The sequence below is a fragment of the Trachypithecus francoisi genome, unplaced genomic scaffold (assembly GCF_009764315.1).
Source record: "Trachypithecus francoisi isolate TF-2019V2 unplaced genomic scaffold, Tfra_2.0 Lachesis_group9, whole genome shotgun sequence".
NCBI lineage: Eukaryota > Metazoa > Chordata > Mammalia > Primates > Cercopithecidae > Trachypithecus > Trachypithecus francoisi.
In genome coordinates this window covers 58923033-58995121 of record NW_022681474.1, presented here as the reverse complement: position 1 = coordinate 58995121, position 72089 = coordinate 58923033, and the positions used below count along the sequence as shown (strand labels likewise).

The following is a 72089-nucleotide window of genomic DNA, read 5'->3' as shown; positions in this document are numbered from 1 at the left end:
TTAATAAAGAAGAAAAGAGAGAAGAATCAAATACATGCAATAAAAAATGACAAAGGAGATATCATACCAACTCCACAGAAATACAAACTACCATCAGAGAATACTATAAACACCTCTACTCAAATCAACTAGAAAACCTAAAAGAAATGGATAATTTCCTGGATACTTACACTCTCCCAAGACTAAACCAGGAAGAAGTTGAATCACTGAATAGACCAACAGCAGGTTCTGAAATTGAGTCAATCATTAATAGCCTACCAACCAAAAAAAGTACAGGACCGGATGGATTCACAGTCGAATTCTACAAGAGGTACAAGGAGGAATTGGTACCAATCATTCTGAAACTATTCCAATCGATAGAAAAAGAGGGAATCCTCCCTAACTCATTTTATAGGGCCAACATCATCATGATACTAAAGCCTGGCAGAGACACACACTAAAAAGAGAATTTTAGACCAATATCCCTGATGAACATCGATGCAAAAATTCTCAATGAAATACTTCAAACCGAATCCAGCAGTACATCAAAGAGCTTATCCACCATGATCAAGTGGGCTTCATTCCTGGGATGCAAGGCTGGTTCAACGTACGCAAATCAATAAACGTAATCCAGCATATAAACAGAACCAAAGACAAAACCACGTGATTATCTCAATAGATGCAGAAAAGGCCTTTGACAGAATTCAACAGCCCTTCATGCTAAAAACTCTCAATAAGTTCGGTATTGATGGAACGTATCTTAAAATAATAAGAGCCATTTATGACAAACCCACAGCCAATATCATACTGAATGGGCAACAATTGGAAGCATTCCCTTTGAAAACTGGCACAAGACAGGGATGCCCTTTCTCACCACTCCTACTCAACATAGCATTGGAAGTTCTGGCTAGGGCAGTCAGGCAAGAGAAAGAAATAAAGGGTATTCAGTTAGGAAAAGAAGAAGTCAAATTGTCTCTGTTTGCAGATGACATGATTGTATATTTCAAAAACCCCATTGTCTCAACCCAAAACCTCCTTAAGCCAATAAGCAACTTCAGCAAAGTCTCAGGATACAAAATCAGTGTGCAAAAATCACAAGCATTCTTATACATGAGTAACAGACAAACAGAGAGCCAAATCATGAATGAACTCCCATTCACAATAGCTTCAAAGAGAATAAAATACCTAGGAATCCAACTTACGAGGGATGTAAAGGACCCCTTCAAGGAGAACTACAAATCATTGCTCAGTGAAATAAAAGAGGACACAAACAAATGGAAGAACATATCATGCTCATGGATAGGCAGAATAATTATTTTGAAAATGGCCATACTGCCCAAGGTAATTTATAGATTCAATGTCATCCCCATTAAGCTACCAATGAGTTTCTTCACAGAATTGGAAAAAACTGCTTTAAAGTTCATATCAACCAAAAAAGACCCCACATTGCCAAGTCAATACTAAGCCAAAAGAACAAAGCTGGAGGCATCATGCTACCTGACTTCAAACTATACTACAAGGCTACAGTAACAAAAACAGCATGGTACTGGTACCAAAACAGAGAGATAGATCAATGGAGCAGAACAGAGTCCTCAGAAATAATACCACACATCTAAAGCCATCTGATCTTTGACAAACCTGATAAAAACAAGAAATGGGGAAAGGATTCCCTATTCAATAAATGGTGCTGAGAAAATTGGCTAGCCATAAGTAGAAAGCTGAGACTGGATCCTTTCCTTACTCCTTATACGAAAATTAATTCAAGATGGATTAGAGACTTAAATGTTAGACCTAATACCATAAAAACTCTAGAAGAAAACCTAGGTAATACCATTCAGGACATAGGAATGGGTAAGGACTTCATGTCTAAAACACCAAAAGCAATGGCAACAAAAGCCAACATTGACAAATGGGATCTAATTAAACTAAAGACCTTCTGCACAGCAAAAGAAACTACCATCAGAGTGAACAGTTAACGTACAGAATGGGAGAACATTTTTGCAATCTACTCATCTGACAAAGGGCTAATATCCAGAACCTATAAAGAACTCAATCAAATTGACAAGAAAAAAACAAACAACCCCATCAAAAAGTGGGCAAAGGATATGAACAGACACTTCTCAAAAGAAGACATTCATACAGCCAACAGACACATGAAAAAATGCTCATCATCATTCGCCATCAGAGAAATGCTAATCAAAACCACAATGAGATACTGTCTCACACCAGTTAGAATGGCTATCATTAAAAAATCAGGAAACAACAGGTGCTGGAGAGGATGTGGAGAAATAGGAACACTTTCACACTGCCGGTGGGACTGTAAACTAGTTCAACCACTGTGGAAAACAGTGTGGCTATTCCTCAAGGATCTAGAAGTAGAAATACCATTTGACCCAGCCATCCCATTACTGGGGATATACCCAAATGATTATAAATCATGGTGCTATAAAGACACATGCACACGTATGTTTATTGTGGCACTATTCACAATAGCAAAGACTTGGAATCAACGCAAATGTCCATCAGTGACAGACTGTATTAAGAAAATGTGGCACATATACACCATGGAATACTATGCAGCCATAAAAAAGGATGAGTTTGCGTCCTTTGTAGGGACATGGATGCGGCTGGAAACCATCATTCTCAGCAAACTATCACAAGAACAGAAAACCAAACACCGCACGTTCTCACTCATAGGTGGGAATTGAACAATGACATCACTTGGATACAGGAAGGGGAGCATCACACACTGGGTCCTATTGTGGGGAGGGGTTGGGGAGAGGGATAACATTAGAAGATATACCTAATGTAAATGACGAGTTAGTGGGCGCAGTACAAAAACACAGCACAAGTATGCATATGTAACAAACCTACACATTGTGTGCATGTTCCCTAGAACTTGAAGTATAATAAAAAAATAAATAAAAAGAAGAAAATAGGACCTTTCAAAGCTGCACACAGTTGCAAAAAAAAAAAAAAAAACATCAAAAAGTGGGCAAAGGGTATGAACAGACAATTCTCAAAAGAAGACATTCATACAGCCAACTGACACATGAAGAAATGCTCATCATCATGCACCATCAGAGAAATGCAAATAAAAACCACAATGAGATAGCATCTCACACTAGTTAGAATGGCGATCATTAAAAAATCAGGAAACAACAGGTGCTGGAGAGGATGTGGAGAAATAGGATCACTTTTACACTGTTGGTGGGACTGTAAAGTAGTTCAACCATTGTGGAAAACAGTGTGGCGATTCCTCAAAGATCTAGAACTAGAAATACCATTTGACCCTGCCATCCCATTACTGGGTATATCCCCAAAGGATTATAAATCATGCTGCTATAAAGACACATGCACACCTATGTTTATTGCGGCACTATTCACAATAGCAAAGACTTTGAATCATTCCAAATGTCCATCAGTGACAGACTGGATTAAGAAAATGTGGTACATATACACCATGGAATACTATGCAGCTGTAAAAAAGGATGAGTTCGTGTCCTTTGTGGGGACATGGATGCAGCTGGAAACCATCATTCTCAGCAAACTATCAGAAGAACAGAAAACCAAACAGCACATGTTCTCACTCATAGGTGAGAATTGAACAGTGAGATCACTTGGACACAGGAAAGGGAACATCACACACCAGGGCCTATTGTGGGGAGCAGGGAGGGGGCAGGGATAGCATTAGAAGACATACCTAATGTAAATGAAGAGTTAATGGGTGCAGCACACCAACCTGGCACATGTATACATATGTAACAAACCTACACATTGTACACATGTACCCTAGAACTTAAAGTATAATAATTTAAAAAAATTGTAAAAGAGAGCCAAGAAATTCTAGAGATAAAAAGTACATTAACTGAAAATGCCTAGAGGGGTTTAAGAGCAGATTTAAGCAAACCAAAAATAATAATAAATAAACTTGAAGAAAGAACCATTGAAATTATTGACTCTGAGGAAAAGAAAGGAAAAAAGTAATAAAAATTGAAGAGAGCATAGGGAATATGTGAGGTACCATCAAGCAAAAAAACATGTAGCATGGGAATCCCATTAGAAGAAGAGAGGTAGACTGGGGCAAAAAGAATATTTGAATAAATAATGCCTAAAAATTTCCCATTTTGTAGAAAAGATGAATCTACAAATCAGAGATGCTCAACAAGCCCCAGATAGGATAAACTCAACATTACTCATACTGTGATACATTATAATCAAAATATTAAAAAACAGAGAGAGAATACTAAAAGCAGCAAAAGTGAAGAGACTCATCGCATACAACAAACCATCAGTAACATTATCAGCCAATTCCTCATGAGAAACCTTAGAGGCCAGAAGTTAGTGGTTGAATATATTTCAAATTCTTTGAGGCTGGGTGTGGTGGCTCACACGTGTAATCCCAGCACTTTGGGAGGCCAAGGCGGGTGGATTGCCTGAGGTCAGGAGTTAGTTATCAACAGAACAGTGTAACCAACATGGTGAAACCATGAAACCCTATTTCTACTAAAAATACAAAAAAAATACTAGCCAGGCGTGGTGGAGGTGCCTATAATCCCCGCTACTCTGGAGGCTGAGGAAGGCAAATCTCTTGAATCCAGGAGGTGGAGATTGCAGTGAGCAAAGATCGCACCATTGCATTCCAGGCTGGGCAACAAAGGGTGAAACTCGATCTCGAAAAAAAACGCTTTGAAAAATTTTTACTTGATGATTTTATATTCAGAAAAACTATTTTACCTCATGAATGAGAGATAAATGAAGACACTTTCAACAAAAGTTTTTAAAGTTAAAGTTTTTAAAGTTCATTTTTCCCTAGGCCTGCCCTGCAATATATGCGAAAGAGATTCTTTCAGGTTGAAATGAAAGAAAGTTAGGCAGTAACCTGAAGCCTCTGATATGGTTTGGCTGTGTCTCCATCCGAATCTCATCTTGAATTGTAATTCTCATGATCTGCATGTGTTGTGAGAAGGATTGCTGGGAGGTAATTGAATCATGGGGGTGGTTTTCCCCATGCTGTTCTTGTGAGAGTGATTTCTCATGAGTTCTGATGCTTTTATAAACTTCTGACATTTCCCCTGCTGGCTCTCATTCTCTCCTCTGCTACCTGTGAGGAGGTGACTTCTGCCATGATTTTAAGATTTCTGAGGCCTCACCAGCCATGTGGAACTGTGAGTCAATTAAACCTCTTTTCTTTATAAATTACCCAGTGTCAGATACTTCCTTAATAGCAATTTGAGAACAGACTAATACACCATGGTTTTTTTTTGTTTGTTTTTTGTTTTTTGTTTTTTTAATAAAGGTAAGGTAAAAGTAAATACATGGACAGTTACAAATAATAATTTTGTTTTCTGATTTTGGTTTGTAATCTAACTTTCTCTTTTCTATAAAATTTAAAAGACAAATGTGTAAAAATAATTAGTAATCTATATTATTAAGCACACAATGAATAAAGATGCAGTGTGTATCATTAATAACAGAAAGTAGGATGAAACTGTAGAGAAACAGTTTTGTTTTGTTTCATTTTTTTGAGATGGAGTCTCACTCTGTCACCAGGCTGAAGTGCAAGTGGCATGATCTCAGCTCACTGCAACCTCTGCCTCCCAGGTTCAGACGATTCTCCTGCCTTAGCCTCCTGAGTAGCTGAGACTACAGGTGGGCACCACCACGCCCAGCTAACTTTTGTACTTTTAGTAGAGACAGGGTTTCACCATGTTGGCCAAGATGGTCTCAATCTCTTAATCTTGTGATCTGCCTGCCTTGGCCTCCCAAAGTGCTGGGATTATAGGCAGGAGCTACTGCACCCAGCCGAGAAACAGTTTTTGTATGTTACATAAGTGGTATCAATTCAAATTATATTGTTATAACTTTAGGATGCTAGATGTAATCCCTATACTAACTACCAAGTAGATATCTAAAGAATATACACATAAGTAAATGAGATAAGAATCAAATTTTCACAACAAAAAATTATGTAAAAAGGCAGTAATGAAGGAAGTAAGGAAAAAAAAACTTACAACACATATCAAAAACCAGCAACAGGAACAAAAGGCAGCAGAAACTTCTGCAGACTTAAACATCCCTGTCTGACAGCTTCGAAGACAGTAGTGGTCCTCCCTGCACAGAGTTGAAGATCTGAGAATGGACAGACTGCCTCCTCAAGTGGGTCCCTGACCCCCGAGTAGCCTAACTGGGAGGCACCTCCCAGTAGGGGAAGACTGACACCTCACACAGCCCAGTTCCCCTCTGAGATGAAGCTTCCAGAGGAAGGATCTGGCAGCAACATTTGCTGTTCTGCAATATTTGCTATTCTGCAGCCTCTGCTGTTGATATCCAGGCAAACAGGGTCTGGAGTGGACCTCCAGCAAACTCCAACAGACCTGCAGCTGAGAATCCTGACTGTTAGAAGGAAAACTAACAAACAGAAAGGACGTCCACACCAAAACCCCATCTGTATGTTACCATCATCAAACACCAAAAGTAGATAAAACCACAAAGATGGGGAGAAACCAGAGCAGAAAAGGTGAAAATTCTAAAAATCACAGCACCTCTTCTCCTTCAAAGGAGCACAGCTCCATGCCAGCAATTGAACAAAGATGGACAGAGAATAAATTTGACAATTTGAGAGAAGAAGACTTCAGACAATCGGTAATAACAAACTTCTTTGAGCTAAAGGAGGATGTTTGAACCCATCACAAAGAAGCTAAAACCCTTGAAAAAAGATTAGACAAATGGCTAACTGGAATAAACAGTGCAGAGAAGACCTTAAATGGCATGATGGAGTAGAAAACCATGGCACGATAACTATGTGATGCATGCACAAGCTTCAGTAGCCAATCTGATCAAGTGGAAGAAAGGGTATCAGTGACTGAAGATCAAATGAATGAAATGAAGCAAAAAGAGAAGTTTAGGGAAAAAAAGGTAAAAAGAAACGAACAAAGCCACCAAGAAATATGGGACTATGTGAAAAGACCAAATCTATGTCTCATTGCTGTACCTAGTTCAACCTATCTATGTCTCATTGCTGTTCCTAGTTCAACCAAATCTATGTCTCATTGCTGTTCCAAGTTCAACTTCACTGTGGAAGACAGTGTGGCAATTCCTCAAGGATCTGGAACTAGAAATACCATTTGACCCAGCCATCCCATTACTGGGTATATACTCAAAGGATTATAAATCATGGTGCTATAAAGACACATGCACACGTATGTTTATTGTGGCACTATTTACAATAGCAAAGACTTGGAACCAACCCAGATATCCATCAATGATAGACTGGATTAAGAAAATGTGGCACATGTACACCATGGAATACTATACAGCCATAAAAAAGGATGAGGTCGTGTCCTTTGTAGGGACATGGATGAAACTGGAAACAATCATTCTGAGCAAACTATCACAAGGACAGAAAACCAAACACCACATGTCCTCACTCATAGATGGGAATTGAACAGTGAGAACACTTGGACACAGGGTGGGGAACATCACACACTGGGGCCTGTTATGGGGTGAGGGGAAGGGGGAGGGATAGCATGATGAGTCAATGGGTGCGGCACACCAACATGGCACATGTATACATATGTAACAAACCTGCACAATGTGCATATATACCCTAGAACTTAAAGTACAATTTAAAATAATAAAAAATAATAATAAACAAGAAACAAAGTGGCAAAATTAAGCCCCGTCTCACCAGCAATTACTTTAAATGTGAACAGATTAACAGTTCCAATCAAAGAACAATAGGCTGAATTAATTTTTAAGAAACGATACAACAATATTCTTACAAAATCTACAGGAGACTCATTGTATGTCTAAAGACAAAAATAACTTGAAAGTAAAAGGATAGTAAAATGTATTACATGCAAATAGTAAGCAAAACAAATCTGAGTGGCTACAATAATATTAAAACAAAATAAACTTTAAATCTTAAAGCTTAAAAGAGATAAAGGAGACTATATCACTAACAGAGTCAATAGAGCAATAAAAGTTATAAGCATTGATGTTCCTAATGACAAACCCTCAAAATATATGACATAAAATTGACAGAATGGAAGGGAGAAATAAACAATTCTGTGATTATAGTTGGTGACTTCAGTGCCCTACTTACAATCACAAATACATCAATCATATAGATGAAAAGTTAAAAAAAAAAAAAAAAGGCTTGAACAATACATTAACCAACTACAGATGCACATTGAGTTACCATGGGGTTACATCTCCATAAAGAGAGTTGAAAATATAAGTTGAAAATGAATTTGATGTACTTGATCTACAAAACATCATGGCTTATCTGGCCCATATAAACATGGTCAGAAGACTTACATTAACCTATAGGAAGGCAAGATCATCTACCACAAAGCCTATTTTATAATAAAGTGTTAATTATCTTACTTTATTTATTAAATATTGTACTGAAACTCAAAATTCTTACAATTATAAATGCAAAAATTTTAAACAAAATATTAGTAAATTGAATTCAATAGTCTGTTAAAAGAATTATTCATTATGAGTGAATAGCATTTATCCCAGGAATGCAAGGGTAGTTCAACACAAATATATCAACGAATGCAATACATATTATTAATAGAAGAAAGGGGGAAAAACCTATACATGATCATTTCAGTTGATACAGAAAAGGCATTTGAAAAATTCCAACACTATTTCATGATAGAACTTCAGAAAACTAGGAATAAAGGAATAATTCCTCTACATGACAAAGCGTATTTATGAAAGACCCATGGCTAACACCATAATCAGTGGTGAAAAACTAAAAAGATTTCCCACTAAGAACAAGGCAAGGATATTCCTTTTTACTGCTGCTATTTAACAGGATGTTCTATCCAGAGCTATTAGATAGAAAAATAAAAACATCCAAAATAGAAAGAAAGAGGTAAAAATATCTCTATCTGCAGATGACATGAACCTATATGTAGAGTATTCCAAAGAATCCAAAGAAAACCACCAGAGGTAATAAACAAATTCAGCAAGATTATGGGTACAAGATGAGCTATTTTGTTTCCTATACCATTGATGAAAAATCCAAAAACACAATTAGGAAATGACTCCATTAACAATAGCACCTAAAAAGAAAAATACTTTGCAATATATTTATTTAAGTAGATTAAAGACTTATATACTAAAAATGATAAACTGCTGCTGAAAGAAATTAAAGAAGAAACAAATAAATGGGCAGATATCCCTGTTTGTGTATAGGAAGACTTAACACTGTTAAGATGCCAGTACTCCTCAAAGAGAGCTACAAAATTCAATGTAATTTCTTTTAACATTTCAGTAACACTTTTAACAGAAAAGGAAAAGCTAATTTTCAAATTAATATAAAATTACAGAGGGCACCAAATAGCTAAAACAATCTTCAGAAAGATGAATATGATAAAATAATTGCCAATCATATGTCTGACAGGATAGTAATATCCAAAATATATAAAGAACACAAATAACACCACCATAATCAAAGAGATAACCTAATTAAAAGCAAGAAAAGGACTTGAAAATTCTTTGACATTACTCAAAGAATATACAAAAATGACAAACAAGCACTTGAAAAGATGCTTAACATCATTAGTCATTAGAGAAGTACAAATATCAATCACAATTAGATATCCCTTTCTACTTAGTAAAATGTGTATGCTAACAAAAAATGGAAAATAACATGAGGTGACAAGAAAGTGGTGAAATCAGAACACTTGTGCTTTGCTTGTAGTAAAGTAAAATGGTGCAGCTGCTGTTCAAAATAGTGTGGTTGGCCAGGCATGATGCCTCACACCTGTAATCCCAGCACTTTGGGAGGGGGAGACAGGTGGATCACTTGAGGTCAGGAATTCGAAACCAGCCTACCTAACATGGGGAAACCCAGTCTGTACTAAAAAAAAAAAAAAAAACTTAGCTTGGCATGGTGGTGCACCCCTGTAATCCCAGCTACCTGGGGGTCGGGGGTGGGGGGTGGCTGAGGCAGGAGAATCACTTGAACCCTGAAGGCAGAGGTTGCAGTGAGCTGAGATCATGCCACTGCACTCCAGCCTGGGCGACAGAGCAAGACTCTGTCTCAAAAAAAGAAAAAAGAAAGAAAATAGTGTGGCATTTTCTCAGAAGTTTTAACATAAAAGTGCCAATTCTGCTGTAAAGTGTACATACAAAAACCTGAAAATAGAGATCTGAACAGACATATGTACATCAATGTACACAGGTTCATCATTCACAATAGCCAAAAGGTACAAATCACCCATGTGCCCATGAACAGATGAATGGGTACACAAATCAAGGTATGAACATGCAAAGGAACATTACTCAGCCATAAAAAGTTTTAAACATATGCTACACATGGATGGACCATGAAAATGTTATGCTTAGAGAAATAATCTAGACACAGAGTGACACATATCTCATGATTCTCCCTACATGCCATACCTGGAATAGGCAAATCCATAAAGACAGAAAGTAGAAAATAAGTGACCAGGGACGGGGAGGAGAGAAGGAAAGATTAAGGTTGAGTAGATCAAGTTTTTCTTGGGAAAGTGAAAAAATTTTAGGTATAGATAGTATTGATGGTTATATAACTTTGTGAACGTATTTGATGCCATTGAATTGTACACTTACAAATAGATTAAATGATATCACAATTTTGAAATCAGGATAGAATACATAAGAATACTGATTTTTATAAACAAAACCCAAAACTACAAACATATGTTAGTTGGGATAAGGGGTTTTTGGTGATTTGTTTTTCTAAGACCATCAGAGTGAGCACAAAAGAACCAGCAAGTAGGCAAAGCTAGGAGCAAAACTGCAAATTTATTCTTTGATCATCTAGCTTCAGGGAAGAAAGTGTGGGGGTGAGGTCTGTTGGCCTCTGGCAAAGGAGGCCAAGAGAGTCGCCCGGTAGAGCTCTCAGGCGGAGTTCCTGATGCAGTCCCGACAAAAATGGGGGCTGAGGAAGCCCACGAGGCACGTTCACCAGGAGTGGCTTTTCTAGGAGTGGAAGGGCAATAGGCGGGGCACAGGCGTGTCGGGGGGGGCGTTCCGTAGGTGCGACCAGGTGAATCTTGGTCTCTTTGGATTGACATCACCTAGCGCATACCTGGTTGGTCTGCACCTTCCTGGGTGCCGACTGCGTTTTCGCGCGCGCAGGAAAAGTTGGTGATGAAGAACCCAGAAGTGCGTCATCTTGCCTCTGTTCGTCCAAACATTTGGCAACAAATTTGAAGGCAAGTACTTAAATTGTACCTAAATATAGTGGGAAATTATAAACCTAATACATGAAATCTCTAATGGCAGTTTTATGAGATGCATAGAAACATGTTTTAAAGTTATAGTTTTTCTTTTAAGTGAAAGAAAGTTTATTGAGATAGTAAAGGAAAAAGAATGGCTACTCCATAGGCAGAGTAGCGAAGTTATAGTTTTTTAACACAGAAACAGAAAACTAAATGCCTCATGTTCTCACTTATAAGTGAAAGCTAAACAATGAGTACACATGGACACAAAGAAGGGAACAGCAGACACCAGGGCCTACTTAAGGTGGAGGGTGGCCATCTGTACACCAAGTCCTGCAACACACAATTTACCTATATAATAAACATGCACGTATACCCCTGAACTTAAAATAAAAGTTAAAAATAAAAACTAAAACAAAGTTAGAGGTTTTCCTCTTTTTTTCTTTTTCTTTCTCTTTTTTTTTTTTTTTTTTTGAGACAGAGTCTTGCTCTGTCGCCCAGGCTGGAGTTCTTAAGATCACTATGTCTCCTCTTATTTTGACTTTTTACCGGCCAACAAATATAACCAAATATGCCTAATTATAACTCTAGAAAATTGAACAATGCAATGTAGGGAAGGAAGTCCCCTATCTAGAAAGCTACAATGTAAGTTGAGTTTCTATACTGTTATGGATGAGTTATGGTGTGCTCACAGAAGCATTATTTAAAGAATTTCATTGGCCAGATGTGGTGGCTCACGCTTGTAACCCCAGCACTTTGGGAGGCTGAGGCGGGCATGTCACGAGGTCAAGAGTTTGAGACCAGCCTGGCCAACAGAGTGAAACCCTATCTCTACTAAAAATACAAAAATTAGCTGGGCATGGTGGTTGACGCCTGCAGTCCCATCTACTCGGGAGACTGAGGCAGGAGAATCGCTTGAACCCGGGAGGGGGAGATTGCAGTGAGCCGAGATCATGCCACTGAACTCCACCCTGGGTGGTAAAGCTAGACTCTGTCTCAAAAAAGTACCTCATTGAATGAAAGTAGAACACTTCATGCTCACTGGACGTAAACTCAGGATAGAAGAGACACTTATGCGATTTGCTGTCTCTGACTCAGCTTCCAGAATGTTATGGTGTACATCATGTAATGCACATCTTTAGAAACAAGAAAACATGATTGGAAGAAATATGGAAACAATGACTTTTTAAATTTTAGTTTCTGATCCAAAATTTTCAATGGTGTCTCATTATCGAAAAGACAAAACCCAAACTTTTTAACAGGGAATCATTTCTGACAGAAAGTATAATATTCTCAGTCACTCCTAGTAAGTACTAGGACTGAGTATTCAAATCTTCCTAGATTGAGATTGCTTCTATTGAGTATACCTCGCGGCCGTGATTAGGCTCAGCTGTGTGCAATTACTTAATTTCTCCCACTGCATTAGATTCTAATATGGCTATTTTTGCTTACCACCACAACCCTAGGGCTCAACATAAATTAATGAATTAGTTAAGCCTGTTAGGTCCTCTGCATCCTCCCTCCTACTATATTAACCCCCTTCTCACATCTCCTATCAGACTCCCTCACCCCTAGACTCTTATTGCTCATTGCATATTAAAATCTTCTGATTAGTTTCTAAAATACAATTATATCCCACACTTTAGTGTGAATATCTTTCCCTGTTCTTCAGTAGTTTGTTTCCAACCATAAATTTCTAGATTCTCCACATAGATCTTACATTTTCTCCCCACTCATCAGCCAAACTGCATGACTCACATTAGCCCCAAACATCCCCGAACCATTACATTACATAACCACCCTCTCTCAGTTTCAACTGCCCATGTGTTTTTCTGCCCACTAGAATTCTATCCAAGTATCAAAATCAGCTTAAATTGTCACTTCTTTCAGGTAACTTTCTTGCTCTTGTTCTACCTGAAAACGCAGTTCTTTCATTCTGCTTCCTTGGCACTACGGCCATATCTCTTTTATGGCATGCATTATGTTGAGTTTGTTATACTTCTGCAAACATTTATTCAGCTCAAATTCTGTTAAGTCATAAATTTGACTCTGTGTCAATGGCATCCTGCTGACAGTAGATGCAGGCTTGGTGTGTTAGAGAAGGTGAGGAAAGGGGTCCTGAAATAAACTGGAGAACCAGAGACAGATGTAGGAGGAAGTGGGAGAGCCTCTAACCCAGGTGTTCTACTAACTAGCCCCTTGCAACTACTCATCATATACCAGCAGTGTACTTAGAGAAATGCACCACCTGAATGAGCTGTGTAACACTAGGAAAGCACATCTTTACTTGGAACATTACTGGTTTCACTTAAAACCAAGTATCACACACATTATATACAGGTTTTGTTTTCTATTTTTCATTTCTAACACATGTATATTAGTATTAAAGAGAGAAATACAATTTGAGTGCTTATCATCAGTGAAAAAAGTGGCTGGCATAAGTGAAAAAATGAAAAGAGCATACATTCTGAGGGTCCTCAATCTGGACCTTATTGATTTTTAAAGGATTCTAGGGCTTGAGTGTCTCAAACTAGTCCAAGAAAAGCCAGCAGCAAGATACATACAAGTACAAATCTCACTAAGTACATCTCCCATTCCATGAACATGGGAGGAGGTGAACATATCAGCCTTGCCCAGTTTCTCAGCTTATATTTATTTGGGGGTCAATCCAATACCGTCATATGAATTATTTGGTAACTGGAATATTTGAGCAAAAATGTTTACTTTTTACACTTGAAAATATGAAAAGATATGGACATAGAGTGCATATTTATTAGACAATACTGAAAGTCCCTACAAGTCCAAGTTTAGAAATCCCCAGTTGACTGTTTCGCAGAATAGCTCATTGTTAGGTAGAGCTCTTTTCTAGGGCCCAAACTATAGGGCTTAGATACAATGTACAGAGAAATGGGCCAATCCCACCTTTCTAGCTCATTGGTTATTAGCAAAAAGCTTCGGCCTGGGCTGCAGTTATGGCTATAGTTGGCTTCACAGATGTGCGAAGATTTCTGCTAGATGGAGGAGGAAAACAGGGTGATGACAGCGCTGCTGCATGTTGCTCTGGAGGCTTCTCGCTGCACAGTGAACTGCCCGATCACAGCAGCCCCAGACAAAATTGGATAACATAGTTCTTTAACGGTTTCTTCCTCATTGAGCATCCCCTGACCTGAGTGGCTGTGAGGCAAGTTTTAATAAGGCAAAGCTATTAGCTCAGAGGATAAAGTAGAACAAATGTACTGCTGCTGAACACCAGGAGTTTGGCCTAGGTGTGGTTGCTCACTACACAGAAAGCTAGTCACTAAGACGAGTATTGCCAGGGAAGAGCTTTATTGTGGATGCTGTCAGTCTAACCGTCAAATCTGTCTCTCTCCCAACTAAAGTTAGGAGTTTATATAGACAGGAATTAAAGGGATTAAGGAAGATGATCAATAGGCAGCAGGTGGTTAGATGAGAGGCCTAGCATCTCATTGTAACCACCTGTGGGAAAACAGGAATGAGAGAGAAGGAAGAGGAGTTAGTCAACTGGCAACAGGTCTCATTTTCCAGTTGTGGTTCTCTGTAAAGTTTCAGGTCCGTGAAACTATGTGGGAGTCCTAATGATCAGTTTATTGAGAAAGAAACTCAGATGACAAATGTTAAATTTCTCAACCTTTAAGACTGGGAGGTCAATCCTATACTTTGGATATTTTTGCCTGCCTAAATCTGATGTTGAATTGTAATTTCCAGTGCTGGAGGTTAAGTTCTGGTGGGAGGTGATCATGGGGATGGAACCCTCATATGGCTTAGTGCTGTCTTCCTGATACTGAATTATCCCAAGATCTGGTCATCTAAAAGTATGTGGCACTTCCCCCAGCTCCCTCTCTCTTGCTCCTGTTTTGCCTTCTGCTATGAGTGAAAGTTGAGGCTTCACCAGAAGTCGAGTAGATACCAGTACCATGCTTCCTGTAAAGCCTGCAGAACCTGAGTCAATTAAACCTCTTCCCTTTATAACCTCTTTTTTTAATATTACCTGGTCTCAGGTATTTATAGCAATGCAAGAATGGTCTTAACTGTCAATTTCTATGCTTACTCCCCCCCAAAAGCCCCCATAAACACCAATTGTATAGGAAAATTGAGCTGGTTTCAAGATAAGAAATTTGGCCAGTATTAAGAATAGTGGAATTATTGTATTGTGTTCCTACTGAGTGGTGTTGTAAATTGACAGCTACACATTTTATTCTGTTCTGTGGAAAACTATGACCCATTGAGATTTTACTTTTACAATTACTTCTGTTCATTTTACCATCTTCTCTCCCTCCATGCAGTAAGGGCATGTTGTAAATCACACACTCCAAAAAATTAACCACAGGACATTTTAAATATTAGCGCTGGTATTGAACACAATCCCCCAAATCAGGCTTATTTGTCATTTGTACTTTTTCTGTAGTGAACTTTCCATACCAATCTTTCACCAATTTTCTTATTGGGATTTTTCTTCTATTCTTATCCAAAGCTGTTTTACAAGTATTTTTTTTAGTCCATAACTCGGCTTTCCATTTCCTTAACTGTGTGGTTTGAAGAACACAAGCTTTTGAATTTAACAGAATCTAACTTATCAAAGTTTAAAGTGCATAAATCATTTGTATTATTTTAAGAGCATTAAATTTATTTTTGTATGTTCCATATTTTTATTGTCCTATATAGAAATCATCACCTAACTCAAACCTACAAAAATTTTCTCACGTTTTCTTCTACAAGTTTTAAGTTTTGAGTTCCTATATTTAGATCTATGATGAGTTGAGGATTTATATACGCTTTGGGGAGTCAAAGGTAACACCACTTTTTGAAGATGTGTCTTTCCCCTTGGATTTCATTAGCACATTTTCTGAAAATCTCCCAAGCACCTCATGGTTTATGGCTGTGATTCTGGACTCATGTATCCACAATTGTTCTGAATGTCCACATAAATTTATAATCCACTTGTCAAATTTTAGTTCAGGTGGTGTTTAATTAATAGAACAATTTGAGGAAAACTGACATCTCAAAAATAGTTTTCTTGACTATTTTGGCCCTATTTCTGCTATACATATTTTGGAAAAATTTTTCCAGTACTAAGGATAAATATTGGGAGCTTTATTGAAATTGTGTTAAATTTATAGAAACATTTAAAGAAAACTGTTAATGGTCTTCCTAATCATTGAAATTTTACTTTATTTTCAATTTTTGTGGGTACATACTAGGTGTATATATATATGGGGCACGTGATATATTTTGATATAGGCATGCAATGTCTAATAATCACATCAGGGTAAATGGGGTATCCATAACGTCAAGCATTTATCCTTTGTGTTACAAAAAATTCAATTATACCTTTAAAATGTACAATTATTATTGACTGTAGTAACCTTGTCCTATCAAATACTAGGTCTTAGTCATGCTACTTTTTGTGCCCATTAACATTCCCCACTTCCCCCTCACCACACCCCCACTACCTTTCTCAGCCTCTGGTAACCATCCTTCTACTCTCTATAAGTTCAGTTGTTTTCATCTTTAGCTCCAACAAGTAAGTCAGAACATGTGATGTCTGTCTTGCTGTGCCTGGTTCATTTCACTTAATCATCTCTAGTTCCATCTATAATATTGCAAATGACAGGATCTCATTCTTTCTTACGGCTGAACACTACTCCATTGTGTATATGCACCATATTTTATTTATCCATTCATCTGCTGATAAACATTTAGGTTGCTTCCAAATCTTGGCTATTGTGAGTAGTGCTACAGTAAACATGGTGCAGATATATCTTCAATATACTGATTTCCTTTCTTTGGGGTATACAACTACCAGTGGAATTACGGGATTGTATGGTAGCTTTATTTTTAGTTTTTGAGGTACCTCCAAACTGTTCTCCAAAGTGGTTGTACTAATATACATTTCCATAGTGGAGTGCACAAGGGTTCCCTTTTCTCCACATCCTCTTCCTCATTTGTTATTACCTGTCTTTTGCACAGAAGACATTTTAACTGGGGTGAGATATCTCATTGTAGTTTTGATTTGCATTTCTCTAATGGATCAGTGATGTTGAGTACCTTTTCAAATGCCTGTTTGCCATTTGCATGTCTTCTTTTGAGAAATGTCTATTCAGATTTTTGCCCAGTTTTAAATCAGTTTTTCTATAGAATTGTTATAGCTCCTTATATATTCTGGTTGTGAACATCTTGTCAGATGTTGATACAGTTTGGATATTAGTCACTGCCCAAATTTAATTTTGAGAGGTAATGCTCAGCATTAAAGGTGGGTCTTGGAGGAAGCTGTTTTGTTCAAGGGGGAGGATCCCTCATTAATTGATGCTGTCCTCACATCAAGGCCCATATTTCTGCTATATACATTTTGGAAAACTTCTTCCAGTGTTAAGAATATTGGGAGATTTATTTAAATATTAAATTTATCGAAACTGCTATTATTTTAATAACAAGTCTTTAAACATTGAAATAAACTTTATTTTAAAATTTTTGTGGGTACAAAGTAGGTGTGTATGTTTATAGTGTTTTGATACAGGCATGAAATGTGTATAAACACATCAGGGTAAATGGGGTATCCATGACCTCAAGCACCCCTCACAAGACCTGAGTACTCACAAGATCTGGTTAAGTGTGTGGCACCTCCCTCCCCCTCTGTCTTTGCCCCTGCTCCCATCATGTGAGGAACATACTCCCCTTTTGCCTTCCACCATGGCTGGAAGCTTCCTGACGCCTCCCTACAAGCTGATCAGATGTTAGCACCATGATTCCAGTACAGCCTGCAAAACCTTGAGTCAATTAAGCCTCGTCTTTATAAATTACCCAGTCTCGAGTATTTTTTTTTTTTTTTTTTTTTTTTTTTGAGACGGAGTCTCGCTCTGCCTCCAGGCTGGAGTGTACTGGTGCGATCTCGGCTCACTGCAAGCTCCGCCTCCCAGGTTCACGCCATTCTCTTGCCTCAGCCTCCTGAGTAGCTGGGACTACAGGCGACCGCCACTATGCCCGGCTAATTTTTTTGTATTTTTAGTAGAGATGGGGTTTTACCATGTTGGCTAGGATGGTCTCAATCTCCTGACTTCGTGATCTGCCCACCTCGGCCTCCCAAAGTGCTGGGATTACAGGCATGAGCCACCACGCCCAGCCTCGAGTATTTTTTTATAGTATTTCAAGAAAAACCTAATACAGATGGATAGTTTGCAAATATTCTCTCCCATTCTATGGGTTGTCTCTTCACTTTGTTGTTTCCTTTGCAACGCAGCTTTTTAACTTGATGTAATCCCATTTGTCCACTTTTGCTTTGGTTGTCAGGTATTACACAAGAAATCTTTGCCCACTCCAATGTCCTGGAGAGGTTCCCCAATGTTTTCTTTTAGCTGTTTCATAGTTTGAGGTCTTAGATTTAACTTTTCAATTGATTTTTATTTTTGTATATGATAAGAGATGGGGGTCTAGTTTCATTCTTCTGCATATGGATACCCAGTTTTCACAGCACCATTTATTAAAGACACTACCCTTTCCCCAATGCATGTTCTTCATACCTTTGTCAAAAGTGAGTCCACCATAGATGTATGAATTTGTTTCTGGGTTGTCTATTCTGTTCCTATGTGTCTGTTTTTATGCCAGTAGCATGCTGTTTTGGGTACTGTAGCTCTGTTGAATAATTTGAAATCAAGTAATACGATTTCTCCAATTTGATTCTTTTTGTGCAGGATAGCTCTGACTATTCTAGGTCTTTTGTGGTTCCCATATAAATTTTAGGATTGTGTTTTCTATTTCTTTGAAGAATGTTAAGTTTTCTGAATGTTCCACATTGTATCCATTAACCTGCTGAATGACAACTTTTTTTTCCCCTTTTTTCCTGAGACAGGGTCTCACTCTGTCTTCAGGCTAGAGTGCAGTGGCACGATCACAGCTAAATGCAGCCTCAGTCTCCCAAGATCAAGTGATCTTCCCACCTCTCTGCCTCCTGAGTACCTCGGACTACAGGTGCATGCCACCATGCCTGGCTAATTTTTGTATTTTTGGTAGAGACAGTTGTGCCATGTTGCCCAGGCTGGTCTCAAACTCCTGGGCTCAAGCAACCCACCCACTTCGACCTTCTAACATGCCAGAATTACAGGCATGAGCCACTGAACCCAGCCAAAGTATTTTGGTACATGAGATGATTCAGGCTCATCTTGTATTTATCCCAATCTCTGACTAGGAATCATCCCTGGTCCTCTTTTCTGTGGATAGTATTTAGGAACTAGTAACTTGGCAGTTGGTGTGCTTACTGTTACTGAGGTGTCACTGTGTTTATGTCCTCTCAGAATGAATCACAAAATATATGCATATGTGCACACACAACAATTTCTCTATTTGTTCCTATATATTTAAAAGATATGAGCTCTATTCAAATCCCACACTCCAGGTTTTCTAGCTTCTCTTCATTCCTATTTTTATAAACACTTTATCTAGCAGAAAGAAACCTTGCTGTCATCATTCTCAACATATTTATTTGCTCAGTAGTACCAATCTCTCAACAATGCTGCCCATCTCCTCCCCCTGTCCCTTCCACACCTCACCCTCAGCCCTCTTGGTGCCAGCAGACATAGAACCACGACTCCTCTCATCCCATGAGGCATGTCTAACTCCTCCACTCTGGGGAGGGAAGGCAGAAGAGACACATAAAAAGTCAAAGAGGAGAATCAAAAGAAAGAGGAATAGAAGGTCACACTGATTTTTTAAAATAAAAAAAAATCATCTTTTGATTGCCGTAATAAACATCTCTTGGTGATGATATAGTTTATGGATATGGCTAGACTATTTTTTTCAATTTTAGGATTTTGCATCTAAATCTATAAGACTTTGGTCTATAACTTTATGGTTTTTTTTAAGGTTTTGTTACCAAAGTTGTACTGGCCTCAAAAACTGAATGGAAAAGTTCCATCTTTTTTCTTCTAGAAAAGTTTATAAAAGCCTGGTATTACTTTTAAATATTTGGAATAAGTTCAGCGAAGCCATCTGTTCCTAGAGTTTTCTTTCTAAGCAAGTTTTTGAATATTCCACTCAGGTACTATTTGCAGTTGTGACAAGCACAATCAATCTCTAGTATGACCTTGTTTCCAGGGCTTTTACTGATGGCATGTTAAGCAAAGGACCAACCCACTGGCACTTCCTAAGTTTTAATCATTTCTCCTTCATACTGCCAAATGCAAAACAAAATAAAAATCCTTATTATCTTCTCAAATTAGCTTTTCAGATTCCTGCCCTATGCAGCATGAGACATCTGGAAATTTGAGAAATTATATGTGTTTGAAGCCCCTAATGTATTCATTCTTTACACTGCAGTCTTGATTGTTCTCCCGGTTTCTGGTCCCCCATGCCTTCCCCTGACCCCCAGGTTATGGCCCTCTGCCTGAACCAAGTTCAGTATTCAGGTTCTTCCCTATAGTCAGAAGTGGAAAGGGCCCCCAGAGCTGCATTCTTTTTACCACTCTCTAGAATTTTGCCCCTTTAGTCTTCTTTGCTTCTATGGCAATAATTTGCATTTAAATATTTTCTGTAACTTTATAGTTGTCCTCAATCGGTCCATTCTGCTGCCAACTACTATACCTTACCCAATAGCAAAATCTATTTTTGCTTTTTTTTTTTTTTTAATCTCTCTCTGTTGCTCAGGCTGGAGTGCAGTGGCATGATCTCAGCTCACTGAAACCTCCACCTCCCAGGTTAAAGTGATCCTCCCACCTCAGCCTCTGTAGTAGCTGGGATTACAGGTGTGCACCACCATGCATGGCTAGTTTTTGTATTTTTAGTAGAGTCAGGGTTTCCTCACGTTGGCCAGGCTGGTCTGGAACTCCTGACCTCAGGTCTTGCCCACCTCAGTCTCCTAAAGTACTAGGATTACAGGTGCAAGCCACCATGCCCAGCCTATTTGTGCTTTTTCAAAGCCCCATATTTAAGTTATATCTACATATACATTTTAAAGTTATATCACCTATGAAAGACGTGTTTCAGTATGGAGAAAAGTAAGAGTTGGGTACAATAAGTCACTCACAGCAGAATGTCCTGGCTTACATGTTAGACATCTGCTAGGGCAGAAACCACCAGAAATCTAGACCCACTGTCTTCTACTAATCCTCCTAAGTTGCATACAAGGCAAGTTGACTTGCCCCTTTGATCCACCATTCTGAGATGGGTCGCCCAAAATTAGTCTGCCCCAGGATTATTCAAAAATTCTGCTGGTGGGCTCCTGCCCTATGGCCCCAGATTAAGGGTCTTTCTCTTTCTTCCTGGACATACAAGAGCACTCTTGCTTGTGGTTGCCTTTGCTAAAAAATCTTCCCTTATTTTACATATGGCTAAGCAATAAACCTTTGAATTACTTATAGCCATTGGCTCGAATGACATATTTTCAAGTCTCTTAGAAAATAGCAGTCTTGACAATGAACTAAACCAGATATTAACAAAGTAAAATGCTATTTTTCAATACAAATCTTTTTTCCACATTTTCTTAAGTTGCCAGACATACTGCAATTCAACACCTCTGTTCTATATTAAATTTAGATTTTAAATTAAAACGCCCACACATTAGATAGTTAAAAAATACTTTCTCTACTATCTGATGTTCATTGAGAAGCTACTTCTTATTACACATACTCCATAAAATATGACCTCATAGTAAATGCTTTCCTATAGTTTCCTATAGTTTGTGCATTTTCTCTGGCCTCTTGACTTCACACAGAATGATTTTTCACATTCATTACATCCGTAGGGTTTCTGTCTTACACGAGTTCTGTGGTGAAAAATTAGGGCTGACTTCTGACGAAAGGTTTTTCCACATTCATTACACCCCAACGGTTTCTCCCGTGTGTCTTCTCAGATATTCTGTGAAACTGTAGTAGTAGCAGAAAAATGCATCCCTTCTCAACCTAGGGATGCTGACACAGGCTTCACACCATGTGAATTCTCTGATGTTTAATGAGGAGTGGCACTGGGCAAAATGTTTCCTACATTCATTCACCAGTAAGTTTTTTCCACTTTTAGTTTTATAACATAATGTATGGTCCAAAGTCCAGAATAATGTTTTCCTGCATTCCGTATCTTCATATTGTTTTTTTCTCTAAGTTCTCTCAATACTGTGAGGACTGACTTCAGGCCAAAGGTGTTCTCATTATCATTATATTAACCGATTTCTCTCACCCTTTATGTTCTGTGTTCCACAAAGTTCTGACTTCACCCAGAGTAATTTCCCTCACTTACTACATTTATAGGGTTTCTCCCCAAGTGTGTTCTCTGATGTACAGTTAGTTTTGACTTAACATAGAATGATTTTCCACAAACATTACATTCATAGGGTTTCTCCCCTGTGTGTGTTCTATGATGTGCAATGAGTTTTGACTTCACACAGAATGATTTTCCACATTCATTACATCCATAGGGTTTCTGTCTTATATGAGTTCTCTGGTGAACAATTAGGGCTGACTTCTGACGGAAGGTTTTCCCACATTCATTACATTCAAAAGGTTTCTCCCCTGTGTGTCTTCTCAGATGTTCTGTGAAACCGGAGTAGTAGCAGAAAAATTTTCCACACTGAATACATTCATAAGGTTTCTCACCTGTGTGAGTTCTTAGATGCTTAGTAAGGGTTGACTTCTCAGAGAATGATTTCCCACATTCATTACATTCATAAGGTTTTTCGCCTGTGTGAATTCTTTGATGTTTAATGAGGTCTGATTTTCTGAGAAAGGCTTTCCCACATGCATAGCATTCATAGGGCTTCTCCCCTGTGTGTGTTTTCTGATGCACAGTAAGGACTGACTTAAATGAAAAGGTTTTCCCACATTCATGACATTCATATGGTTTCTCGCCTGTGTGTGTTCTCTGATGTTGAGTAAGGGTTGACTTTTCACTGAAGGATTTCCCACATTCATGACATCTATAAGGTCTCTCCCCTGTATGAATTCTTTGATGTTTAATGAGGTCGGAATTCTTATAAAAGGTCTTCCCACATTCGTGACATTCATAGTGTTTTCCCCCTGTGTGTGTTCTCTGATGTCTTGTATGGGCTGACTTCTGGGTGAAGGTTTTTCCACATTCATGACATTCATAAGGTTTTTCTCCTGCATGTGTTCTCTGTTGTAAATGAAGGACTAATTTTTCCCTGAAAAAGGTTCCACACTCATTATATTCAATAATATTGTTAATTGAGTGGGTTCTCTGAATTGGAGTGAGATTTAACTTCTGGCTGAATGGGTAAACACTCTGATGTTCAAGGAGAATCGATTCCTCAAAGATGTTTTCTCCACATTGATTACATTCATAGTGGTTTTCTCTTGGATGCGTTTGCTGACGGGTAATGAAAAATGACATATGACAGGTTTTCCCATGTTCAGTATATTTGCAGGTTTTCTGTCCTGTGTAACCTTTCTTATGTACAAGGAAGAATGAATTCTCAGGGAAAGCTTTCCCACATTCATTGTATTCAAAAGGTTGCTCCCAATTTTTAATTTTCTGATGCCAAATGAGGTCTTCATTCAGCCAGAAGCTGTTCCCGTTTGTATTATATTCATAAGGTTCCTCTTCGGAATGAATTATTTCATGCTTTTCATCACACAAACATTTTCCACCTCTGTTAAACTCATTGAACTTCATTCTTGAATAGTTTCTACTGGTATTAATTAATTCTGAAATACAGAGTGACAAGAAAGATTAGTTGACAACGATATGTAAGAGAAATAAAGTTAGCATTATATTTGAAGGCATGGCTCAGTTTAGGCCATTACCTCCTCATACCTACATTATGACAACAATGTGCACACTTCCAGTCTTATATCTCTTTTTAATTCAACACAGCAGCAACAAGCTGAATTTCTAAAAGTTCTAATTCATAGATAGTCCTGTAATCCAGGCTCCAATTCTGTATGGTTTTGTTGTTGTTGGTTGGTGGTGGTGGTGGTGTTTTTGAGACAGAGTCTTGCTCTGTCACCCAGGCTGGAGTGTAGTGACATGATCTCAGCTCACTACATCCTCTGCTTCCTGGGTTCAAGCGATTCTCATGCCTCAACCTCCCAAGTAGCTGGGACTACAGATGTACACAACCATGTTCAGCTAGTTTTTATGTTTTTAGCAGACACAGGATTTTGCCATGTTAGCCAGGCTGGTCTCGAACTACTGGCTTCAAGCAATTCATCCACATTGGCCTTCCAAAGTGCTGGGATTACAGGCATGAAGCACTGCACCTTGCTCAATTGTTGTTCTAGCTCTGATTCACTAGGAATAAAAGTATGCAACAATAAGAGTGAAATCAATGAGTGAACAAGCCATCCTTGTCACAGGATCAGGTTTATGGTTCTATTCTGGCTATGGGATTTGCCCTTTATTCCATCAACTGTACTATACTATACTGAGTCCAATGTCCCAAGAACACTTTTTTTTTAACAAGGTATCACTGAAGTAAACATATCTTTACATTTAGATTCAGATTAGAACCAAGCCATTCTTTCACGAGTCTAGAATGAATATATTTCACTCTAGGTAGGTTCAACTGTTTGTCCCTCATAAATTGCTCATTCCCATCATAATCTCACACTGATTGTTTTTTCATTGTCAGATTGTACTCTAACAGTGTTTTTAAAAGTTTGCCTTCCCAAATTTTCCAGGTTCATTCACTAAAACACATGAAAGAACTGTTTGTATAATTCATTTAAGCACAAACATCAGCTGGATTGCTATAACAATATTCTTTGTTAAACACTGATTTTTAAAATATTTCATGCGGTTCTGATTTTGCTCACCAACTATGTTCCTGGCAGCCATTACTTTTCCTATGATTTTTTCTTAGTGCCCTACATAGATATTTAAATCAGTGGTGTTTAACAAATAATGTTTATCAATATTACCTGGAGAGCTTTTCCAAACACAAATATTTTCAGGCTTCACGCTAAAATCCTTACTGGTTGAATGTGTAATTTTAATTTTAACTGCTTTTTATTTTTTAGAGACAGAATCTTGCCCTGTCACCGAGGCTGCATTGCAATGGTAAAAAAACAGTTAACTGTAGCCTCTTCCCCAGGCTAAAACAAGACTCTAACCTCAGCTCTCCAGGAGCTGAGATCACAAAAATTAGCCAGGCATGAGACCACAGGTGTGTGCCACCATGACTGGCTAATTTTTTAAGTTTTCATAGAGATGGGGTCTTCCTATTTTGCCCAAGCCGGCCTCAAATTCCTGGGCTCAAGTGTTCCTCGCACCTCAGCCTCCCAAAGTCCTGGAATTATAGGCATGAACCACTGGGCCCAGGCTATTGTAAAATAATTCTGTAAAAAAAATGATAAATATGGTAAAAAGCTAAAGAATGAACAACTCAAAAAAGCATGTATAGAAAAATATGTTTAATATTTTAAAGAAGGAGGGATGCTCTTTACTGGGAAAAGTACACCAGGGAGCTTTCCAGGGGTGTTGAAAAATCACTCTATATATTCATCTCAGTGATGGATACATGAGTGTTTATACACACACACACACACACACACACACAAATATATATATTTTATTAATCTTTGGCTTAACCATATAATTTATACCACAATTAAAAAAAAAAAAAACAAGATGTGTGTATGAAAGTGATATTGGGAGATGCTGGGTGATTCAGAGTCACTGGATATTTGGGTCATGTCAACATGTTAGTTCCAAAGTTCTAGAGCCTCTAAAACATGATTCCTGAAGAACATTTCAATGGTCTTATTATCTGAACCTACCCTTTGTGATCTACCTTCCTTTAAATTCCATCTGGCACATACTAACTCACCTAGATGACGCTGGCTTGGAAATTTTTCCTTTAATATCCATGGCTCCTCGCCTTTCTCCAACTTGAGAATCACTTCTGGTTTAGGAATGCAATATCCTGTGGATGAGAACTGTATTACTTGGGACAAACTGGGTGGGTTTTCCTGAAGGAGGAAGACAGTATACCCCAAACAGTACACACACACACACACACACACACACACACTTCATTTTTTTTTTTTTTTTTTTGAGACGGAGTCTTGCTCTGTCGCCGGGGCTGGAGTGCAGTGGCCGGATCTCAGCTCACTGCAAGCTCCGCCTCCCGGGTTCACGCCATTCTCCTGCCTCAGCCTCCCGAGTAGCTGGGACTACAGGCGCCCGCCACCTCGCCCGGCTAGTTTTTTGTATTTTTTAGTAGAGACGGGGTTTCACAGTGTTCGCCAGGATGGTCTCGATCTCCTGACCTCGTGATCCGCCCGTCTCGGCCTCCCAAAGTGCTGGGATTACAGGCTTGAGCCACCGCGCCCGGCCACACACATTTCATTTAATTCTGTCATTCTCTCTAGTATCCAAAAGGGATAAATTGTCCTTGATCTCTGAATCTCAAACCTAAATATTACTATATTTTACAAAAGTTTCACAAGTTTCTATTGATAAGAAAGGATGTGCATTCTGGTCTTCTACATGGGAAACAATTCCTACCTACCTACTGAGACAAGGTGGCTGTAGTTCTCCAGCATCACATCCCTGTACAGGGTCCTCTGAGCAGGGTCCAGATGCTGCCACTCCTCTTGAGTGAAGCCCACAGTCACATCCCTAAACGACACTGATCCCTGGAAAATCACAGTTCTGCTCAGTCTGAAGTGATAAGAATCAGTTCACGTGAAAAAGGATGTTTAGGGACTAATCCTTACCATTTTTATTGTTGAAAATTAAATGGAAAATGGTATAAAGAGCCTCTATGACATATGTTGTTTTATATTACACATTGTGGGTAAAAAATCATAGTAGAAATATCCTGTTGGTGCATTAATTTATTACTTAATGCAAAAATATTTAGTGCCTACATATGCCTAGAGCTTTCTTAGTTTCTGAGTATTCCAATTTGAATACAAGAGTCTTCCTGCAATTACAGGAGAGGAACATATCTTCTCACAAGGAAACATACATACAGAGACATACCTACTATAGGACTTAACGGACTCACACCACAGATATGTGCAACACAGATGGATCATAAAAGTGGTCTGTGCAAATTCATGTGAAAATATGTCAACATATTAGATTTCACTAAAGTGATAAAACTTTAGTTCCTTTGCAAACATATAACAAAAATTTAAGAAAAGGTTAAAAACCTGAAAAAATATGTGGCAAGTAAATGGAACCGCTTAACAGGATAAGAGCATGTCTTACCTGTGATGAGATAAAGGTTGCAGAGGCATGGGAGATGAGGGAGACTAGGAAATACTTTTGGCTTTAATCCTGTTAGTGTTCTCCAAATATTTATCACTCATCTAATCTGTAAAAATTTTTAGCAACTACTAGTTTTACTTACATTTATTTATAAAGTAAATAAAATATAATCAATCCACACATAAGGAAAGTTTAATTTTGTTCTTATTTTATAGATAAAAATATAAATAGGCATGCTGATATTTTCCTCCCAAGCCCTAAAGGACTGGCAGTATATGATATAAACACAATTATCTTGCACACTTCCTTTAGGCCATAGGCTCCCTGCTCCCCCAACTCCAGGTCATTGATGCGAATAGCAGAAGTTGATGGTGAACCGGAAATACACAACTGAATCTCTGTAACATAATTCAGCTTTCACTGAGGAAGCAATGCCACCAAAGTAGATTGGAGACCGCTGGAGAGCAGCATTAGAGGTAGATTGTCTATATTAAGAGGCAGTAGTGGAGACGTGGAAGAGGGAATTCACTAAACAAAAGAAGAGAAGAAGGGCTACTTCCAGAGGGCCTGCAGAGAGGCATTAGAAGGTCTGGAAATTAGAACCAGGAGGTTGGGTGTTGAGGAAGGGGAGAGTGCAGAGTGACAATAAGACACATGCAGGCCATGCAGCTCCTGGAATGTCTTCATGTCATGGAAGTGAGAATGTCCAGTGGAAGGCTACAGAGATGATTCTGAAGCTTGGGAGAGACCTAAGGTCTGGAGTTCAAGACCTGCGTGGCCAACATAGTGAAACCCCATCCCTACTAAAAAGACAAAAAATAGCCATGCATGGTTGTGGATGCCTGTAATCCCTGCTACTCGGGAGGCTGAGGGAGGAGAATCGCTTGAACCCGGGAGGTGGAGATTGCAGTGAGCCAAGATTGTGCCACTGCACTCCAGCCTGGGTGACTGAGTGAGACTCGGTCTCAAAACAAAACAAAACAAAAAAAATCACAGACTAAAAAAAGAGCATTCCAAAATTAAATGTTAATATTTGCCTAACTGAAAACAAAGCAAATACTCTCTGAACACTACTAGAAAACAAAATGGGCCAGGTGCGGTAGTTTACGCCTGTAGTCCCAGCACTTTGGTAGGCCAAGGTGGGAGGATCACGAGGTCAGGAGTTCAAGACCAGCATGGCCAACGTGGTGAAACCCCGTCTCTACTAAAAATACGAAAATTAGCCAGGCACGGAGGCAGACACCTGTATTCCCAGCTACTCAGGAGGCTGAGACAGGAGAATCACGTGAACCTGGGAGGCGGAGGTTGCAGTGAGCCAAGATCACACCACTGTACTCCAGCCTGGGCAAACAGAGTAAAACTCTGTCTCAAGAAAAGGAAAGAAAGAAAGAAAGAAAACAAAATGGATGTAAAATACAGAATCGTACAAATCGAAATGTATAAAATTGCACAAATTATAACAAAATAAAAACTGGAAAAAGAGCTAATAAAAGAATAGTTTGTAAAATATAGATACACCCAGGAGATAAATACCATTCTCAAGTGATTCCAAAAGAAAAAAAAAAAGCTAAGGAGAGACTTTTTTGGGTGGAAATGAGGGCAATCAAGAGCACTGTGTACATTATAGCCCATTTATGCCTCAGGTTGCAATTTTTTAAATTTTTGCAATCAGACCTTGAAATGACCTTGAGCAGTAGCATATAACTCCCACATGCTTAGCGTTCCAATAATGGAACACTAGGCATAAATGGGTTAGGGAATTCAGAACACCAAGCACATACCCAGGACAGAAGAAGCATGTCAAAGACCTCAAAAGACCCTAACGTTTTACTTCTGGCTAATCTATGCTCAGTGCAAGCAAGCAGTGAAGACTAAGATGAAGTTCTAAATGGACCAGGCTAAGTGCTTAAAAAGTGCTAAGGACAGTCAATTTGCAAATAATAGGAAAGGGGTTTTATTGTTTTTTGTTTTTTGTTTTTTAGTTTTTTTTACTTTTTGGTGGTGGTTGTTTGAATCCTGGCCCTCCAGGAAAAATGCTGGTTAAAACACTATCTGAATACAAACTAAAGAGAGAGAATTCAGTGACCACACATGACCAGAAATAGACACTGCAAAAAACAGTCTGAAAAGTTCATAAAAACAAATGGATGATTGAAGACTTCAATAATTAAGAACAGCAAAGTCTAGAGAAGAATAAGAAAGTGATTTCTAAAGTTACCAAATTATAATATTAAAATGCCCAGTTTCAGCAGGAATAAGAAAATCACAAAGCATACAAAGAAACTGGAAGTGTTGTCCAATCACAGGAAAAATATAAATTGACATTTATCCCTGAGGCAAACCAAACATAACAATTCTTAAACAAAGACTTTAAATCAACTGTCTTACATATACTCAAAAGCTAAAACACTAAAACATACAAGAACTAGAGAGAACCAAGGAAACAACTTACAAATATCAAAAAAGAGACTGAAATTATAATAAAGAGCCACATAGACATTCTAAAACTAAAGAGTACCATAATTGAAATAATGAATTCACCAGAGGAGTTCAACAGCAAACTTGGGAATGCCAAAAAGAATTTGTGAATTTAAGTATAAGACTATTGAAATTATCAAGTTTGAGAATCAGGGCAAAAAAGAATTAAGAAAAATAAACGGAACCCAAAGGACCTATGGGACACCATCAAGCTGACCAACACAAACATGGGAAATGTAGAAGAATACAAGAGAGGCAAGGAAATAGAGTATTTGTAGAAAAGCCAGAACTTAAACTTCCTAAATTTGGTGAAAGACACAAATCTATACATCCAGGAAGTGCAATAAACTCAAAATAAACTCAAATACATCCACCAAGACATGTTATAAGCAAACAGAAAAAAAAAGAGAGAATCTTGAAGCAGAAAAGGAGAAGCAATTTGTCACATACAAAAGAACCTAAAAGAGATAATCAGCAGAAATCTTGGAGGTTAGAATGCATTAGATTGATATATTCAAAGTGCTGAAAGAAAAAACTGTCAGCTGAGAATTCTACGCTGGGCAAACATTCCTGTCAATAATGAGGACATTCCAAAATGAACACGAGCTAAGAGAATATGTTTTTACTAGATCTACTCCACAAGGAATGCTAAAGGGAATCCTTTGGATTGAAATGTGATTCACGACAAACAAGGGAACTGTTATAAGATTATAAGCCAAGTTTTCATCTGGATTTGGTCTTAAAAGACAAATTAGGATTAAATAAATAAGAAAAATGGAAGATTGGCAGAGTGGATAAATTTCTTCAAATAATGCATACAAAAATGTAATTAGAATGAATAAGATTGAGCATCTGATAGTAAAACAGGGTGAGTACAGTCAACAGGTTTTTTTTTTTTTTTAATTATACTTTAAGTTCTGGGGTACATGTGTAGAACATGCCAGTTTATTACATTGGTATACATGTGACATGGTGGTTTGCTGCACCCATCAACCAATCATCTACATAAGGCACTTCTCCTAATGCTCTCTCTCCCCTAGCCGACCGCCCCGACAGGCCCCAGTATGAGATGTTCCCCTTCCTGTGTCTACGTGTTCTCCTTGTCCAACTCCCACTTATGAGTGAGAACAGTGGTGTTTGGTTTTCTGTTCTTGTGTTAGTTTGCTGAGAATGATGGTTTCCAGCTTCATCCATGTCCCTGCAAAGGACATGAGCTCATCCTTTTATATGGCTGCATAGTATTTCATGATATGCATGTGCCACATTTTCTTTATCCAGTCTATCATTGATGGGCATTTACGTTGGTTCCAAGTCTTTGTTATTGTGAATAATGCTGCAAAAAAAAAATACATATGCATGTGTCCTTATAGTAGAATGATTTATAATCCTTTGGGTATATAGCCAGTAATGGGATTCCTGGGTCAAATGGTATTTCTGGTTCTAGATCCTTCAGGAATCACCACCTGACTTCCACAATGGTTGAACTAATTTGCACTCCCACCAACAGTATAAAATCGTTCTTGTTTCTCCTCTCCAGCATCTGTTGTTTCCTGACTTTTTAATGATTGCCATTCTAACTGGCATGAGATGGTATCTCATTGTGGTTTTGATTTGCATTTCTCTAATGACCAGTGATGATGAGCTTTTTTCCATATGTTTGTTGGCTGCATAAATGTCTTCTTTTGAGAAGTGACTGTTCATATCCCTCACCCACTTTTTGATGGGGTTTTTTAATTGTAAATTTGTTTAAGTTCTTTGTAGATTCTGGATATTAGCCCTATGTCAGATGGATAAATTGCAAAAATTTTCTCCCGTTCTGGAGGTTGTCTGTTCATTCTGATGATAGTTTCTTTTGCTGTGCAGAAGCTCTTTAGTTTAATTAGATCCCGTTTGTCAATTTTGGCATTTGTTACCTTTGCTTTTGGTGTTTTAGTCAAGAAGTCATTGCCTACAGCTATGTACTGAATGGTACTGCCTAGGTTTTCTTCCAGGGATTTTATGGTTTTAGGTCTTAAGTGTTTAACCCATCTTGAGTTAATTTCTATATAAATTGTAAGGAAGGAGTCCAGTTTCAGTTTTCTGCATATAGCTAGCCAGTTTTCCCAACACCATTTATTAAATAGGGAACCCTTTCCCCATTGCTTTTGTCAGGTTTGTCAAAGATCAGGTGGCTGTAGATGTGTGGTGTTATTTCTGAGGGCTCTGTTCTGTTCCATTGGTCTATATCTCTGTTTTGGTACCAGTACCATGCTGTTTTGGTTACTGTAGCCTTGTAGTATAGTTTGAAGTCAGGTAGCGTGATGCCTCCAGCTTTGTTCTTTTGGCTTAGGATTGACTTGGCAATGCGGGCTCTTTTTTGGTTCCATATGAACGTTAAAGCAGTTTTTTCCAATTCTGTGAAGAAACTCACTGGTAGCTTAATGGGGAAGGCACTGAATCTATAAATTACCTTGGGCAGTATGGCCATTTTCAAAATATTGATTCTTCCTATCCATGAGCATGGTATGTTCTTCCCTTTGTTTGTGTCCTCTTTGATTTCACTGAGCAGTGGTTTGTAGTTCTCCTTGAAGAGGTCCTTTACATCCCTCGTAAGTTGGATTCCTAGGTATTTTATTCTCTTTGAAGCTATTGTGAATGGGAGTTCATTCATGATTTGGCTCTCTGTCTGTTACTGGTGTGTAAGAATGCTTGTGATTTTTGCACATTAATTTTGTATCCTGAGACCTTCCTGAAGTTGCTTTTCAGCTTTAGGAGATTTGGGGCTGAGACAATGGGGTTTTCTAAATATACAATCATGTCATCTGCAAACAGAGACAATTTGACTTCCTCTTTTCCTATCTGAATACGCTTCATTTCTTTCTCTTGCCCAAATGCCCTGGCCAGAACTTCCAATACTGTGTTGAATAGGAGTGGTGAGAGAGGGCATCCCTGTCTTGTGCTGGTTTTCAAAGGAAATGCTTCCAGTTTTTGCCCATTCAGTATTATATTGGCTGTGGGTTTGTCATAAATAGCTCTTATTATTTTGAGATATGTTCCATCAATACCTAGTGTTTTGAGAGTTTTTAGCATGAAGGGGTGTTGAATTTTCTCAAAGGCCTTTTCTGCACCTGTTGAGATAATCACGTGGTTTTTGTCATTGGTTCCGTTTATTTCGTGAAATACGTTTAGTAATTTGCATATGCTGAACCAGCCTTGCATCCCAGGGATGAAGTTGACTTGAGCATGGTAGATAAGCTTTTTGAAGTGCAGCTGGATTCAGTTTGCCAGTATTTTATTGAGGACTTTTGTGTCAATGTTCATCAGGGATATTGGCCTGAAATTTTCTTTATTTGTTGTGTCCCTGCAAGGTTTTGGTATCAGGACGATGCTGGCTTCATAAAATGTGTTAGAGAGGATTCCCTCTTTTTCTGTTGTTTGGAATAGTTTCAGAGGGAATGGTATCAGCTCCTCCTTGTATCTCTGGTAGTATTTGGCTGTGAATTCATCTGGTCCTAGACTTTTTTGCTTGGTAGGCTTTTATTTACTGCCTCAATTTCAATTTCAGAACTTGTTATTGGTCCATTCAGGGATTCGACTTCTTCCTGCTTTAGACTTGGGAGAGTGTATATGTCCAGGAATTTATCTATTTCTTCTAGATGTTCTAGATTATTTGCGAAGAGGTGTTTATAGTATTCTCTGACAGTAGTTTGTATTTCTATGGGATCAGTGGTGATATCCCCTTTATCATTTTTTATTGCATCTATTTGATTCTTCTCTCTTTTCTTCTTTATTCTTCTTGCTATTCTATTTTGTTGATCTTTTCAAAAACCAGCTCCTGGATTCATTGATTTTTTGAAGGGTTTTTCGTATCTCTATCAGTCCTTCTCTGATCTTAGTTATTTCTTGCCTTCTGCTAGCTTTTGAATTTGTTTCCTCTTGCTTCTCTAGCTCTTTTGTGATGCTAGGATGTCTATTTTAGATATTTCTTGCTTTCTGTTGTGGGCATTTAGTGCTGCAAATTTCCCTCTACACACTGCTTTAAATGTGTCCCAGAGATTCTGGTACATTGTGTCTTTGTTCTCATTGGTTTCAAATAACTTCTTTATTTCTGCCTTAACTTCATCATTTACCCAGTAGTCATTCAGGAGCAGGTTGTTCAGTTTTCATGTAACTGTGCAGTTTTGAGTAAGTTTCTTAATACTGATATCTAATTTGATTGCACTGTGGTCTGAGAGACTGTTATTCTTTCCATTCTTTTGCATTTGCTGAGGAGTGTTTTACTTCCAATTATGTAGTCAATGTTAGAATAAATGTGATGTGGTGCTGAGAAGAATGTATATTCTCTTGATTTGGGTAGGGAGAGTTCTGTAGATGTCTATTAGGTCTGCTTGGTCCAGAGCTGAGTTAAAGTTCTGAATATCCCTGCTAATTTTCTGTCTCGATCTGTCTAATACTGACAGTGGGTTGTTAAAGTTTCCCACTATTATTGTGTGGGAGTCTAAGTGTCTTTGTAGGTCTCTAAGAACTTGCTTTATGAATCTGGGTGCTCCTGTGTATTGGGTGCATATATATTTAGGGTAGTTAGCTCTTCTTGTTGCATTGATCCCTTTACCATTATCTAATGCCCTTCTTTGTCTTTTTTGATCTTTGTTGGTTTAAAGTATGTTTTATCAGAGACTAAGATTGTAACACCTGTTTTTTTTTTTTTCTTTCCATTTGCTTGGTAAATATTCCTTCATCCCTTTATTTTGAGCCTATGTGTGTCTCTGCACATGAGATGGGTCTCCTGAATACAGCACACTGACAGGTGTTGACTTTTTATCCAATTTGCCAGTCTGTGTCTTTTAATTGGGGCATTTAGCCTGTTTACATTTAAGGTTAATATTGTTATGTGTGAATTTGATCCTGTCATTATGATGCTAGCTGGTTATTTTGCCCATTAGTTGATGCAGTTTTTTCATAGTGTCGATAACCTTTATAATGTGGTATGTTGTTGCAGTGGTTGATACTGGTTGTTACTTTCCATGTTTAGTGCTTCCTTCAGGAACTCTTGTAAGGCAGGCCCGGTAGTGACAAAATCTCTCAGCATTTGTTTGTCTGTAAAGGATTTTATTTCTCCTCTACTTAGGCTGGAAGCTAAGTTTGGCTGGATATGAAATTCCAGGTTGAAAATTCTTTTCTTTAAGAATGTTGAATATTGGCCCACACTCTCTTCTGGCTTGTAGTGTTTCTGCAGAGATCTACTGTTGGTCTGATGGAATTCCCTTTGTGAGTCATCTGACCTTTCTCTCTAGCTGCCCTTAAAATGATTTCCTTCATTTCAACTTTGGTGAATCTGACACTTATGTGTCTTGGGTTGTTCTTGTTGAGGAGTATCTTTGTGGTGTTATCTGTATTTCCTGAATTTGAGTGTTGACTTCTCTTGCTAGGTTGGGAAAATTCTCCTGGATAATATCCTGAAGAGTGTTTCCCAGCTTGGTTCCATTCTCTCCATCACTTTCAGGTAACCAATCAAACACAGATTTGGTATTTTCACATAGTCCTATATTTCTTGGGAGGCTTTATTTGTTCCTTTTCATTCTTTTTTCTCTAATCTTGTCTTCCCACTTCATTTCATTAGTTTGATCTTCAGTCTCTTATATCCTTTCTTCCATTTGATCGATTCTGCTATTGATACTTATGTATGCTTCACGAAGTTCTTGTGTTGTGTTTTTCAGCTCCATCAGGTGACTTATGTTCTTCTGTAACCTGGTTATTCCAGTAAGCAATTTGTCTAACCTTTTTTCAAGGTTCTTAGCTTCCTTGCATTGGGTAGAAAATGCTCCTTTAGCTCAGAGTAGTTAGTTATTACCCACCTTCTGAAACCTACTTCTGTCAATTTGTCAAATGCATTCTCCATCCAGTTTTGTTCCCTTGCTGGCAAGGAGTTGTGATCTTTTGGAGGAGAAGAGGTGTTCCAGTTTTTGGAATTGTCAGCCTTTTGCGCTGGTTTCTCCCCATCTTCGTAATTTATTTACCTTTGGATGGGGTCTCTGAGTGGATGTCCTTTTTGTTGATGTTGATGTTATTCCTTTCTCTTTGTTAGTTTTCCTTCTATCAGTCAGGCCCTTCTGCTGCAGGTCTGCTGGAGTTTGCTGGAGGTCCACTCCAGACCCTGCTTATTTTGGTATCACCAGAGGAGGCTGCCAAATAGCAAAGATTGTTGCCTGTTCCTCAACATAATAAAGTACATATATGAAAAACTCATAGGTAACATACTCCATAGTGAAAGACCGAAAAGATCCCCCCCACCAAGATCATAAACAGGCAAAGGATAGTGCTTTCACCACTGCAATTCAACACTGTATTAAAAGTTCTACCCAGAGCAAATAGGCAAGAAAAAGAAATGAAAGACATTCAAATTGAAAAGCAGAAGTAAAACTACTCTATTTGCAGATAACATTACTTAGCAAATAATCCACAAAAAATCTACAAGCTAACACACAGTTTCGACGAAGTTGCAGAGTGCAAAACCAATGCACAACAATTAGTTTAAAAAAAAAAAGTACTCCAACAATGAACAATTCAAAAGGAAATTCAGAAAATAATTCCATTTATGATAGTATCCAGTAGAATAAAATACTTAGTGCTATGGTCTGAATGTTTGTGCCCTTCACAACTTCATATGTTGAAATCTAATACCACTGCAATAGTGTGAAGAGGCATGGCCTTCAGGAAGTGATTAGGAAGCTCTGCCTTCATGAATGGGATAAGTGTCCTTATAACTTAATGGACAAAGTAGTGGTTTGACAACCTGTAGAGACACGTTCAGATACTGTACTGCCAATGATCAGAAATTTTATTTTAAGCTTACATAAAGTAATGATGTTTTTCCATAAATAAGAAGACTTAGTCAAATGGCCCCTTTTAACTTCTAAAATGTTTTAATACATCAAATCTGATTTGAATATTTAATATAGCAAGTATGGGTAATTCCAGGAATGGTGATCTAAGGGATCAAACCAGAGCTGAGGAGACAGGTAGCACTGGCAGGTTTAAGAGGTTAGATACAGGACAGGCGTAGTGGCTCACATCTGTAATCCCAACACTTTGTTAGGCCAAGGCAGGCAGATCACCTGAGGTCAGGAGTTCGAGACCAGCGTGATCAACATGGAGAAACCCCCGTATATACTAAAAATAAAAAATTAGCCAGGCGTGATGGTGTATGCCTGTAATCCCAGCTACTTGGGAGGCTGAGGTAGGAGAATCACTTGAACTCAGAAGGCAGAGGTTGCAGTGAGCTGAAATCATGCCATTGCATACAAACAGGGAGAAGGAGCAAATAAATATTGTTGAAGTTACAAAGATGGAAAACAGAAAGGCTATGGGGTTAACATTGAAACTGGAAAATGTCTATGTAAACTGATTGTTTAAAAAACGTGTAGATAGACCAATACAAAAATAGGTGTACACATGTGTATTTGTGTGCGTGTATGTATATTTCCTAATTCTGTCAATTGAGAGGGTCTGAGGCAGTGACAACCTTTAGCAATGAGCACCCAGATCTTGCTTTTAAAATTCCACCCTCCACTAGAAAGAACAATGTCCTTTGGAGAAATGGCTAATGGCAGAGGTAGTGCAGGAAAAGGACAAGATGGGTTAGGTACATCTGTTATGCCAGAGTAAATACTCAAAAATTGATGTGGGAGACAGGCTGAAAATGGAATAGGTAACTCCAAAACTCCATCCCAAACAAAAAAAAAAAAAAAGAAAGAAAAAAACCCTGTCAGCATCAAGCTTTTCGAATTCTCCAATCTAATTAAAAACCTAGTACACCCAGAACATTCCTGGTATGGCTTGCTGATGCCTATGCCAAAGTGGACAGTATGCACCTTATTTTCAGAGAACTGTAGTTGTGTAGTTTGATCTGTCTGTGCTAGCTCTCTGAAGAAGTGCCTCAGAGGCTTGTCTTTGTTTTGCCTGCCTTGGAACTTTCTCAGGGCTAGGGCTATTCTTCCAGGAAGTGCTTGTTGAAAGCATTTAAAGGCAATTATCAGGCCACAGCAGCCAGATGAGAAAAGCAGTAGATGGACTGATAAAACTGCAAATGGAAAAACTGGGAAGGAAATATATGGGGGCCAGGGGTAGGGATAAGGGGTTTGAAAAGCTCCTGCATAAGCCAGGGAATTGAGGTCATGTGCAAGGCCAGTGCAATATGCATGCTCAGAAAAAACCTGAGAGGAACCTAAGCTTTCATGTCTGGTTGACCTTCAGGCTCAGTGTAAGCAGGAAATAAAGTTTTACACAGAGATGTAAATGGCCTGGCAAACCATTACAGGAACGCCCTAAAACAGGGCCGATAATGCCAAGACCAGAAGAGTTTTTTGTTTTGTTTTGGCTCTGGGCATTTAAAGAAATCTCTGTCAAATCACAAACTGACCACTAACAGAACAGAGGTTTCAGTGACCATGTACAACAAAGAACACTGACTGTACAAAAATAGTTTAGAAAAGTCACAAAATAAACAAACAATGCAAAATAAACAGCAACAACAAATTCTGGGGAAAAGAATCTGATTTCTAGAATTAGCACATTTTAATATTCAAAATGCTCAGTTTTCAATAAAAAATTATGAGGAATGCAAAGAAGATAATATGACCCACAGATACACAGAAAAAAGAAATGAATAAAACCTGTCCTCAAAGACACCTTTGATATTGGTCTTACTAGATAAAGAATTGAAATCAACTGTTCTAAATATGCTCAAAGAGCTAAATGAAACCAGACAAAGAACTAAGAGAAACCAGGAGAATGATGCTGTGCCAAATACAAAATATTAAATTAGAGAACAAAATTATAAAAAGGTAATTAGGACTGTCTGGAGCTGACAAGTACACAAACTAAAATTTTTTAAAATCAGTGAAAGGATTTAATAACAGATTGGAGCTCAAAGAGAACAAAGAATCAGCAAAATTGAAGACACTGATGGAGGTTACTCATTCTGTGGAGCAGAGAAAAATGGGGAAAAATGGACAGTGCCTAAGAGATCCATGAGACAACATCAAGCATACCAAAAGTTAATAACAAGAGTTGCTGACAAAGAGGAGAAAATGGAACCAAAAAATATCTGAAGAAATAATGTCTGAAGACCTTCCAAACTGATGAAAGACATGAATCCCTATGTCCAAGACTCTCAAGAAACTATAATTAGGATAACCTCAAAGAACTTCAAACTGAGAGAAATAATAAATTGTCAAAAGACAAAGAATCTTGAAAGTAGCAAGAGATAAGGGACTAACCATGTACAAAGGATCTGAAATAAGATTAACAGCCAGTCTTTTACTAGAAACCATGAAGGCCAGAGGCAGTAGGATAATGGCACCTTTAAAGTGCCAAAAGAAAAAATATATATATCAAAAATTCTACATTTGGCAAAACTGCCTTTCAAAAATGAAGGAGAAATTAAAACATTCCTAGATCAACAGAATCTGAGAGAATTTATTAGTACTAGACCTGTCCTATAAGAAATGCAAAAGGAAGTCCTAAAGGTTGAAACAAAAGGACACTAGACGGTAACTGCAATCCAAACATACAAAAAATTCAAATGGTAAAAGTAACTACTGTAAGTAAATGCAAAAGCCAGTCTTATTGTATTCTTGGCTTTTATGTGCTTTTTTCTATATGATTTAAAAGACAAATACATAAAACAATAATTATAAATATATGGTAATGTGCACACAATTTACAAAGGCATAACATGTGACAATAAGAAGAAAAAGGACAGGGAAAAAGCTATATAGGACCAGAGTTTTTATATAACATTAAGGCTCAGTTGGTATTAATGCAAGCTAGATTGTTATAAATTCAAGATGTTAATTGCAATTCCAAGTATTAACACTAGGTAAATAATGAATACAAAGAAATACAAAATGAATTAAAATGGCACATTAGAAAAAAAACACAAAAAAAGGCACACACAGAAAAACTGAAAACAAAAAAGATGTAATACATATGGGAAATAACTAGCAAAATGGCATAAGTCCTTTATCAGTTTATCATTGACTCTAAATGTAAATAAACTAAACTCCCAACTAAAAGACAGAAATTGTCAAAATAGGCTGGGCATGGTGGCTCACACTTGTAATCCCAGCACTTTGGAAGGCCGAGGCAGGCAGATCATGAGGTCAGGAGTTTGAGACCAGCCTGGCCAATATGGTGAGACCCTGTCTCTACTAAAGAAAAAAAAAAAAAAAAATTAGCCAGACGTCATGGTGTGCAGAAGAATTGTTTGAACCCTGGAGGCTGAGGTTGCAGAGAGTCAAGATCACACCACTGCACCCCAGCCTGGGTGACACAGTAAGATTCTGTATCAAAAAAAAAAAAAAAAGAAGAAAAAAAAAACAAAGAAAAGAAAAAGGAATTGGCAAAATAAATACAAATATATGATCCAACTATATATAGTCTATAAGACACTCTCTTTAGATACAAACACACAAAGGTTGAAATTGAAATGAGAGAAGAGGATAGTAACCTAAAGAATGCCAGGGTGGCTATACTGAGACAAAAGAGACTTTAAGTCAAATATTGTTACAAGAGAAAAACACTACATATTGATTTTAAATAAATAAATAAATAAAGGTCAGTCTACAAAGGAGACATAGTAACAGAAATAGAAATAAATCATCCTGCATGGAGCAAGATGGCTGAATAGGAACAGCTCCAGTCTCCAGCTCCCAGTGCGAGCGACACGGAAGACAGGTGATTTCTGCATTTTCAACTGAGGTACTGGGTTTATCTCACTAGGGAGTGCCAGACAATCGGTGCTGGTCAGGTGTTGCAGCCCGACCAGCGAGAGCTGAACCAGGGTGAGGCATCGCCTCACCTGGGAAGCGCAAGGGGGAAGGGAATTCCTTTTCCTACCCAGGGGAACTGAGACACACAACACCTGGAAAATTGGGTAACTCCCACCCCAATACTGTGCTATAAGCAAACGGACACACCAGGAGATTATATCCCACACCTGGACGGGAGGGTCCCACGCCCACGGAGCCTTCCTCATTGCTAGCACAGCACTCTACGATCTAACTGCAAGGCAGCACCCAGGCTGGGGAATGGGCGCCCACCATTGCTGAGGCTTAAGTAGGTAAACAAAGCCCTGGGAAGCTCGAACAGAGTGGAGCTCACAGCAGCTCGAGGAGGCCTGCCAGTCTCTGTAGACTCCACCTCTGAGGGCAGGGCACAGCTAAACAACAACAACAAAAAGCAGCAGAAACCTCTGCAGACGCAAAGGACTCTGTCTGACAGCTTTGAAGAGAGCAGTGGATCTCCCAACATGGAGGTTGAGATGTGAGAATGGACAGACTGCCTGCTCAAGTGGGTCCCTGACCCCAGTAGCCTAACAGGGAGACATCCCCCAGTAGGGGCAGACTGACATCCCACACCACACACGGTGCAGTACACCCCTGAGAGGAAGCTTCCAGAGCAAGAATCAGACAGGTACACTCGCTGTTCAGCAGTATTCTATCTTCTGCAGCCTCTGCTGCTGACACCCAGGCAAACAGGGTCTGGAGTGGACTTCAAACAATATCCAACAGACCTACAGCTGAGAGTACTGACTGTTAGAAGAAAAACTAACAGTAAGGACACCCACACGAAAATCCCATCAGCACGTCACCATCATCAAAGACCAGAGGCAGATAAAACCACAAAGATGGGGAAAAAGCAGGGCAGAAAAGCTGGAAATTCAAAGAATAAGAGCGCATCTCCCCCTCCAAAGGAGCGCAGCTCATCACCAGCAACGGATCAAAGCTGGAAGGAGAATGACTTTGACAAGATGAGAGAAGAAGGCTTCAGACCATCAAACATCTCAGAGCTAAAGGAGGAATTATGTACCCAGCACAAAGAAACTAAAAATCTTGAAAAAAGTGGAAGAATTGATAACCAGAAAAATTAATGCAGAGAAGGCCATAAACGAACTGACAGAGATGAACACCATGACACGAGAAATACGTGACAAATGCACAAGCTTCAGTAACCCACTCGATCAACTGGAAGAAAGAGTATCAGCGATTGAGGATCAAATGAATGAAATGAAGCGAGAAGAGAAACCAAAAGAAAAAAGAAGAAAAAGAAATGAACAAAGCCTGCAAGAAGTATGGGATTATGTAAAAAGACCAAATCTACATCTGATTGGGGTGCCTGAAAGTGAGGGAGAAAATGGAACCAAGTTGGAAAACACTCTTCAGGATATCATCCAGGAGAACTTCCCCAACCTAGTAGGGCAGGCCAACATTCAAATTCAGGAAATACCGAAAACACCACAAAGATACTCCTCCAGAAGAGCAACTCCAAGACACATAATTGCCAGATTCATAAAAGTTGAAATGAAGGAAAAAATCTTAAGGGCAGCCAGAGAGAAAGGTCGGGTTACCCACAAAGGGAAGCCCATCAGACTAACAGCAGATCTCTCGGTAGAAACACTACAAGCCAGAAGAGAGTGGGGGCCAATATTCAACATTCTTAAAAAAAAGAATTTTAAACCCAGAATTTCATATCCAGACACACTAAGTTTCATAAGTGAAGGAGAAATAAAATCCTTTACAGAGAAGCAAATGTTTAGAGATTTTCTCACCACAAGGCCTGCCTTACAAAAGACCCTGAAGGAAGCACTAAACATGGAAAGGAACAAATGGTACCAGCCATTGCAAAAACATGCCAAAATGTAAAGACCATCGAGGCTAGGAAGAAACTGCATCAACTAACGAGCAAAATAACCAGTTAATATCATAATGGCAGGATCAACTTCACACATAACAATGTTAAGCTTAAATGTAAATGGACTAAATGGTCCAATTAAAAGACACAGACTGGCAAACTGGATAAAGAGTCAAGACCCATCAGTCTGCTCTATTCAGGAGACCCATCTCACATGCAGAGACATACATAGGCTCAAAATAAAGGGATGGAGGAAGATCTATCAAGCAAATGGAGAACAAAAAAAAGCAGGGGTTGCAACCCTAGTCTCTGAAAAAACAGACTTTAAACCATCAAAGATGAAAACAGACAAAGAAGGCCATTACATAACGGTACAGGGATCAATTCAACAGGAAGATCTAACATTCTAAATATATATGCACCCAATACAGGAGCATCCAGATTCATCAAGCAAGTCCTTAGAGACTTACAAAGGGACTTAGACTCCCATACAATAATAATGGGAGACTTCAACACCCCACTGTCAACATTAGACAGATCAACGAGACAGAAAGTTAACAAGGATATCCAGGAATTGAACTCATCTCTGCACCAAGCGGACCTAATAGACATCTACAGAATTCTCCACCTCAAATCAACAAAATATACATTCTTCTCAGCACCACATCACACTTATTCCAAAATTGACCACATAATGGGAAGTAAAGCACTCTTCAGCAAATGTACAAAAACAGAAATTATAACAAACTGTCTCTCAGACCACAGTGCAATCAAACTAGAACTCAGGACTAAGAAGCTCAGTCAAAACCACTCAACTACATGGAAACTGAATAACCTGCACCTGAATGACTACTGGGTACATAACAAAATGAAGGCAGACACAAAGATGTTCTTTGAAACTAATGAGACAAAGATACAACATACTAGAATCTCTGGGACACATTTAAAGCAGTGCGTAGAGGGAAATTTATAGCACTAAATGCCCACAAGAGAAAGCAGGAAAGATCTAAAATTGACACTTTAACAACACAATTAAAAGAACTAGAGAAGCAAGAGCAAACACATTCAAAAGCTAGCAGAAGGCAAGAAATAACTAAGACCAGAGCAGAACTGAAGGAGATAGAGACACAAAAAACCCTCCAAAAAAAATCAATGAATCCAGGAGTTGGTTTTTTGAAAAGATCAAAAAAATTGACAGACCGCTAGCAAGACTAATAAAGAAGAAAACAGAGAAGAATCAAATAGACACAATAAAAAATGATAAAGGGGATATCACCACCGACCCCACAGAAATACAAACTACCATCAGAGAATACTATAAACACCTCTACGCAAATCAACTAGAAAATCTAGAAGAAATGGATAATTTCCTGGACACTTACACTATTCCAAGACTAAACCAGGAAGAAGTTGAATCCCTGAATAGACCAATAGCAGGCTCTGAAATTGAGGCAATCATTAATAGCCTACCAACCAAAAAATGTCCAGGACTAGATGGATTCACAGCTGAATTCTACCAGAGGTACAAGGAGGAGCTGGTACCATTCCTTCTGAAACTATTCCAATCAATAGAAAAGGAGGGAATCCTCCCTAACTCATTTTATGAGTTCAACATCATCCTGATACCAAAGCCTGGCAGAGACACAACAGAAAAAGAGAATTTTAGACCAATATCCCTGATGAACATCGATGCAGAAATTCTCAATAAAATACTGGCAAACCAAATCCAGAAGCCATCAAAAAGCTTATCCACCATGATCAAGTGGGCTTCATCCCTGGGATGCAAGGCTGGTTCAACATTCGCAAATCAATAAATGTAATCCAGCATATAAACAGAACCAAAGACAAAAACCACGATTATCTCAATAAATGCAGAAAAGGCCTTTGACAAAATTCAACAGCCCTTCATGCTAAAAACGCTCAATAAATTTGGTATTGATGGAATGTATCTCAAAATACTAAGAGCTATTTATGACAAACCCACAGCCAATATCATACTGAATGGGCAAAAACTGGAAAAATTCCCTTTGAAAACTGGCACAAGACAGGGATGCCCTCTCTCACCACTCCTATTCAACATAGTGTTGGAAGTTCTGGCTAGGGCAATCAGGCAAGAGAAAGAAATAAAGGGTATTCAGTTAGGAAAAGAAGAAATCAAATTGTCCCTGTTTGCAGATGACATTATTGTCTATTTAGAAAACCCCATTGTCTCAGCCCAAAATCTCCTTAAGCTGAGAAGAAAGTTCAGCAAAGTCTCAGGATACAAAATTAATGTGCAAAAATCACAAGCATTCTTATACACCAGTAACAGACAAACAGAGATCCAAATCAGGAATGAAATTCTGTCCGGAGCCGTGAGGCCCGGAAATTGCCACGGCCTCTGTTGCTTAAGCTCCGCATGGCGGAGACAAGATGGCGCACTTCCTGGTTCTTCATCATCAACTTTTCCTGCGCGCGCAAACTTTTCCCATGCGCCCGTAGATAACTTCCCGCACCTGGGAAAGACTAAGTCTACCGAGCAAGCGCCTGGTGACGTCTCTCATTATTCTCCTCCCCGCCTGCTCGGCCACACTTCCTCTTTCTTACCAGCCTATATAAGCTGTACCAACGCCCTCAATAAACGAGACTTGATCAGGATACAGTCTTGTCTCCATTTCTTGTGTCTCTTGTCTCTCTAAATTCCCACCCCCTCCTCCAAGGTCTGTGTTAACGATCCCGCTGGACAGGACACGTGGCGCCCAAACGCGGTGCTTGGATACTAGGGAACTATGTGAGGAAGAGGGCGCATAGGAAGTCCGGCGACTAAAATGAAAGAAAAATCCCTCCGGCCGTCGTGGGAGCCTGCTGCGTCAGACTTGTGGGTAAGTTACGCACCCGAAATGGGACAAGAATTAAGACAGCATCAAATCTACGTAGGACAATTAAAAGAGGCTTTAAAGACATGGGGAGTAAAGGTTAAAAGTGGTGACTTATTTAGATTTTTTGATTTTGTGAAAGATACCTGCCCTTGGTTCCCAGAGGAAGGAACCATTGATATAAAAAGATGGCGGAGGGTGGGAGACGCCTTTCAAGATTATTATAATACCTTTGGGCCAGAAAAAATTCCTGTAATCACCTTTTCTTATTGGAATTTAATCAAGGATCTAATAGATAAAAAGGAGGCCGATCCACAAGTAATGGCTGTGGTCGCCCAGACTGAGGAGATTTTAAAGGTCAGTTCTCAGACCGACCTCGGGAGCCCCCCACCAGACAAAGAAGTAGATCTTTTTTCTCTTGAAAGTGATGATGAGGGGGCCAAGGCTCCTTCTGTAAAAGACAAAGTGATGCTAGGCGAGTAAAGGCCCAAAAAATACCCAATTCTGCAAACATCACAAAAAGATAAAAGTAATGACAATCCTGACCTTTCAGATGTAAACTGGGATGACTTAGAGGAAGAGGCAGCTAGACATCATAATCCTAACTGGCCTCCCTTTTTTTTGCGTCCGCCTCCCTATAACGGGACACGTGGCGCTTCTGCACCCAACGTAATGGCGGTAGTCAATCCAAAAGAGGAACTCAAAGAAAAAATCGCTGAGCTTGAAGAGCAAATTAAGCTAGAAGAGTTACATCAGTCACTAATCACTAGGCTGCAAAAATTAAAAACAGGAAATGAGAGTGTAACTAATTCAGAGAATATGGGAGGCTTCCCTCGCCCACCTCCGTGGCCCAGACAACATGTCCCAAAAGGAAGATTTTCTACTAGCCGAGACAGGGAAGAATCCTCCCCTAAAGATATCTTCCCGGTAACTGAAACTGTAGATGGACAGGGTCAGGCCTGGAGGCATCATAACGGATTTGATTTCACTGTCATAAAAGAATTAAAAACTGCTGTTTCTCAATATGGAGCTACTGCTCCATACACTCTTGCTATAGTAGAGTCTGTGGCCGATACCTGGCTTACTCCAATAGATTGGAACACACTAGTCAGAGCAGTCCTCTCAGGGGGAGATCATTTGATTTGGATATTGGAGGTTTTTGAAAATTGCAGAGGTACAGCCAAAAGAAACCAACAGGCAGGAAACGGTTGGGACTTTGATATGTTAACTGGCTCGGGTAATTATACCGACACCGATGCTCAGATGCAATACGACCCTGGACTATTTTCACAAATCCAGGCGGCCGCTACAAAAGCCAGGAGGAAACTCCCTGTTAAAGGAGACCCAGGAGCTTCGCTCACTGGAGTCAAGCAGGGACCTGATGAGCTGTTCGCATATTTTGTACATAGGCTCATAACAACCACAGGAAGGATTTTTGGTAATGCCGAGGCGGGTGTAGATTATGTTAAACAATTGGCTCATGAAAATGCCAATCCAGCTTGTCAAGCGGCAATCCGACCTTATAGAAAGAAAACAGACTTAACTGGATATATCCGTCTCAGTTCAGACATTGGGCCCTCCTATCAACAGGGTTTAGCAATGGCCGCAGCTTTCAGTGGACAAACCGTAAAAGACTTCCTTAATAATAAGAACAAAGAAAAAGGAGGGTGTTTTAAATGTAGCAAAAGGGGACATTTTGCAAAAGATTGCCACGGGGATTCAAATAAAAACTCCGAAGTAGAGGGGGCGGAGCAAGATGGCCGAATAGGAACAGCTCCAGTCTCCAACTCCCAGCACGAGCGACACAGAAGACTGGTGATATCTGCATTTTCAACTGAGGTACTGGGGTCATCTCACTAGGGAGTGCTGGACAATCGGTGCTGGTCAGCTGCTGCAGCCTGACCAGCGAGAGCTGAAGCAGGGCGAGGCATCGCCTCACCTGGAAGTGCAAGGGGGAAGGGAATCTGTTTCCCTAGCCAGGGGAACTGAGACACACAACACCTGGAAAATCGGGTAACTCCCACCCCAATACTGCGCTTTAAACAAACAGGCACAACAGGAGAATATATCCCACACCTGGCCGGAAGGGTCCCACGCCCACGGAGCCTCCCTCACTGCTAACACAGCAGTCTGCAGCGATCTATCCGCAAGGCAGCAGCGAGGCTGGGGGAGGGGCGCCCGCCATTGCTGAGGCTTAAGTAGGTAAACAAAGCCGCTGGGAAGCTCGAACTGGGTGGAGCTCACAGCAGCTCAAGGAAGCCTGCCTGTCTCGGTAGACTCCACCTCTGGGGACAGCGCACAGCTGAAGACCAATAGGGAAAGCAGCGGGGGCCGGTGCAGACGTGAACAACTCTGTCTGACAGCTTTGGGGAGAACCGTGGATCTCCCAATGCGGAGGTTGAGATCTGAGAACGGACAGACTGCCTGCTCAGGTGGGTCCCTGACCCCTGAGTAGCCTAGCTGGGAGACATTCCCCACTAGGGGCAGTCTGAAACCCCACACTTCACAGGGTGGAGTACACCCCTGAGAGGAAACTTCCAAAGGAAGAATCAGACAGGTACACTTGCTGTTCAGCAATATTCTATCGTCGGCAACCTCTGCTGCTGATACCCAGGCAAACAGGGTCTGGAGTGGACCTCAAGCAATCTCCAACAGACCAACAGACAGTCCTTCTGACTGTCAGAAGGAAAACTATCAAACAGGAAGGACACCTATACCAAAACCCCATCAGTACGTCACCATCATCAAAGAACAGAGACAGATAAAACCACAAAGATGGGGAAGAAGCAGGGCAGAAAAGCTGGAAATTCAAAAAATAAGAGCGCATCTCCCCCTCCAAAGGAGCGCAGCCCATCGCCAGCAACGGATCAAAGCTGGTCAGAGAATGACTTTGACGAGATGACAGAAGAAGGCTTCGGTCCATCAAACTTCTCAGAGCTAAAGGAGGAATTACATACCCAGTGCAAAGAAACTAAAAATCTTGAAAAAAGAGTGGAAGAATTGACAGCTAGACTAATTAATGCAGAGAAGATCATAAACGAAATGACAGAGATGAAAACCATGACACGAGAAATACGTGACAAATGCACAAGTTTCAGTAACTGACTCGATCAACTGGAAGAAAGAGTATCAGCGATTGAGGATCAAATGAATGAAATGAAGCGAGAAGAGAAACCAAAAGAAAAAAGAAGAAAAAGAAATGAACAAAGCCTGCAAGAAGTATGGGATTATGTAAAAAGACCAAATCTACGTCTGATTGGGGTGCCTGAAAGTGAGGGGGAAAATGGAACCAACTTGGAAAACACTCTTCAGGATATCATCCAGGAGAACTTCCCCAACCTAGTAGGGCAGGCCAACATTCAAATTCAGGAAATACAGAAAACGCCACAAAGATACTCCTCCAGAAGAGCAACTCCAAGACACATAATTGCCAGATGCACCAAAGTTGAAATGAAGGAAAAAATCTTAAGGGCAGCCAGAGAGAAAGGTCGGGTTACCCAAAAAGGGAAGCCCATCAGACTAACAGCAGATCTCTCAGCAGAAACTCTACAAGCCAGAAGAGAGTGGGGGCCAATATTCAACGTTCTTAAAGAAAAGAATTTTAAACCCAGAATTTCATATCCAGACAAACTAAGTTTCATAAGTGAAGGAGAAATAAAATTCTTTACTGATAAGCAAATGCTGAGAGATTTTCTCACTACCAGGCCTGCCTTACAAGAGACCCTGAAGGAAGCCCTAAACATTGAAAGGAACAACCGGTACCAGCCATTGCAAAAACATGCCAAAATGTAAAGACCATCGAGGCTAGGAAGAAACTGCATCAACTAACGAGCAAAATAACCAGTTAATATCATAATGACAGGAGCAAGTTCACACATAACAATATTAACCTTAAATGTAAATGGACTAAATGCTCCAATTAAAAGACACAGACTGGCAAACTGGATAAAGAGTCAAGACCCATCAGTCTGCTCTATTCAGGAGACCCATCTCACATGCAGAGACATACATAGGCTCAAAATAAAGGGATGGAGGAAGATCTATCAAGCAAATGGAGAACAAAAAAAAAGCAGGGGTTGCAATCCTAGTCTCTGATAAAACAGATTTTAAACCATCAAAGATCAAAAGAGACAAAGAAGGACATTACATAATGGTAAAAGGATCAATTCAACAGGAAGAGCTAACTCTCCTAAATATATATGCACCCAATACAGGAGCATCCAGATTCATAAAGCAAGTCCTTAGAGACTTACAAAGAGACTTAGACTCCCATACAATAATAATGGGAGACTTCAACACTCCACTGTCAACATTCGACAGATCAATGAGACAGAAAATTAACAAGGATATCCAGGAATTGAACTCATCTTTGCACCAAGCGGACCTAAGAGACATCTATAGAACTCTCCACCTCAAATCAACAGAATATACATTCTTCTCAGCACCACATCGCACTTATTCCAAAATTGACCACATAATTGGAAGTAAAGCACTCATCAGCAAATGTAAAAGAACAGAAATTATAACACACTGTCTCTCAGGCCACAGTGCAATCAAACTAGAACTCAGGACTAAGAAAATCAAAACCGCTCAACTACATGGAAACTGAACAACCTGCTCCTGAATGACTACTGGGTACATAACGAAATGAAAGCAGAAATAAAGATGTTCTTTGAAACCAATGAGAACAAAGATACAACATACCACAATCTCTGGGACACATTTAAAGCAGTGTGTAGAGGAAAATTTATAGCACTAAATGCCCACAAGAGAAAGCTGGAAAGATCTAAAATTGACACTCTAACATCACAATTAAAAGAACTGGAGAGGCAAGAGCAAACACATTCAAAAGCTAGCAGAAGGCAAGAAATAACTAAGATCAGAGCAGAACTGAAGGAGATAGAGACACAAAAAACCCTCCAAAAAAATCAATGAATCCAGGAGTTGGTTTTTGGAAAAGATCAACAAAATTGACAGACTGCTAGCAAGACTAATAAAGAAGAAAAGAGAGAGGAATCAAATAGACGCAATAAAAAATGATAAAGGGGATATCACCACTGACCCCACAGAAATACAAACAACCATCAGAGAATACTAGTCACGCTACCTGACTTCAAACTATACTACAAGGCTACAGTAATCAAAACAGCATGGTACTGTTACCAAAACAGAGATATAGACCAATGGAACAGAATAGACTCCTCAGAAATAATACCACACATCTACAGCCATCTGATCTTTGACAAACCTGAGACAAACAAGAAATGGGGAAAGGATTCCCTATTCAATAAATGGTGCTGGGAAAATTGGCTAGCCATAAGTAGAAAGCTGAGACTGGATCCTTTCCTTACTCCTTATACGAAAATTAATTCAAGATGGATTAGAGACTTAAATGTTAGACCTAATACCATAAAAACCCTAGAAGAAAATCTAGGTAGTACCATTCAGGAAATAGGCATGGGCAAGGACTTCATGTCTAAAACACCAAAAGCAACGGCAGCAAAAGCCAAAATTGACAAATGGGATCTAATTAAACTAAAGAGCTTTTGCACAGCAAAAGAAACTACCATCAGAGTGAACAGGCAACCTACAGAATGGGAGAAAATTTTTGCAACCTACTCATCTGACAAAGGGCTAATATCCAGAACCTACAAAGAACTCAAACAAATATACAAGAAGAAAACAAACAACCCCATCGAAACGTGGGGAAAGGATATGAGCAGACATTTCTCAAAAGAAGACATTCATACAGCCAACAGACACATGAAAAAATGCTCATCATCACTCGCCATCAGAGAAATGTAAATCAAAAACACAATGAGATACCATCTCACACCAGTTAGAATGGCAATCATTAAAAAGTCAGGAAACAACAGGTGTTGGAGAGGATGTGGAGAAATAGGAACACTTTTACACTGTTGGTGGGATTGTAAACTAGTTCCACCATTATGGAAAACAGTATGGCGATTCCTCAAGGATCTAGAACTAGATGTACCATATGACCCAGCCATCCCACTACTGGGTATATACCCAAAGGATTATAAATTACTCTACTACAAAGACACACACACACGTATGTTTATTGCGGCACTATTCACAATAGCAAAGACTTGGAATCAACCCAAATGTCCATCTGTGACAGACTGGATTAAGAAAATGTGGCACATATACACCATGGAATACTATGCAGCCATAAAAAAGGATGAGTTTGAGTCCTTTGTAGGGACATGGATGCAGCTGGAAACCATCATTCTTAGCAAACTATCACAAGAACAGAAAACCAAACACCACATGTTCTCACTCATAGGTGGGAACTGAACAATGAAATCAGTTGGACTCGGGAAGGGGAACATCACACACTGGGGCCTATCATGGGGAGGGGGGAGGAGGGAGGGATTGCATTGGGGAGATATACATGATATAAATGATGAATTGATTGGTGCTGACGAGTTGATGGGTGCAGCACACCAACATGGCATAAGTATATATATGTAACAAACCTGTACGTTATGCACATGTACCCTAGAACTTAAAGTAAAATAAAATAAAATAAAATAAAATAAAACTCCGAAGCAAAGGTTCCAGGCCTTTGCCCAAGGTGTAAAAGAGGAAAACATTGGGGTAATGAATGTAAATCTAAAACTGACAGTCAGGGAAATCCTTTACCATCCCAACAGGGAAACGGGATGAGGGGCCAGCCCCAGGCCCCGAAACAAGCTTATGGGGCAGTCAGTTTTGTACCAACCAACAATCCATTTCACAACTTAGCAGAGCAACCCCAGGAAGTGCAGGACTAGACCTCTGTTCCACCTCCCACACAGTATTAACGCCTGAGATGGGAGCACAAGCTTTAGGCACTGGAATATATGGGCCTTTGCCTCCTGATACCTTTGGATTAATCCTGGGAAGAAGCAGTGTCACCATGAAGGTCTACAAGTCTTTCCAGGAGTAATCGATAACGATTATATTGGAGAAATTAAAATTATGGCCGGGGCTGTTAACAGTATCATTACTGTTCCTCAAGGGGATAGAATAGCACAGTTAATCCTATTGCCTTTGGTTAAAACTACTAATAAAATCCAACATCCTAACAGAGGAACGGGAGGTTTTGGATCTTCAGACATATATTGGGTACAGCCAATTACTAATCCAAAGCCCTCCCTGACCTTGTGGCTAGATGGCAAGTTGTTTACAGGGTTAATAGATACAGGGGCTGATGTAACCATCATCAAACAAGAGGACTGGCCCTCTCACTGGCCTACCACAGAGACTTTAACTAACTTAAGAGGAATTGGGCAAAGCAGTAATCCCAGACAAAGCTCTAAATACCTCACCTGGAAAGATAAAGAAAATAACTCAGGTCTCATTAAACCATTTATTATCCCTCAATTGCCTGTTAATCTTTGGGGCCGAGACCTACTCTCCCAGATGAAAATTATGATGTGCAGCCCTAACGATATAGTTACTGCACAAATGCTAGCCCAAGGTTATAGCTCCGGAAAAGGACTGGGAAAAAAGGAAAATGGCATTCAACAGCCTATTCCAGCCTTAGGACAATCTAACACAAAGGGGTTTGGAAATTTTTAGCTTTGGCCATTGACATGCCTGCACCCCAAAAGTGCGCTGACCCCATAACATGGAAGTCGGATGAGCCTGTTTGGGTTGATCAATGGCCTTTAGTTAATGAAAAGCTAATTGCGGCCCAACAGTTAGTGCAGGAACAGCTAATGGCAGGGCATATTGCAGAAAGTAACTCTCCCTGGAATACACCCATATTTGTTATCAAAAAAAGGTCCAGTAAGTGGAGACTCTTACAAGATTAAAGGGCAGTAAACGCTACTATGATCCTCATGGGTGCCTTGCAGCCCGGACTACCCTCTCCGCTAGCAATCTCTCACGGATATTTTAAAATTATCATAGACCTTAAAGATTGCTTTTTTACAATTCCCCTTCATCCTACTGACCAAAACGATTCGCCTTTAGCTTACCATCTATAGATTTTAAAGAACCAATGAAGCGATACCAATGGAAAGTGTTACCTCAAGGTATGGCCAACAGTCCCACCTTGTGTCAAAAATATGTGGCTACAGCCATACACTCAGTTAGAGAGACATGGAAACAAATATACATTATACATTACATGGATGATATCCTCATAGCAGGAAAAATGGGAGAACAAGTTCTACAGTGTTTTGCTCAACTCAGACAAGAACTAACCACAGCAGGGTTACAAATAGCTCCAGAAAAAATAGAACTACAAGACCCTTATACATATCTAGGTTTTCAAATGGACCTAAAATTACCCAACAAAAGGCCGTTATCCGTAAAGATCAGTTACAAAACCTTAATGACTTCCAAAAGCTCCTTGGAGACATAAATTGGCTCCGGCCATACTTAAAACTCACCACGGGAGACTTAAAACCTTTATTCGACACCCTGAGAGGTGACCCCAACCCTAAGTCCCTTAGGTCGTTATCAAAAGAAGCTCTTTTATCACTTAATAAAGTAGAGGCGGCCATTGCTGAGAAATCTGTTACTAACATAGACTATTCACAGCCATTAACCTTTTTAATATTTAACACAACACTAACACCTACTGGTTTATTCTGGCAAAATAACCCTATTATGTGGGTCCACTTGCCTTCATCACCCAAAAAGGTATTACTCCCCTATTATGATGCCATAGCAGATTTAATTATTCTAGGGAGAGACAATAGCAAAAAATATTTTGGCGTTGAACCCTCTACAATCATACAACCTTATTCCAAGCCTCAAATACACTGGCTAATGCAAAACACTGAAACGTGGCCAATTGCTTGCGCCTCTTATGCTGGTAACTTAGATAATCATTACCCGCCAAACAAACTTATCCAATTTTGTAAGTTACATGCTTTTGTCTTTCCTCATGTCATCAGTAAAACACCTTTAGACAATGCCTTATTAGTATTCACTGATGGGTCATCCACAGGAACTGCTCCATATACCTTTGCTGACACCACTGTTAAATTCAAAACCAGCCATACCTCGGCTCAGTTAGTAGAATTACAGGCCCTAATCGCGGTGCTGTCAGCCTTTCCTAATCAGGCTCTTAATATTTATACCGACAGTGCATACTTAGCTCACTCAATACCTCTACTTGAGACCGTAGCACAAATCAAACATGTGTCAGACACAGCCAAGTTATTTTTACAATGCCAACAATTAATACATGACAGATCAACTCCCTTCTTTCTTGGACATATTAGAGCTCACTCTGGATTGCCAGGACCCCTATCCCAGGGCAACCAAATGGCTGACATGGCAACCAAAACAATAGCCATAGCTACAAACACAAACCTAACCCAAGCACAAGCCACTCATGCCTTACATCATCTTAATGCTCAAACTCTAAGACTAATGCTTAAAATAACTAGAGAACAAGCAAGACAAATAGTCAAACAATGTCAGACCTGTGTAACACACCTACCAGTCCCTCACTTAGTAATTAACCCAAGAGGACTAGTTCCCAACATGATCTGGCAAATGGATGTCACTCATTATTCAGAATTCGGTAACTTAAAATACATCCATGTATGTATAGATACATTTAGTGGATTTATACTGGCCATCCTACAAACAGGCGAAGCTACCAAGCATGTCATAGCTCATCTACTACACTGTTTCTCTATAATTGGAAAGCCTAAACAACTAAAAACAGACAATGGTCCTGGCTATACATCCAAAGCCTTCCAAGACTTCTGTCTTAAATTACAAATAAAACACATTACTGGAATTCCCTATAACCCTCAAGGACAAGGAATAGTTGAAAGAGCTCACCTATCCTTAAAAACCACCACTGAAAAAATAAAAAAGGGAGAATGGTACCCTACTAAGGGCACCCCTAGAAACATTCTTAATCACACACTCTTTATTTTGAATTTTTTAAATTTAGATGATCTGAACAAATCAGCAGCTGATCGATTTTGGCATTCTGATTCCAAAAAACAATTTGCCATGGTTAAGTGGAAAGACCCATTAGACAACACATGGCATGGTCCAGACCCAGTGTTAATCTGGGGAAGAGGCTCAGTTTGTGTTTTTTCCCAAACTCATGATGCAGCCAGATGGCTGCCAGAGCGACTGGTAAGACAGGTACCTAACAGTAGTCAATCCAGAGAGTAACTCTCTCCCTGAGAGTACCCTTTCCTTTTATTACAGAGATGAACTCCAACTACAGGCCCTTCTGGACCTTGCCAGGTATTCCAGGTTCATACCGGTTTCAGTAATCCACGTGAGGCCCTTACATATATACAACAACGGCACGGTAAGCCCTGTGATTGTTATGGGGGATATGTGACCTCCCCTCCAAATAAATACCTCTCAACTGTGTCCTGCTCCACTCACACAGCATACCTGCCTAGTGACTCCCTCAAATGGAGGTGTGTGTCAACCCCTAGAATATCTAGCGGAGGGGGCACTACAACTTGCCCTTGTGACACATTGAAGGCTACCATGCACAGCTCCTGCTACACCACATATCAAGAATGCACCTCTGACAATAAGACATACTATACTGCTATCTTAGCTACAACTAGAAACCCCACTATAGGGGCCAGTAATGTCCCCACAGTTTTGGGAAATAACCATAACCTTGAAGTGGCTGGCTGCACTGGTACAATAGGCCAGCCTGTCTGCTGGAATACTCATCCCCCTCTCCATACCTCTGATGGAGGGGGCCCACAAGATAGGGTCCGGGAAATTATGGTGCACAAAAAACTTGAAGAGTTGCAAAAATCTCTATATCCAGAAATTCGCTACCACCCTTTGGCTCTGCCCAAAATCCGAGGGAAAGAAAAAATTGATGCCCAGACTTTTGACCTCCTCACTGCTACTCATAATCTGCTCAATAATTCCAACTCTAGTCTAGCCAATGACTGCTGGCTATGTTTACCATTAGGAGATCCCGTTCCTCTTGCCATACCCAGCAAAGACTTAAACTATACATCCAATACTTCCTGCACCATAATTCCTCCCCTTCAAGTGCAGCCCCTAGAATTTTCTAACTCCCCTTGCTTCTACTCCCCTTTCCTCAATAACACCTATGACATCCATGTAGGAATCATTGAATTCAATAATTGTTCCATCACAACAAATATTTCCCAATTGCTGTGTGCCCCAAACAGTTCAGTTTTTATATGTGGCAATAATAGAGCGTATACCTATTTGCCTGTAAACTGGACAGGACGTTGTGTCTTAGCCACTCTTCTGCCAGATATAGACATTATCCCTGGAGATGAACCTCTACGTATTCCAGCTATAGATCACTTTTTGGGAAGAGCCAAAAGGGCAATACAATTTATCCCCTTACTTGTAGGATTAGGCATCACTACTGCCGTAACAACTGGGGCTTCAAGCCTAGGGGTCTCTGTTACTCAATACGCCAAATTGTCTCGCCAATTGATCTCAGATAAGCAGGCCATCTCAAGTACTGTACAAGATCTACAAGATCAAGTAGATTCCCTGGCAGAAGTAGTGCTCCAAAATAGAAGAGGCCTAGATTTATTAACTGCTGAACAGGGAGGTATCTGCTTAGCTCTACAGGAAAAGTGCTGTTTCTACGCCAACAAGTCCGGGATCGTCAGAGATAAAATCAAGTGTCTACAAGAAGACCTAGAAAAACGACGAAAAGAAATGACTGATAACCCGTTTTTGGACTGGGTTCCATGGACTCCTCCCCTATATTATACCGTTCTTGCGCCCCCTGCTTTGCCTATTGCTCTTACTCTCTTTGGGACCTATAATCTTCAATAAGCTCATGACATTCATTAAGCAACAAATCGAGGCCATCCAAGCCAAACCCATACAGGTCCATTATCATCGCCTTGAACAAGAAGATCACGGTGGTCCATACTTACGCTTGCTGTAAACCACCTTCCCTGTGCACTGAACTGGACAGCCAATGACGGGTAAGAGAGTGTCATCTCTCACTAACCTAAGACAGGAGGGCCGTCATAGCTACTGCCTAATCCCATGATGGGTACCAGTGAAGAGATGTGTCACTCCAACCTAAGACAGGCGCAGTTCCCGAGGGACTATCTTCTAGTCACTAATAATATAAAAAAGGAGGACCTGTCCGGAGTTGTGAGGCCCGGAAATTGCCGCGGCCTCTGTTGCTTAAGCTCCGCATTGCGGAGACAAGATGGCACACTTCCTGGTTCTTCATCATCAACTTTTCCCGCGCAGGTGAACTTTTCGCGCGCGCGTAGATAACTTCCCGCACCTGGGAAAGACTAAGTCTACCGAGCATGCGCCTGGTGACGTCTCTCATTGTTCTCCTCCCCGCCTGCTCTGCCGCACTTCCTCTTTCTTACCAGCCTATATAAGCTGTACCAACGCCCTCAATAAACGAGACTTGATCAGGATACTGTCTTGTCTCCATTTCTTGTGTCTCTTGTCTCTCTAAATTCCCACCCCCTCCTCCAAGGTCTGTGTTAACGATCCCACTGGACGGGACAAACTTCCATTCACAATTGCTTCAAAGAGAATAAAATACCTAAGAATCCAACTTACAAAGGATGTAAAGGAACTCTTCAAGGAGAACTACAAACTACTGCTCAGTGAAATAAAAGAGGACACAAACAAATGGAAGAACATACCATGCTCATGGATAGGAAGAATCAATATCATGAAAATGGCCATACTGCCCAAGGTTATTTATAGATTCAATGCCATCCCCATCAAGCTACCAATGAGTTTCTTCACAGAATTGGAAAAAACTGCTTTAAAGTTCATATGGAACCAAAAAAGAGCCTGCATTGCCAAGACAATCCTAAGTCAAAAGAACAAAGCTGGAGGCATCACGCTACCTGACTTCAAACTATACTACAAGGCTACAGTAACCAAAACAGCATGGTACTGTTATCAAAACAGAGATATAGACAATGGAACAGAACAGACTCCTCAAAAATAATAACACACATCTACAGCCATCTGGTCTTTGATAAACCTGACAAAAACAAGAAATGGGGAAAGGATTCCCTATTCAATAAATGGTGCTGGGAAAATTGGCTAGCCATAAGTAGAAAGCTGAAACTGGATCCTTTCCTTACTCCTTATACAGAAATTAATTCAAGATGGATTAGAGACTTAAATGTTAGACCTAATACCATAAAAACCCTAGAAGAAAACGTAGGTAATACCATTCAGGACATAGGCATGGGCAAGGACTTCATGTCTAAAACACCAAAAGCAACGGCAGCAAAAGCCAAAATTGACAAATGGGATCTAATTAAACTAAAGAGCTTCTGCACAGCAAAAGAAACTACCATCAGAGTGAACAGGCAACCTACAGAATGGGAGAAAAATTTTGCAATCTACTCATCTGACAAAGGGCTAATATCCAGAACCTACAAAGAACTCAAACAAATTTACAAGAAAAAAACAACCCCATCAAAAAGTGGGCAAAGGATATGAACAGACATTTCTCAAAAGAAGACATGCATACAGCCAACAGACACATGAAAAAATGCTCATCATCACTCGCCATCAGAGAAATGCAAATCAAAACCACAATGAGATACCATCTCACACCAGTTAGAATGGCAATCATTAAAAAGTCAGGAAACAACAGGTGCTGGAGAGGATGTGGAGAAATAGGAACACTTTTACACTGTTGGTGGGATTGTAAACTAGTTCAACCATTATGGAAAACAGTATGGCGATTCCTCAAGGATCTAGAACTAGATGTACCATATGACCCAGCCATCCATTACTGGGTATATACCCAAAGGATTACAAATCATGCTGCTATAAAGACACATGCACATGTATGTTTATTGCGGCACTATTCACAATAGCAAAGACTTGGAATCAACTCAAATGTCCATCAGTGACAGACTGGATTAAGAAAATGTGGCACATATACACCATGGAATACTATGCAGCCATCAAAAAGGATGAGTTTGCGTCCTTTGTAGGGACATGGATGCAGCTGTAAACCATCATTCTGAGCAAACTATCGCAAGAACAGAAATCCAAACACCGCATGTTCTCACTCATAGGTGGGAACTGAACAATAAGATCACTTGGACTCGGGAAGGGGAACATCACACACCGGGGCCTATCACAGGGAGGGGTAGGGGGGAGGGATGGCATTGGGAGTTATACCTGATGTAAATGATGAGTTGATGGGTGCTGACGAGTTGATGGGTGCTGGCGAGTTGATGAGTGCAGCACACCAACATGACACAAGTATACATATGTAACAAACCTGCACGTTATGCATATGTACCCTAGAACTTAAAGTATAATAAAAAAAAAAAGAAAACATGATATATACATAAAATCAAATATTATTCAGCTTTTTTTAAAAAAGGAAAATTTTGCAATATATGACAACATGGATGAACCTGGAGGCGACACAAGCCAGTCATAGGACGAATACTGCAAAATGCCACTTAGATGAGATATTTAAAATAGTCAAACTCATAAAAGCAGAGAACAAAACAGTGGTTGCCAAGGGCAGGAGAGAAGGGAAATAGAAAGTTGCTGTTCAATGGGTAGAATGTTTCAGTAATGCAAGATGAGTAACTTCTAGGGATCTGCTATACAACATTGTACCTACAGCTAACAATATTTTATTGTACCCTTAAAAATCTGTTAAGATACCTTTGGGACTAAGAGAGGAATTCAACAGACGAGGGGCACTCAGGTTTTTTGTAATATGTTATTTCTTTTTTTTTTTTTTTTTTTTTTTTTTGAGACGGAGTCTCGCTCTGCCGCCCAGGCTGGAGTGCAGTGGCCGGATCTCAGCTCACTGCAAGCTCCGCCTCCCGGGTTCACGCCATTCTCCTGCCTCAGCCTCCCGAGTAGCTGGGACTACAGGCGCCCACCACCTCGCCCGGCTAGTTTTTTTGTATTTTTTAGTAGAGACGGGGTTTCACCGTGTTAGTCAGGATGGTCTCGATCTCCTGACCTCGTGATCCGCCCGTCTCGGCCTCCCAAAGTGCTGGGATTACAGGCTTGAGCCACCGCGCCCGGCCTGTAATATGTTATTTCTTAAAGCAGATGATGGTTACAAGCATATTCATTAAATCATTATTTATACACACACACACAGAAAATAAATAAATCATCCTGAAGTTTACATGGAATTTCAAGGGATCTCAAGTAGTCAAAATAATCTTGAAAACCCATGCATGTATGGTAAAATGATTTTCAACAAAGTTGTCACGAACAGTCAATAGGGAAAGGACATTTTTTCTAACAAATAGTGTTGGAAAAACTGGATAGCCACATGCAAAACAAAACTAAAAAAAAAAAAAACTCAAAATGAATCAAAGACCTAAATCTAAGAACCAAAATTAAAGTTACAAAACTCATGGCAGAGCACATAGGAGAATGGATTCTTGACGTTACATGTGGCAATGTAATGTTTTCTTGGATATAATATCAAAAACCACAGGCAACAGTAGTAAAAATAAATTGGACTACATCAAACTTAAAAATTGTGCATTAAAGGACATGGTTAACTGAATGAAAAGGCAACCAACACAACAGGAAGAAATATTTGCAATTCGTGTATCTGATGAGGAATTAATACTAAAAAAATAAAGAACCACTACAACTCAAAACAAACAAAAAACCAGATTCAAAGATGGACAAGGACTTGAACAGACATTTCTCCATAAAAGATATACAAATGGTCAACAAGCTTACGAAAATATACTCAGCATCACTAATCATTAGGGAAATACAAATCAAAATCACAATGAAAAATTACTATACACCCATTACAACGGCTGCTATCAAAACAACAAAAGAAAATAACAAGTGTTGGCAAGGATATGCAGAAATCAGAATCCTGTACACTGAGGATGGGACTGTAAAATGGTGCACCTTCTGTAGAAAACAAGTTGGTGTTTCCTCAAGAAACTAAAAATAGAATTACCACAGATTCCAGCCATACCACTTCTGAGTATACAACTAAAAGAACTGAAAGAAGGATCTCAAAGAGATAGTTGTACACCCACGTTCACAGTAACATTATTTACAACAGTTAAAAGGAGGAAGGAATCCAAATGTCCACTGACAGATGAATGAATAAACAAAACATGAGTACAATGAAATATCATTCAACATTAAAAAGGAGATAAATTCTGACACATGCTACAACACTGAGGAAGCTTGAGGACATTATGCGAAGTGAAATAAGCCAGTCACAATAAGACAAATACTGTATGATTTCACTTAAATGAGACATAGCAAAAGTAGTGAAACTCATAGAACAGAAAGCAGGATGGTGGCTGCCAGGGGCAAGGAGGAGGGGAAAGTGGGGAGTTATTGTTTAATGGGTACAGAATTTCAATTTCCCAAGATGAAAAAATTCTGGAGATTAGATGTACAATATGAATATACATAACACTGCTTCTGAATTGTACATCCCAAAATGGTTAAGACTGCTAAAACAAAAAGCTAACAATAAATAAAGATTCCTGCTTTGGCCACATATATTCAACATTGTACTAAAAATTCCAGCCACAGCAATTAGGTTAAACAAATATATACACCCAAATTGGAAAGAAAGAAAGAAAATATTTTTGTTTGCAGATGACATGATCATATATGCAGAAAATACTAAAGAATCCACAAAGAAACTACTACAAATAGGAAACAAATTCAGCAAAATTACAGGATACAAGATTACTCAAAAATTAGTTCTGTACTCATTTCAATGTACAGTCAAAAAGGAAATTAACAATTCCAATTACAATAGCATTTAAACAAAAAGGTGTGTGGGCCATTACAGTCTCTACTGCAACCTGTTGCTAGGGGCTGGGAGCAGAGGGGAAAAAGGGAGCAACTGCTTATTAAGTTACAACACTGCTTATTAAGGGTACTGTGTTTCCTTTTGGTGTGATGAAAATATTCCAGAAATAAATGGTGGTTATGGTTGTACAACACTGTGAATGTACTAAAGTCATTGAATTTTATACTTTAAAATGGCTTAATTGTCAATTTCATGTGATGTGTATTTTACCATAATTTTTTTTTTAGGTAGAATTCCTTGAAAGTTATTGCAAATATTCCAGTTCTGCCCAGTCTCTAGGGCTGTCACAAAGCCTGCCACATCCTAACAACCCATGATCACCCTAGCCTACCAGGACTGTTTCTTTAAACAACCATAAGTCCTAATGCTACATAATTCATATGAATTTTTTTTTTTTTTTTTTTTTTGAGACGGAGTCTCACTCTGTCGCCCAGGCTGGAGTGTAGTGGTACAATCTCGGCTCACTGCACCCTCCGCCTCCTGGGTTCAAGTGATTCTCCTGCCTCAGCCTCCTGACTAGCTGGGATTACAGGTGCACCCCACAATGCCCAGCTAATTTTTATATTTTTAGTAGAGACGGGGTTTCACCATGTTGGTCAGGCTGGTTTCGAACTCCCGACCTCGTGATCTACCCGCCTCAGCCTCCCAAAGTGCTGGGATTACAGGCGTGAGCCACCTAGCCCAGCCTATTTGAATTTTTTAATCACATACGTTCTCTTGCTATCTCTTAAGTTTTACCCTGGACTGCACATGAATTACTCACTTTTTTGTACTACTTTTTTATGTAACTGAAGGACTGTCATCGGAAGTTTCACAATGTCACCTAATAAAGCTCATTGACCTTTAAAGTGTTTTATGTTCCAGTTTCACAACTCTGTGAGATCACAAGATCTGCATTCCCTTAACATGACATTTTTGTCTTACTCTTCATCAACTCTCTATCAGAAATCAGCAAACATTTTCTGTGAAGGGTCTCACAGTAAATATTTTAGGCTTGTGGGCCATTAGTCTCTGCTGCAACCAGTCAACTCTGCTCTCATAGTGTGAAAGTACCAACAGACAATACATAAATACATGAGTATAGCTGAGTCCCAATAAAACTTTATAGATAACGAAATCTGAATTTCATACAATTTCCAAGCAAAATAATGCTCTTGGTTTTTTTCCCTCCAGCCACCTAAAAACATAAAAACTATCCTTCATTTGCGGACCATAAAAAAACAGGCGGCAGGCTGCATTTGACCCATGAACTGTAATGTGACCTCTCCTCTGTATTTTCCCTGATGTTATTTCTACTTTCATATGAATGTAGAGACATTTTTAAAACCTCAGTAATTACTTGTAAGCAAAATTGTGAAAAAATAAACAACTTACCTGGGATGTGATCATCTTCCACTGGTGTTGGAAGAGCAGAGCAAACTGTGAGGTATAGCTGAGAAATAAGAAAGGATCATGAGAGATGTCACTTGCCTAAAAAGGTCCACTTCGCAGCTGGCAAAACATCTCTGAAAGGGAGATACTCACAGACCCATGCATGACTGGCATGATTATGTACTGCTTGGACACATTAGTTTCCAAATGTAAAAACGTTTTGTTTTCTACTGATTCATAAACAACTTACGTTGTACTCTAACAGAGTATGCAAAGCAATAAACTAATTAAGCAAGTTAGGAAAAGCCAAAGAATGGAACATAATACTTTCATTAAAACTGATGCTAAACAAAAATACTCAGGTTTTAATCTTTATTATAAACCAGAGAATCCCAACAACGTTTTGAAAATAGTGATGTGGTATTTTTCAGCCCAGTTTTTTGTTGTTGTTTGCTTTTTTGAGACAGAATCCTGCCCTGTTGCCCAGGCTGGACTGCAATGGCATGATCTCGGCTCACTGCAACCTCCTGTCTCAACCTCCCAAGTAGCTGGGACTACAGGTGCGCACCACCACGCCTGGGTAATTTTTTGTATTTTTAGTAAAGACGGGGTTTCACCATGTTGGCCAGGCTGGTCTCGAACTCCTGACCTCGTGATCCGCCCGCCTTACCCTCCCAAAGTGCTGGGATTACAGGTATGAGTCACCGCGCCCAGCCCAGCCCAGTTTTTTTGGAAGGAAAACGAACTTGCTCTAACTTGGTTTCAGATTCTCAAAACCATCTTTAGATTTAAAAAAGCACACTGATTTTTACTTACTCTGTTGTCAACGCAGCAAACACCCTCCTGGGTCCTCAAGCGATTTAGTGTCTGTTCTTGACTCTGCCACACAAAATGTGTCAATGTCATCAGTCACTTAACACGTTAAGCTCGTTTCCTGTCTACCCCACCCCACCCCATCTTTTAAATAAAGCCGAAATAGCTAACTTTCTTTCGGCTGCAGCTCTGATTCCGTAAGATCAAGATGGGGGCATCTCTAGTTGTGCTGCAGTGCGCCAGCAGTTCAGCATCTAGAACGAGGAAGTAACGAATCCAGGCATGGAGAGTGCTCTCCTCCACTTGGCTGCTAAGCTCCTCCCTCCTCATGATGCCTTCACAATTCCCCAAGAAATAGTGCTGTCTGCCCCTTCCGCCTTGCCCTCCTCTGCCGCCACATCTGAATGAGCACAAAGCTCCCACCATCACCCAGCCTGTGGGAGTCTGGACAGGACACAAATCGAGCCACTGCTCCTCCCACCCGTGCTCTAGATCTCTAATGAGGTCTCAGCCAAACTGGTCGGGCGTCCTCCTAGGAGGGCCCCTGAGCCCTCGCCCCCTACCCTTCTTTTCTTACCCCACAACAGCCGCTTTGCTCCAAGACTGCTGGGCCTAAGCCCTTCAGTTCGAACCCTCATCCAAGACTGAAAGCTCCTACATCTTCCTGTCACTTGAGCCACGAGCTGGACCCTCCGGAAATGCCCACTGGTGCTACTAGGGACACAGGCCAGGCTGCACAGTGCCGGAGGCTCCGGGGTACTTCCCTCCACGTGCGCGGCCTCACAGGTCAGTGGAAACAAGAAATTCCTCAATCCACAGTCAGGATGACTTCAAAATACTTCCTGAAGGCGTCAGGCCATGAAGCTGCGACCTGCGAGAACACAGCAAGCCGGGTGACGCTGGGCAGAGGCTGGGTGTGCAGTCCGCGCCTGCAGGTTCCCTCCCCGCCCCGCGGGTGCTTCCCGCCACCCCGCTTGCCTCGGCGTCGCAGTGACAACTCGGCGACGCCGACCACAGGTGGTTGCGACGCCACAGCGAGATTCCGATTCCGCGGGGAAATAATGAGAGAAGCGCGCATCCATTGGGCAGAAGGCGCGTTTCCGCGCCGTCCTGCCGAGGCCTCCGGGCATCCTTCACCTCAGGCAAGAGAAAATCCAACCTCACTTGTCACAGGCGCGGGACGTGCGCGTTCCCTTCGGGAGCACAAGAACCAAGGCAGGATTCGGACCTAGACCAGGCGGCAAAGCCGCTCTCTCTCTCTCCCACCCCCAGCAAGCGCGGAACCTCCAGTCCACCCTCGCCCCAGCCCTCCCTTACTCACCCTCCATGTCCTCTACCCCGACCCGGAAATGCCGGTAGCCCTCCCACTCAGGCTGCGGGGAGAAAAACAAACCTGGAGCCATACGGCGTACATGCGCAGAAGGCCCGAAGCGGCTCCCGTTACAGGGACCAGAAAGTGCAGACTACATTTCCCACAAGTCCTCGCGCCGGTTCCTTAGAAAGTGTAGACTACATTTCCCACAAGTCCTCGCGCCGCTCCTTTAAAAAGGGCCTGAGGTTTCAGCCGCAATGGGTAGTTAGTTCCCAGATGCAGGAAGTGCAGTCCTGCAGTTTTATTCGTTAGCTGAAATAAATTATGAGTATTTAAATTACACAGCTTTCTCATGAATTACATCTCCCCGATTTGGCTGTCCTCAACACTTCCTCGTTTGGCGTAACTGACAAGTGGAATTTCTCCAGACATAGTCGGTTCCTGTGGCCCTGCTGCGCTACCCAGCACCACCTCCACTTGCACCCTGAGGCTCCACTTGCTTCCTTCTGGTCCACTGGACGCTCACAGCGAGAAAACACGCTGGACGTGAGCATTACCAGCCTGTACACTGTCGTGAAGATAACTCAGAATTGCTCTTCAAATTTTGTTAAACCACGTAATACCGTCTTTCATGGCAAAACTGCATTTTCCATTCTTCAGGAGTATGTTGGATCTCTTGATCACACTTTTTTTTCTTATTATACTTTAAGTTCTAGGGTACATGTGCACAACGTGCAGGTTACATATGTATACTTGTGCCATGTTGGTGTGTTGCACCTATCAACTCGTCAGCACCCATCAACTCGTCATTTACATCAGGTATAACTCCCAGTGCAATCCCTCCCCCCTACCCCCTCCCCATAATAGGCCCCGGTGTGTGATGTTCCCCTTCTGGAGTCCAAGTGATCTCATTGCTCAGTTCCCACCTATGAGTGAGAACATGCGGTGTTTGGTTTTCTGTTCTTCAGATAGTTTGCTCAGAATGATGGTTTCCAGCTGCAACCGTGTCCCTACAAAGGATACAAACTCATCCTTTTTTATGGCTGCATAGTATTCCATGGTGTATATGTGCCACATTTTCTTAATCCAGTCTGTCACTGGTGGACATTTAGGTTGATTCCAAGTCTTTGCTATTGTAAATAGTGCCACAATGAACATATGTGTGCATGTGTCTTTATAGCAGCATGATTTATAATCCTTTGGATATATACCCAGTAGTGGGATGGCTGGGTCGTATGGTACATCTAGTTCTAGATCCTTGAGGAATCACCATACTGTTTTCCATAATGGTGGAACTAGTTTACAATCCCACCAACAGTGTAAAAGTGTTCCTATTTCTCCACACTCTCCAGCACCTGTTGTTTCCTGACTTTTTAATGATTGCCATTCTAACTGGTGTGAGATGGTATCTCATTGTGGTTTTGATTTGCATTTCTCTGATGGCCAGTGATGATGAGCATTTTTTCATGTGTCTGTTGGCTGTACGCATGTCTTCTTTTGAGAAATGTCTGTTCATATCCTTTGCCCACTTTTTGATGGGGTTGTTTTTTTCTTGTAAATTTGTTTGAGTTCTTTGTAGGTTCTGGATATTAGCCCTTTGTCAGATGAGTAGATTGCAAAAATTTTCTCCCATTCTGTAAGTTGCCTGTTCACTCTGATGGTAGTTTCTTTTGCTGTGCAGAAGCTCTTTAGTTTATTAGATCCCATTTGTCAATTTTGGCTTTTGTTGCCATTGCTTTTGGTGTTTTAGACATGAAGTCCTTGCCCATGCCTATGTCCTGAATGGTATTGCCTACGTTTTCTTCTAGGGTTTTTATGGTATTAGGTCTAACATTTAAGTCTCTAATCCATCTTGAATTAATTTTCGTATAAGGAGTAAGGAAAGGATCCAGTTTCAGCTTTCTACTTAAGGCTAGCCAATTTTCCCAGCACCATTTATTAAATAGGGAATCCTTTCCTCATTTCTTGTTTTTGTCAGCTTTGTCAAAGATCAGATGGCTGGAGATGTGTGGTATTATTTCTGAGGAGTCTGTTCTGTTCCATTGGTCTATATCTCTGTTTTGGTAACAGTACCATGCTGTTTTGGTTACTGTAGCCTTGTAATATAGTTTGAAGTCAGGTAGCGTGATGCCTCCAGCTTTGTTCTTTTGACTTAGGATTGTCTTGGCAATGCGGGCTCTTTTTTGGTTCCATATGAACTTTAAAGCAGTTTTTTCCAATTCTGTGAAGATACTCATTGGTAGCTTGATGGGGATGGCATTGAATCTATAAATGACCTTGGGCAGTATGACCATTTTCACGATATTGATTCTTCCTATCCATGAGCATGGTATGTTCTTCCATTTGTTTGTGTACTCTTTTATTTCACTGAGCAGTGGCTTGTAGTTCTCCTTGAAGAGGTCCTTTACATCCCTTTTAAGTTGGATTTCTAGGTATTTTATTCTCTTTGAAGCAATTGTGAATGGAATTTCATTCATGATTTGGCTCTGTGTTTGTGTGTTACTGGTGTATAAGAATGCTTGTGATTTTTGCACATTAGTTTTGTATCCTGAGACTTTGCTGAAGTTTCTTATCAGCTTAAAGAGATTTGGGGCTGAGACGATGGGCTTTTCTAAATCAATACTATAAACACCTCTATGCAAATAAACTAGAAAATCTAGAAGAAATAGATAATTTCCTGGACACTTACACTCTCCGAAGACTAAACCAGGAAGAAGTTGAATCCCTGAATAGACCCATAGTAGACTCTGAAATTGAGGTGATAATTAATAGCCTACCAACCAAAAAATGTCCAGGACTAGATGGATTCACAGCCGAATTCTACCAGAGGTACAAGGAGGAGCTGGTACCATTCCTTCTGAAACTATTCCAATCAATAGAAAAAGAGGGAATCCTCCCTCACTCATTTTATGAGGCCAACATCATGCTGATACCAAAGCCTAGCAGAGACACAACAAAAAAAGAGAATTTTACACCAATATCCCTGATGAACATCGATGCAAAAATCCTCAATAAAATACTGGCAAACCAAATCCAGAAGCACATCAAAAAACTTATCCACCATGGCCAAGTGGGCTTCATCCCTGGGATGCAAGGCTGGTTCAACATATGCAAATCAATAAACGTAATCCAGCGTATAAACAGAACCAAAGACAAAAACCACATGATTTTCTCAATAGATGCAGAAAAGGCCTTTGACAAAATTCAACAGCCCTTCATGCTAAAAACTCTCAATAAATTCGGTATTGATGGAACGTATCTCAAAATAATAAGAGCCATTTATGACAAACCCACAGCCAATATCATACTGAATGGGCAAAAACTGAAATCATTCCCTTTGAAAACTGGCACAAGACAGGGATGCCCTCTCTCACCACTCCTATTCAACATAGTGTTGGAAGTTCTGGCTAGGGCAATCAGGCAAGAGAAAGAAATAAAGGGTATTCAGTTAGGAAAAGAAGTCAAATTGTCCCTGTTTGCAGATCACAGTAACTTTTTAAAATGTTCACTGACAGAGGTAATACAGGAGTGGAAAACCAAAAACTGTAAGTTAAAACTTGTAAGTGGGAGCTAAGCTGTGAGTACACAGAGGCATACCGAGTGATACAATGGACTTTAGACACTCAGAAGGGGGCTGGTAGGAAGGAGGCCAGAGATTTAAAAAACTACACATGGCCAGGCGCAGTGGCTCATGCCTGTAGTCTCAGCACTTTGGGAGGCCGAGGTATGTGGATCATGAAGTCAGGAGTTAAAGACCAGCCTAGCTAACCCAGTGAAACCCTGTCTCTACTAAAAATACAAAATTAGCTAGGTGTGGTGGCACACACCTGCAGTCCCAGCTATTGGGAGGCTAAGGCAGGGGAATCCCTTGAACCTGAGAGGTGGAGGTTGCAGTGAGCCAAAATCGCACCATTGCACTCCAGCCTGGGCAACAAGAGCAAAACTCCGTCTCAAAAAAGAAAAAAAATATATATATACACATTAGGTACAGTGTACACTACTCGGGTGACAGGGGCACTAAAATCTCAGAATCCACCACTTTATAATTCATCCATAACCAAAAACCACTTGTACTCCAAAAGCTATTGAAGCTTAAGTTAAAAATAAAAATAAGAAATAAATGTCCACTGACCAAAAAAGAAGCATTTTTTTCCATTCCTATTCCCTTCTTTACCACCACTGATGATAATCCCACTTGTTTCCATGCTGGAAAAGCATTTAGTACCATCCACGTAAAAGAATCAAATTATTCAAGGGTTGAGATGCATTTCAGAAGACAGTCATGGCAAGTACAATGATTATCAATTCAAATCACAATTTATTTTCCTGCTCATAATTTTTTTTCTTTTCTTTTCTTTTTTTTTTTTTTTTTATGAGATGGAGTCTTGCTCTGTTGCCCAGGCTGGAGTGCAGTGACATGATCTTGGCTCACCGCAACTTCTGCTTCCTGGATTCAAGCGATTCTCCTGCCTCAGCGTCCCAAGTAGGTGGGACTACAGGCTCGTGCCACCACACCCGACTAATTTTTGTAACTTTAGTAGAGACGGGGTTTCACTATGTTGGCCAGGCTGGTCTCGAACTCCTGACCTCGTGATCTGCCCACTCAGCCTCCCAAAGTGCTGGGATTACAGGCATGAGCCACTGCATCCAGCCTAATGTTTTTCCATTTTAAGAACAGTCTTGACACTTGTGAATATTCCATTCTTTCTTTTTCTTTTTTTTTTTTTTTAGACTGGGTCTCATTCTGCCTCCTAGGCTGAAGTGCAGTGGCATGACCTCGGGGCACTGCAACCTCCGCCTCCCAGATTCAAATGATTCTCCTGCCTCAGCCTCCCCAGTAGCTGGGATTACAGGCACATGCCACCACACCAGTTAATTTTTCGTATTTTTAGTAGAGACAAGGTTTCACCATATTGATCAGGCTGGTCTCGAACTCCTGACCTCAAGTGATTCACCTGCCTCGGCCTCCCAAAGTGCTTGGATTACAGGCATGAGCCACCTCGCCGGCCTCCATTATTTCTTTAATGCAATAAAATAAATAAATATTTATTTTTTGGGGGGGTAGTTAGTTCCCAGATGCAGCAAGTGCAGTACTGCAGTTTTATTCATTAGCTGAAATAAATTATGAGTATTTAAATTACACAGCTTTCTCATGAATTACATCTCCCTGATGATTTGGCTGTCCTCGACACTTCCTTGTTTGGCAGAATTCATGACTGGAATTTCTCCAGACATGGTCGGTTCCTGTGGCCCTGCTGGGCTACCCAGTACCACCTCCACTTGCCCATGGTTCCATTATGTCATGGATTATTTCAGTAATATTGTTTGCTCTTCTTTCTATTTGCATAATCCTATCCCTAATGAGATTGAAAACTAGGAACATGCCACTCCCAGGTTCCTTGGGACTTGACACATCCTCCTGGGATCATCTCAGGAAGGGGACTGGCTGTGCAAGCACCATGGAGGTGGTGCTGATCTTTCTATGCAGCCTGTTGGCCCTCATTGTCTTGGCCAGTGCAGCTGAAAAGGAGAAGGAAACTGACCCTTTTCATTATGACTACCAGACCTGGAGGATTGGGGGGTTGTTATGTGCTGTGGTCCTCTTCTCCGCTGGGATCCTCCTTATCCTAGGTTGCAGATACAAGCGCAGTTTCAATCGGAAGCCTGGGACCCCAGGGGAGGAGGACGCCCAGGTGGAGAACCTCATCACTGCAAATGCAACAAAACTCCAGAAAGCAGAGAGCTGAATGAAGTGCAGCCCTCCGGTGGGAAGCCTCTGGAACCTGAAGGCAGCTGCTTGAACTTTTAGATGCAAATATTGATGCTTAAGAAAACGGCCACTTCAGCAACAAATCTTACTCCAAGAGAAGCCAATAAATTGTGTGTCCCCCCACAACCTTTCCTGTCCCCTCTAACACCATTCCTCCACCTGATGATCCAACTAATTAATCTCCTGCCTCACCACTGCAGCCTGCAGGCTCCTCCAACTCCTGTGATGTGTCTGTGTATGTGTGTTTGCTGACTCTAGTGTTCATGGCTACTTGTTCATGGTTATTACTGTTAGTGAACTGTGGACTTGCTTTCCTGGGCAAGGGCTGAGCCATGTAGCCATCTGCTCGTCTCTGCCCCCCATCACCTCTCACTCCTGGGAGTCTGCTTTATTTCCTGGAGAGTCTAGCTCCTTCCCTTTAGAGCATGGGCAGGAGTCTCCAGTTGTCATGGGACCTGGGAAGGTTTGCACCACTTTTATCATCTTTCTTCATGAAGTCTCTTCACTTCTTTTACAAGAACCTCGCTTCCTTATCCCAGTCCAACCCCAGTCTGTTCTGAAGATCAGCAATTGGAGATACAAAGCAAAGCAAGGAGTTTGTGAGCCCAGCACTGCCTTCAGCAGGCTA

At 40.2% G+C, this 72089-nt stretch overlaps 2 protein-coding genes across 8 annotated transcripts; one reads left to right on the top strand and one right to left on the bottom strand.

The window, feature by feature from the left end:
• Nucleotides 1–19430: 19430 nt before the first annotated feature.
• Nucleotides 19431–65836, bottom strand: ZNF37A (zinc finger protein 37A). 7 transcript variants are annotated; one of them, XM_033209847.1, is made up of 6 exons: nt 65773–65836; nt 64383–64445; nt 63570–63627; nt 26677–26803; nt 25993–26088; nt 19431–23869 (listed from the first exon to the last, which is right to left on the bottom strand). In XM_033209847.1, exons 3-6 carry the CDS (start codon nt 63582–63584, stop codon nt 22419–22421), a joined length of 1689 nt encoding a protein of 562 aa, XP_033065738.1. In that variant the 5' UTR covers nt 63585–63627; nt 64383–64445; nt 65773–65836; the 3' UTR covers nt 19431–22418. The 7 variants fall into 7 exon arrangements, with proteins under 7 accessions (XP_033065738.1, XP_033065736.1, XP_033065741.1 ...); XM_033209845.1 differs by having other exon boundaries at nt 65701–65811; XM_033209850.1 differs by lacking the exon at nt 65773–65836 and adding an exon at nt 64957–65088 and having other exon boundaries at nt 26677–26828.
• A 5115-nt stretch (nt 65837–70951) lies between these two features.
• On the top strand, nt 70952–71644 carry LOC117082283 (FXYD domain-containing ion transport regulator 6-like). Its single transcript, XM_033208902.1, has one exon. The coding sequence runs from the start codon at nt 70989–70991 to the stop codon at nt 71436–71438; it is 450 nt and encodes a 149-aa protein (XP_033064793.1). The 5' UTR covers nt 70952–70988; the 3' UTR covers nt 71439–71644.
• The last annotated feature ends 445 nt before the right edge of the window (nt 71645–72089 follow it).

Excerpts from the sequence above, each read along its gene's own strand:
- ZNF37A (XM_033209847.1), bottom strand. Across the intron at positions 26,089-26,676 it reads CAGCCACCTTGTCTCAGTAG|GATATTGCATTCCTAAACCA; the intron begins GTAGGTAGGAAT and ends TCTCATCCACAG. Across the intron at positions 23,870-25,992 it reads TCCAAGCCAGCGTCATCTAG|AATTAATTAATACCAGTAGA; the intron begins GTGAGTTAGTAT and ends TCTGTATTTCAG.
- LOC117082283 (XM_033208902.1), top strand. The coding sequence starts at position 70,989 with ATGTCATGGATTATTTCAGTAATATTGTTTGCTCTTCTTTCTATTTGC.